At 43.7% G+C, this 72,089-nt stretch overlaps 1 protein-coding gene across 1 annotated transcript; it reads right to left on the bottom strand.

Annotated features, from left to right (window-relative positions):
• Positions 1-39,972: 39,972 nt before the first annotated feature.
• Positions 39,973-42,822, bottom strand: LOC138642595 (uncharacterized). Its single transcript, XM_069730855.1, has 4 exons — positions 42,567-42,822; positions 42,337-42,440; positions 42,096-42,242; positions 39,973-41,028 (listed from the first exon to the last, which is right to left on the bottom strand). Exons 1-4 carry the CDS (start codon positions 42,669-42,671, stop codon positions 40,107-40,109), a joined length of 1,278 nt encoding a protein of 425 aa, XP_069586956.1. The 5' UTR covers positions 42,672-42,822; the 3' UTR covers positions 39,973-40,106.
• Between the last annotated feature and the right edge of the window lie 29,267 nt (positions 42,823-72,089).

Genomic DNA, 72,089 nt, shown 5'->3' with positions numbered 1-72,089 from the left:
CTTAGGATTCCTGTGGTTTTTAATGGACAGACCACCACTGATCAGCAATTTATACCCTATTCTGTGAATACTAGATAAACTTACTGTTTTAGAATAACGCATTAGTCACCAGGGCCGGACTGGCCATCGGGCAGTTCTGGCAAATGCCAGAAGGGCCGATGGCAGTAGTGGTCCGCTCGAGTGTGCCACTGTCATAGACGCCGGTACAGTCAGTGGCATAGGAAAGGGGGTGCGGGGGGGGGGCGGGCCGCCCCGGGCGGCACAATGCGGGGGTGGGTCACAGAGTGACAGACTGCAGGGCATCAGGAAGAAGCTGGGTGTAAGTGCAGCACTCCACCAGTCATCCGGGTCTCCAACAAAATGGCCGCAGCTCCGGGAGGCGGAAGTGATGACATTGCCAGCTGCCGCCTCTAGCGGAAGCACAGGGCGCGCCTGTGAATACTGTCCCCCATCTTCCTGCACATGTGCTGCCTGTATTCCGGGCTGTACAGCACCATCACTGCACACTATGGAGGCAGCACAGAAGTGGCTCACACTGCCCAGCCAGCCCAGTCTGAAGAAGCTGACTGACCCCAGCTATGGAAAGCCTGGACATCAGCAGCACCCGCCACTGCAGGACCTGACCAGGGCTCACACCGAGAGCTTCAATGAGGCCATGACTGATGGTCTGTACCGGGCGATCCAGGTGAGGAGTCGGCCCGGCACTGCATGGGACTTGCTGCACTAAGGGTTATGCAGGATCTTTAAGGACAGAGGCTAGTTTTGCTCTTGCAGTTGTCCTTTTCTTCCAAAACAATGCAGACTTTTATTTTTGAGGGATAATTTGTATTTTTTTCCCTTGCACTTTCCCGTATAATATGCAGAGAGTCGTCAGAAAAAATTCCCAAGTGCAAGAGATGAATTGGTGAAAAAGCAATGTCTCCTCCCTTGTTTCGTTACGTTCCTCTTTGTGCTGTAGAAATAAGCCGATAGCCCGATTCCCGGGGCGGATCGATGGCGGCGACACCAAACTTGTGAGGTTTTATGTTAGTGGCTCTGCTGAAATGTGGATTGTCGCCAATGTCCGCGCCCCGCGGGCTTGTGTTATATCTGGCGAGGTGCGGCTTTTATTTGTGCAGTTTGTTCGCTTTTATGAAGCACAGCAGTATTCCGCACACAATGGACGGTACAAGGTAGATAGAATTGTGCTAATCTCTCCGCTGCGATTACCATTACACCGGGAAGGCTCCAGGTCACTGACAGCAAACAGAGATCATAAACATTACAGAGGAATTCCAGAACAAATAATAATACAAGTTTCAGAATGATCTTCTATTACACACGTCACCAGCTCTGTACTCACACTGTGCCACACATAAAATACAGGGCGCCAAACTCGGGAACAGCCCCGGGCGGCAAAAGCTCTAGCTACGCCCGTGGGTACAGTTGAATGCAATGATGGGGAGAGATCGTCTGCTGTCGCTCCCTCTTCCATCATTCCCCGCTCTGTCTGCCGCTTACACTGTGGGTGCGCGATGACGTCATATCATCGCGCACCTGCTGTGTGACCGAACGGGCAGACTGCAGCTGCTGAGACCGGAGCCAGGAGCAGCACGGGGCAAGAGGAAAGGTGAGTAGAGTCAGTGTTTTTTTTTTTATTAATACATGGCATGGCTGCATTACATTCTATGGGGCTGGGCAGCGCTGCATTATATTGTATGGTGGCTGTGCTGCATTACATTCTATGGGGGCTGAGCTGCATTACATTCTATGGGGCCTGTGCTGCAGTACATTCTATGGGGGCTGGCTGCATTACATTCTATGGGGCTGGGCTGCATTACATTCTATGGGGCTGTGCTGCATTACATTCTATGGGGACTGGCTGCATTACATTCTATGGGGACTGGCTGCATTACATTCTATGGGAACTGGCTGCATTACATTCTATGGGGGCTGTGCTGCATTACATTCTATGGGGCCTGTGCTGCATTACATTCTTTGGGGGCCGGCTGCATTACATTCTATGGGGCTGGGCTGCATTACATTCTATGGGGCTGTGCTGCATTACATTCTATGGGGACTGGCTGCGTTACATTCTATGGGGACTGGCTGCATTACATTCTATGGGGGCTGGCTGCATTACATTCTATGGGGGCTGGCTGCATTACATTCTATGGGGACTGGCTGCATTACATTCTATGGGGGCTGGCTGCATTACATTCTATGGGGGCTGGCTGCATTACATTCTATGGGGGCTGGCTGCATTACATTCTACGGGGACTGGCTACATTACATTCTATGGGGCTGTGCTGCATTACATTCTATGGGGGCTGTGCTGCATTACATTCTATGGGGCTGTGCTGCACTACATTCTATGGGGACTGGCTGCATTACATTCTATGGGGCTGTGCTGCATTACATTCTATGGGGGTTGTGCTGTATTACATTCTATGGGGCTGTGCTGCATTACATTCTATGGGGACTGAGCTGTAATGCTGGATACAGCTGTGATTATATGTTATATAGTCGTGTTACACTCCCCTCACTTCTTGTAACCTACAAGTGTACAAAGATATTATACAGTCACCATGTGACAAGTGGGCCTGTGTGACTTCAAATGCCAGGGCTGAATTTTAGTCCCAGTCCGGCCCTGTTCGTCACCCACCAACCAAAATTATAATAATAGCTCCCACACAGTGCAATCCTTTCATATAAATATCTACATTTCATCAAAATCAATCCCCATATCATCCATTCCAATAGATCCAGAACACTGATACCTTACTTTGCCAAATTAAAAACATAACAAGTTGAGTGCTGTCAATGTGACACAACCAGATGTGTTCAAACCATTGGCATATTGACAGCATCAGTCAGCAACCTAATCAGTACTGTATAAATGATCAATCTCACCTGGTGTCACTACCAGCCATGGACAATAGTGTCTCCCAGTCCACAAATGCAGCACTCTAGCAGGAAGCATGAAGAGGTCTACTTCTGCGTAGATCATTCTAAAAATTGTGATGCAGCTGCAAATGATTTACTCCTCTGAAACACCTATACAGCTCTGGCAAAAATTAAGAGACCACCACATCAAAACCCTGCCATTGGCAGCCAAATCTCCAGACCTGAACCCCACAGAAAACCTCTGGAATGTAATCAGGAGGATGATGGATAGTCACAAGCCATGAAATAAAGAAGAACTGCTTACATTTTTGTGCCAGAAGCAGTGTGAAAGACTGGTGGAAATCATGCCAAGACCCATGAAAGCTGTGATTAAAAATCATGATTATTCCACAAAATATTGATTTCTGAACTCTTCCTGAATTAAACATTAGTATTGTTGTTTCTAAATGATTATGAACTTGTTTTCTTTACATTATTTGAGGTCTAAAAGCATTGTTTGTTTTTTTTTCAATTTTGAACATTTCTCCTTTTCAGAAAAAAAATACAAAATGTATTGCTTGGAAATTTGGAGACATGTTGTCAGAAGTTTATAGACTAAAAGAACAATTTACATTTTACTCAAAAATATACCTATAAAGAGAAAAATCAGACAAACTCAACATTTTGCAGTGGCCTCTTAATTTTTGCCAGAGCTTTTGTACAATCCTATCCTGCAGTAGATTGCTCCTCAGCTCCTCAATACATAGCCCCATCGTTCTTTAACTTATCTGTACAGTGCCCCCATCTGCAGTACTTCAGTCCTCAGCTTTTTTATACAATGTCTCCATCTGCAATACGTGCTCTTCAACCCCTCTATCTGTGGTACATGCTTCTCAGCCCCTGTATATATAGTCTCCAGCTACAGTACATCGCTCTTCAGCCCCTCTATACACAGCCACCCTCTACCTTACATTGGTCCTCAGTTCTTCTATACACTGCCTTCATCTGCAGTACATGCTACTCAGGTTCTTTGCTCACATATTCTGTCAGCAGTACACCACTCCTCAGTCCCTATATACATAGTCCATATGTGTGTCAAATACTTCTTAAGGTGCCTTCACACTCAGCGACACTGCAGCGATACCGAGAACGATGTCGATCACTGCAGCGTCGCTGTTTGGTCGCTGGAGAGCTGTCACAGAGCAGCAGCAGAGCGAGCAGCGTCCGCGGCGCGCCAGGAAACACCGGCGCGTCGCTAGCGCGTGCCGAACATGGCACGCGCTAGTGCTGCGCGTTTTCATTGCCGTGAATGGGCGCGCTAACGGACGCGTTGCACGGCGTTAATTTCGCCGTGCAACGCTGTCCGTTAGCGCTTTCCCATTAACGCAATGGGAACCAAGCCTTACTGTAAATAGTTTTGTATCTGCCAAACATCTGTATCAAGACATTGTAACTGCCAATCTGATGTGCCAATAGATGGTACCTACCTGCCAAACATATGTGCCAATAGATCGTAACTGACAATCCCATGTACAATTTATTCTACCATACATCTCAACACACAGCACACATGCTACTGTTTGGAATGATTAAACTTTGTACCACTTTTAGAATAAAATATTGGTTGTTTTGCACTAGAACGGAGACTGTCTGTGTTTTTGTGCCATTCTTGTGCAGAGTAACGATACAGGAACTGAAACAGGTAAAACCTGAACAATTTATGTAAACTTCTCTGTGTCCCTGAAACATGAAGCTGTCAGTTGGACAGTCTTTAGCCCCTTAGCGACCGCCGATACGCCTTTTAACGGCGGCCGCTAAGGGTACTTAAACCACAGCGCCGTTAATTAACGGCGCTGTGGAAAAAGTCAATAGCGCCCGCCAGAGGCCGATTTTCTCCGGGGTCTCGGCTGCCGAGGGTAGCCGAGACCCCAGAGAACATGATTCGGGGTTTTTTTAACCCACCCCGCATTTGCGATCGCCGGTAATTAACCGTTTACCGGCGATCGCAAAAAACCCCCCAAAAAACGCGATCTCTTTTTAATTTCTCTGTCCTCCGATGTGATCGCACATTGGAGGACAGAGAAAAGGGGTCCCAGGTGGCCCCCCAATACTCACCTAGCTCCCCCGATGCTCCTCATGTCTCCCGGTGGGCGCCGCCATCTTCAAAATGGCGGGCGCATGCGCAGTGCGCCCGCCGGCCGGCACCGGGAGAATCTTTGGGGTCTCGGCTGCCGGGGGTAGCCGAGACCCCAAAGAGTATTACCGACCCCTGTTTTGCGATCGCCGGTAATTAACTGTTTACCGGCGACCGCAAAAAAAAAAAAAAAAAGTAAAGTGTAATTCTCTGTCCTCTGATGTGATCGCACATCAGAGGACAGAGAAATAGGGGGATTCGGGGACCCTAGCATACTCACCTAGGTACCTGGATCCTCTTCTGCTCCTCCTGGCCGCCGGCAGAAGAAAATGGCGGGCGCATGCCCAGTGCGCCCGCCATCTGTCTCCATCTGCCGGCCGGCAGGAGAACAGCAGTTGGGGCTAAACTTAGGGTTAGGGTTAGGGTTAGGGGTAGGGTTAGGGGTAGGGTTAGGGTTAGGGGTAGGGTTAGGGTTAGGGGTAGGGTTAGGGGTAGGGGTAGGGGTAGGGTTAGGGGTAGGGTTAGGGTTAGGGGTAGGGTTAGGGGTAGGGTTAGGGGTAGGGTTAGGGCTAGGGTTAGGGTTGGGGCTAAATTTAGGGTTAGGGTTGGGGCTAAATTTAGGGTTAGGGTTGGGGCTAAATTTAGGGTTAGGCTTCTTTCACACTTACGTCGGTACGGGGCCGTCGCAATGCGTCGGCCCGACATACCGACGCACGTTGTGAAAATTGTGCATAACGTTGGCAGCTGCTGTAGTTTTTCAACGCATCCGCTGCCCAATCTATGTCCTGGGGAGGAGGGGGCGGAGTTACGGCCACGCATGCGCGGTCAGAAATGGTGGATGCGACGTACAAAAAAACTTTTCATTGAAAATACAACTGATCCAGTGCACGACGGACGCGACGTGTGGCCATCCGTCACGATCCGTCGGCAATACAAGTCTATGGGCAAAAAACGCATCCTGCGGGCACATTTGCAGGATCCGTTTCTTGTCCAAAACGACGGATTGCGACGGAATGCCAAACGACGCAAGTGTGAAAGTAACCTTAGGGCTAGGGTTAGGGTTGGGGCTAAAGTTAGGGCTAGGGTTGGGGCTAAAGTTAGGGTTAGAGCTGGGATTAGGGTTAGGGTTTGGATTAGGGTTGGTATTAGGGTTAGGGTTGGCATTAGGGTTACGCTTGGGATTAGGGTTAGGTTTGGGATTAGGGTTAAGGTTAGGGTTGTGATTAGGGGTGTATTGGGATTAGGGTTAGGTTTGAGGTTAGGGTTGAGATTAGGATTAGGGGTGTGTTGGATTTAGGGTTTTGATTAGGGTTATGGTTAGGGTTGACATTAGGGTTGTTTTGGGGTAAGGGTTGTGATTATGGTTAGGGTTAGTGATTAGGATTATGGATCAGGTTGGGATTAGGATTAGGGGTGTGTTGGGGTTAGGGTTGGAGCTAGAATTGGGGGTTTCCACTGTTTAGGTACATCAGGGGGTCTCCAAACACGACAGCCAATTTTGCGCTCAAAAAGTCAAATGGTGCTCCCTCCATTCTGAGCTCTGCCGTGCGCCCAAACAGTGGGTTACCCCCACATATGGGGCATCAGCGTACTCGGGATAAATTGGACAACAATTTCTGGGGTCCAATTTCTCTTGTTACCCTTGTGAAAATAAAAACTTGGGGGCTACAAAATCTTTTTTGTGAAAAAAAAAATTATTTTTTATTTTCACGACTCTGCATTCTAAACTTCTGTGAAGCACTTGGGCATTCAAAGTTCTCACCACACATCTAGATAAGTTCCTTGGGGGGTCTAGTTTCCAAAATGGGGTCACTTGTGGGGGGTTACTACAGTTTAGGTATATCAGGGGTTCTGCAATCGCAACATAATGCCCACAGACCATTCTATCAAAGTCTGCATTCCAAAAAGGCGCTCCTTCCCTTCCGAGCTCTGCCGTGCGCCCAAACAGTGGTTTACCCCCACATATGGCCCATCAGCGTACTCGGGATAAATTGGACAACAACTATTGCAGTCCAATTTCTCCTGTTACCCTTGTGAAAATAAAAACTTGGGGGCTACAATATCTTTTTTGTGGAAAAAAAAATATTTTTTATTTTCACGACTCTGCATTCTAAACTTCTGTGAAGCACTTGGGCATTCAAAGTTCTCACCACACATCTAGATAAGTTCCTTGGGGGGTCTAGTTTCCAAAATGGGGTCACTTGTGGGGGGTTACTACAGTTTAGGTACATCAGGGGCTCTGCAATCGCAACATAATGCCCACAGACCATTCTATCAAAGTCTGCATTCCAAAAAGGCGCTCCTTCCCTTCCGAGCTCTGCCGTGCGCCCAAACAGTGGTTTACCCCCACATATGGTGCATCAGCGTACTCGGGATAAATTGGACAACAACTATTGCAGTCCAATTTCTCCTGTTACCCTTGTGAAAATAAAAACTTGGGGGCTACAATATCTTTTTTGTGGAAAAAAAAATATTTTTTATTTTCACGACTCTGCATTCTAAACTTCTGTGAAGCACTTGGGCATTCAAAGTTCTCACCACACATCTAGATAAGTTCCTTGGGGGGTCTAGTTTCCAAAATGAGGTCACTTGTGGAGGGTTTCTACTGGTTAGGTACATCAGGGGCTCTGCAAACGCAACATAATACCCGCACACCATTCTATCAAAGTCTGCATTCCAAAACGGCGCTCCTTCCTTCCGAGCTCTGCCGTGCGCCCAAACAGTGGTTTACCCCCACATATGGGGTACCAGCATACTCAGGACAAATTGGACAACAACTTTTGGGGTCCAATTTCTCTTGCTACCCTTGTGAAAATAAAAACTTGGGGGCTAAAAAATCTTTTTTGTGGAAAAAAAAAATATTTTTTATTTTCACGGCTCTGCATTATAAACTTCTGTGAAGCACTTGGGCATTCAAGGTTCTCACCACACATCTAGATAAGTTCCATGGGGGGTCTAGTTTCCAAAATGGGGTCACTTGTGGGGGATTTCTACTGTTTAGGCACATCAGGGGCTCTCCAAACGCGACATGGCGTCCGATCTCAATTCCAGCCAATTCTACATTGAAAAAGTAAAACGGCACTCTTTCTCTTCCAAGCTCTGCGGTGCGCCCAAACAGTGGTTTACCCCCACATATTGGGTATCGACGTATTCAGGAGAAATTGCACAACAACTTTAGTGGTCTAATTTCTCCTGTTACCCTTGTGAAAATAAAAATTTGTGGGCAAAAAAATCATTTTTGTAGAAAAAATGCAATTTTTTTTTCACGGCTCTACGTTATAAACTTCTGTGAAGCACATGGGGGTTCAAACTGCTCGCCACACATCTAGATAAGTTCCTTAAGGGGTCTAATTTCCAAAATGGTGTCACTTGTGGGGGGTTTCCACTGTTTAGGCACATCAGGGGCTCTCCAAACGCGACATGGCGTCCAATCTCAATTCCAGCCAATTCTACATTGGAAAAGTAAAACGGCACTCCTTCTCTTCCAAGCTCTGCGGTGCGCCCTAACAGTGGTTTACCCCCACATATTGGGTATCAGCGTACTCAGGAGAAATCGCACAACAACTTTAGTGGTCTAATTTCTCCTGTTACCCTTGTGAAAATAAAAATTTGTGGGCAAAAAGATCATTTTTGTAGAAAAAATGCGATTTTTTTTTTTCACGGCTCTACATTATAAACTTCTGTGAAGCACATGGGGTTCAAAGTGCTCACCACACATCTAGGTATGTTCCTTAAGGGGTCTAGTTTCCAAAATGGTGTCACTTGTGGGGAGTTTCCACTGTTTAGGCACATCAGGGGCTCTCCAAACGCGACATGGCGTCCAATCTCAATTCCAGCCAATTCTACATTGAAAAAGTAAAACGGCGCTCCTTCACTTCCAAGCTCTGCGGTGCGCCCAAACAGTGGTTTACCCTCACATATGGGGTATCGACGTATTCAGGAGAAATCGCACAACAACTTTTGTGGTCTAATTTCTCCTGTTACCCTTGTGAAAATAAGAATTTGTGGGCGAAAAGATCATTTTTGTGTAAACAAAAGCGATTTTTTATTTTCACGGCTCTACGTTATAAACTTCTGTGAAGCACTTGGGGGTTCAAAGTGCTCACCACACATCTAGATAAGTTCCTTAAGGGGTCTAGTTTCCAAAATGGTGTCACTTGTGGGGAGTTTCCACTGTTTAGGCACATCAGGGGCTCTCTAAACGTGACATGGCGTCCGATCTCAATTCCAGCCAATTCTGCATTGAAAAAGTCAAACGGCGCTCCTTCACTTCTAAGTTCTGCGGTGCACCCAAAAAGTGGTTTACCCCCACGTATGGGGTATTGGCGTATTCAGGAGAAATTGCATAACAAAATTTATGGTTACATTTCTGTTTTTACACTTGTGAAAATAAAAAAAATGGTTCTGAATTAAGATGTTTGCAAAAAAAAGTTAAATGTTCATTTTTTCCTTCCACATTGTTTCAGTTCCTGTGAAGCACGTAAAGGGTTAATAAACTTCTTGAATGTGGTTTTGAGAACCTTGAGGGGTGTAGTTTTTAGAATGGTATCACACTTCATTATTTTCTATCATATAGACCCCTCAAAATGACTTCAAATGTGATGTGGTCCCTAAAAAAAATGGTGTTGTAAAAATGAGAAATTGCTGGTCAACTTTTAACCCTTATAACTCCCTAACAAAAAAAAATTTTGTTTCCAAAATTGTGCTGATGTAAAGTAGACATGTGGGAAATGTTATTTATTAACTATTTTTTGTGACATATCTCTCTGATTTAAGGGCATACAAATACAAAGTTTGAAAATTGCAAAATTCTAAAAATTTTCGCCATATTTCCGTTTTTTTCATAAATAATTGCAAGTAATATCGAAGAAATGTTACCACTAACATGAAGTACAATATGTCACGAAAAAACAATCTCAGAATCAGTGGGATCCGTTGAAGCGTTCCAGAGTTATAACCTCATAAAGTGACAGTGGTCAGAATTGCAAAAATTGGCCTGGTCATTAAGTACCAAATTGGCTCTGTCACTAAGGGGTTAATTCAACTACAGGCTCTTCTCTACTGTCTCCTTAATATCTTACATACTTATTTGTAATAGATTCTCAACATTTCTCTTCATACCTTCTACACAGTTCGTGCCTAGCCTAAATGCAGTGTAATTTAAAAAGAATGGCAAAATTATAGCCTCAAAATTCATAACACGAATTTATTACCATGAAAAGACACTATGTTTTTACTCGCTTACAGTAAATAGCTTCATTTATTTCCACAGTACTTTAAACCCCTTCATGACCCAGCCTATTTTGACCTTAATGACCTGGCCATTTTTTGCAATTCTGACCAGTGTCCCTTTATGAGGTAATAACTCAGGAACGCTTCAACGGATACTAACGGTTCTGAGATTGTTTTTTCGCGACATATTGGGCTTCATGTCAGTGGTAAATTTAGGTCTATAATTTTTGCGTTTATTTGTGAAAAAATGGGAATTTGGCAAAAATTTTGAAAATTTCGCAATTTTCAAATTTTGTATTTTTAATCTGTTAAACCAGAGAATGTAACACAAAATAGTTAATAAATAACATTTTCTACATGGTTATTTAACATCAGTACAATTTTGGAAACAATTTTTTTTTTTGTTAGGAAGTTATAAGGGTTAAAAGTTGACCAGCAATTTTTCATTTTTCCAACAAAATTTACAAAACCATTTTTTTTAGGGACAACCTCACATTTGAAGTCACTTTGAGGGGTCTATATGGCAGAAAATGCCCAAAAGTGACACCATTCTAAAAATTGCACCCCTCAAGCTGATCAAAACCACGTTCAAAAACTTTATTAATCCTCCAGGTGTTTCACAGCAGCAGAAGCAACATGGAAAGAAAAAAATGAACATTTAACTTTTTAGTCACAAAAATGATCTTTTAGCAACAATTTTTTTATTTTCCCAAGGGTACAAGGAGAAAGTGGACCCCAAAGGTTGTTGTCCAGTTTGTCCTGAGTACGCTGAAACTCCATATGTGGGGGGGGGACCATTGTTTGGGTGCACGGCAGGGCTCGGAAGGGAAGGAGCGCCATTTTTGGAAGTGCATTGAACAGCAAGGTGGATTGCTGCTGAGGGGAAAGAGAAAAAAAAAATCTCTTTAAATATCCAGCTTAGCGAGTGTTAACGAGCTCAGTGTGACCGGAGCGTAAGTGCGAACGGTGGTAAGTGTGTGACTTGAGATTCAGTGACTTTGGATTCAGGGAGTTTCCAAGGGATGATTTACTGAATTGCTGTCTGTGTTTTAATGATACTTTGCTTTTTTTTTTATTTAACTTTTCTGTCTGGTGCAATCACCATTAGGAAACGTGCTCCACTATTGTTAATGCCATCCAGTGCACATCTTGCCACATGTATGCAGTGCTTGATCAGCCGGTCGAGGGTCCATACTGCTGTGCGAGATGTGAGCACGTTGTGCATTTGGAAGCCCAGATTCTGAATCTAAATGTGCAGCTGGCAACACTGAGATCCATAGACAATATGGAAAGGAGTCTTCTGCTCACTGAGCAGACGCTCAATGGGATAGATGAGGGGGGGTTGGTAGGATGGAGCTGCAGGACGGTGAAGTAGCAAGCTGGGTGACAGTTAGAAGGCTGGGTAGAGGGAAGAATGCCAGGCAGGCTAGTCCTGATCTGGCACACCCCAATAAGTTTGCTAAGTTGGCCGATGGGGGTGCCAGTACAGGGGTAGCACTGCTGCAGCCAGGCATGTCCTCTGAAAGCCGGAGGAGCGACTGCTACAGTAAAGATGGAAATAGGAGAGCAGGGCAGGCCAGACAGGTGCTGGTAGTGGGGGATTCAATTATTAGGGGAACAGATAGGGCAATCTGCCACAAAGACAGGGATTTTCGAACGGTGTGCTGCCTACCTGGTGCTCGAGTCCGACACATCTCTGATCGGGTTGACAGATTACTGGGAGGGGCTGGTGAGGACCCAGTGGTCATGGTGCACATTGGCACAAATGACAAAGTTAGAGGTAAGTGGAAGGTCCTTAAAAACAATTTCAGGGAATTAAGCTGCAAGCTGAAAGTAAGGACCTCCAACGTGGTATTTTCTGAAATACTGCCTGTACCACATGCCACGCCAGAGAGGCAACAGGAGATTAGGGAGGTTAATAAGTGGCTCAAGAATTCGTGTAGGAAGGAGGGGTTTGAGTTCCTGGAGAACTGGGCCGACTTCTCAGTTGGCTACAGGTTCTACGCTAGGGACAGGCTGCACCTCAATGGGGAAGGTGCAGCTGTGCTTGGGGAGAAAATGGCTAGAAGGTTGGATGAGTGTTTAAACTAGGGAAAGGGGGGAGGGTATTCATTTTATAGGGGGGAATGTTAGGAGTCGAGTTTCCTCTACTGCACAGGGGGAATCTCGATCCGTGTCTGCTGCGGCCTCCCATTCTGCATCGGCCGCAGTGGAGCCTGCTCAGCAAAGACGTCGCTCCCAGCGTCTCGCTGAGACTGGTACAGTGCAAAGGGTTACTAATGCCTCTCCAGGCTCAGCTATTGTATCCTGCACTGATCTGCAGCGAGCAGGCTTTTCTGGGTCTAAGTCCTGCTTTGCACACACTGAGCATGCCCAGGGCAAGATCTCTCAGTGGAGATCTAGGGTCACATGCTCAGGAAGGTCCTGAAGGTGCTAGGACTAAATCCTGCTTTGTTCACACTGAGCATGCCCAGGGCAAGATCTCTCAATGGAGATCCAGGGTCACATGCTCAGGTACTGCTGCAAATCCATTGGTCCTTCTTTGAAGGGTCCTGAACGTGCTGCAGCTATATAAGCTTTGCATGACCGCACGGCCATTCGCTAGTATACAATTGTTATCGTGTGTGTGTTGATGAGTGCAAGTCGTTCCTTAAAGAACCCATCCCTTGTGTATGACTGTTCGCGTAAGGTTTATGGCTGCAATCTAGCGCCCGGCTGAACTCACAGCTTTAACACACAAAGCAGCGTCTACTGCTGTGACCGCCAGTGCAGCGGGTGGTTAGTGGCGTCCGCTAGTGTGGCACAGCATGCACTTCTGTGCATAATAGTTACCGCTGATACCCCAATTGTGGTGTCGATCGCAAGAGGTCTACACTAACTCTAATCCTGTGTCCTGGGATAGAGTTCTGTGGTTCCTTGCTTGCGCTCTCTGTGCGGTACCGCGACCCTGTGACTTAACAGGGATCGCTTCCTTCACACAGGGTGAAGTTAACCTGTGTGTGAAATCTCATTGTACCACCATATAGTGCTGCCATTCACTTAGCAGCAGGTTCTTTCCTGCATGGTGGATCCCGGGTGGCGAACGCACCAATCTTACCTAATAAATATATTCGGTGCATTCCACCAACCCTAACAGGGAAGATAGAGCAGATAGAGACCTGGGCACAAATAAGGAAGTTGTGGGTGGGGGTGGCATGGGGGATGGGGTTAGACCAATTAATAATTTAAGAAAGAATAGAGGTGCAGAGAGAAACATAAAGTGTATGTATACTAATGCCAGAAGCTTCGCCAACAAAATGGACGAATTAGAATTAATGTTGTTGGAGCGTAATTATGACACGGTGTGGATATCTGAAACATGGCTGGGTGAGAGCCATGACTGGGCTGTTAACTTGCAGGGCTATAGTCTGTTTAGAAATGACCGTACAGATAAGCGAGGGGGAGGGGTGTGTCTATATGTAAAATCATCCTTAAAACCCATCCTGCATGATAATATAGGTGAATCTAATGATAATGTAGAGTCCCTGTGGGTGGAGATAAGGGGAGGGGGAAAAATAATAAATTACTGATAGGGGTTTGTTATAAGTCTCCAAAAATAATGGAAGCAATGGAGAATATCCTCATAAAGAAAATAGATGAAGCTGCGACTCAAGGAGAAGTCATTATTATGGGGGACTTCAACTACCCTGAAATAGATTTGCAGTTCCAGCAAAGGTAATCGGTTTTTGACAACTATGAGAAACAGCTACCTTTCACAACTGGTTCAGGACCCAACTAGAAGGGGGGGCACTGCTAGACCTAATATTAACCAACAGGCCAGACCGCATAGCAAATATAAGGGTTTGGGGTTACTTGGGGAATAGTGATCACAAAATAATAAGTTTTCTTGTATCCTTTAAGAAGATGTGTAGTAGAGGGGTTACAAGGACACTAAACTTCAGGAGGGCAAATTTCCAAGGGATGAGAGATGATCTTGGTGCAATTAACTGGGACAATATCCTGAGACATAAAAATACACAAAGAAAATGGGAGACATTTATTAGCATCCTGGATAGGACCTGTGCACAGTATATACCGTATGGGAATAAACATACTAGAAATAGGAGGAAACCAATATGGCTAAATAGAGCTGTAAGGGGTGCAATAAGTGACAAAAAGAAAGCATATAGAGAATTAAAGGAAGTAGGTAGTGATGAGGCGTTAAATAAATACAGAAAATTAAATAAATTCTGTAAAAAGCAAATCAAGGCAGCAAAGATTGAGACAGAGAGACTCATTGCCAGAGAGAGTAAAAATAATCCCAAAATATTCTTTAACTACGAAAATAGTAAGAAACTAAAAAAATCATAGTGTTGGCCCCCTTAAAAATAGTCTGACTTTTTTTCATCAGTATTTACACAAGAAAATTCCATGGCAGACAATATAATCAGTGATAACAAAAATTCCCCATTAAGTGTCACCTGCTTAACCCAGCAGGAAGTACGTCGGCGGTCTAAAAATCACTAAAATAGACAAATCTCCGGGCCTGGATGGGATACACCCCCGAGTACTGCAGGAATTAAGTACAGTCATTGATAGCCCATTATTTTTAATCTTTAAAGACTCCATAATAACAGGGTCTGTACCACAGGACTGGCGTATAGCAAATGTAGTGCCAATATTCAAAAAGGGGACAAAAACTGAACTTGGAAATTATAGGCCAGAAAGCTTAACCTATACTGTGGGTAAAATCCTGGAGGGCATTCTAATGGATGCTATGCTGGAGTATCTGAAGAATAACCTCATGACCCAATATCAGCATGGGTTTACTAGGGACCGTTCCTGTCAGACTAATCTGATCAATTTCTATGAAGAGGTAAGTTGCGGACTGTACCAAGGGAACGCAGTGGATGTAGTGTATATGGACTTTTCAAAAGCCTTTGATATGGTGCCACACAAAAGGTTGATACATAAAATGAAAATAATGGGGATAGGGGAAAATATGTGTAAGTGGGTTAAGAGCTGGCTCAGGGATAGGAAACAAAGGGTGGTTATTAATGGAGCACACTCGGACTGGGTAGCGGTTAGCAGTGGGGTACCACAGGGGTCAGTATTGGGCCCTCTTCTTTTTATCATATTTATTAATCACCTTGTAGGGGGGCATACAGAGTAGAATTTTAATATTTGCAGATGACACTAAACTCTGCAGGGTAATCAATACAGAGGAGGATAATTTTATATTACAGGATGATTTATGTAAACTAGAAGCTTGGCCTGATAAATGGCAAATGAGCTTTAATGGGGATAAATGTAAGGTCATGCACTTGGGTAGAAGTAATAAGATGTATAATAATGTGTTTAATTCTAAAACTCTGGGCAAAACTGTTAATGAAAAAGACCTGGGTGGATGACAAACTCACATTTAGTGGCCAGTGTCAGGCAGCTGCTACAAAGGCAAATAAAATAATGGGATGCATTAAAAGAGGCATATATGCTCATGAGGAGAACATAATTTTACCTCTATACAAGTCACTAGTTCGACCACACTTAGAATACTGTGCACAGTTCTGGTCTTCGGTGTATAAGAAAGACATAGCTGAACTGGAGCGGGTGCAGAGAAGAGCAACCAAGGTTATTAGAGGACTGGGGGGGGTCTGCAAAACCAAGATAGGTTATTACACTTGGGGCTATTTAGTTTGGAAAAACGAAGGCTAAAAAGTGATCTTATGTTAATGTATAAATATATGAGGGGACAGTACAAAGACCTTTCTGATGATCTTTTTAATCATAGACCTGAGACAGGGACAAGGGGGCATCCTCTACGTCTGGAGGAAAGAAGGTTTAAATATAATAACAGACGCGGATTCTTTACTGTAAGAGCAGTGAAACTATGGAACTCTCTGCCGTATGATGTTGTAATTAGTGATTCATTACTTAAATTTAAGAGGGGACTGGATGCCTTTCTTGAAAAGTATAATGTTACTGGTTATATATACTAGATTCTGTCTGATTGCCGTATGTGGAGTCGGGAAGGAATTTTTTTCCCCAATGTGGAGCTTACTCTTTGCCATATGGGTGAAAGACTAGTGGAAAGCATGCCTAGATGCAAGAAAGCTGTGATTAAAAATCATGGTTATTCCATCAAATATTGATTTCTGAACTCTTCCCGAGTTAAAACATTAGTATTGTTGTTTCTAAATGATTATGAACTTGTTTTTTGCATTATTTGAGGTCTGCAAGCAATGCAATTTTTTGTTATTTTGACCATTTCTCATTTTCAGAAAATACATAATGTATTGCTTGGAACTTCGGAGACATGTCAGTAGTTTATAGAATAAAATAACAACTTACCTATTAGGGTATGTTTCCACGTTCAGGAAACGCTGCGTTTTTGACGCTGCGTTTTTCCGCAGCGTCAAAAACGCAGTGTCCAGATGTTACAGCATATTGGAGGGGGTTTAATGAAATCCCGTCTCCACTATGCAGGAAAAAACGCATGCGTTTTTGCTACGAAAACGCACATGCGGCGCCTTTTTTCAGAACGCAGCATGTTGTTACAATGAGCAAACATGCCAGTGACCTCAGGTGCAGATTTGGTCAGGATTTTACCTGCATAAAATCCTGACCAAATCCTGAAGCAAGCCTGAACGTGGACACATACCCTAAAGAGAAAAAACAGAAAAACTGATAATTTTCCAGTGGTCTCTTAATTTTTGCCAGAGCTGTATATGTATATACAGTGGGGCAAAAAAGTATTTAGTCAGTCAGCAATAGTGCAAGTTCCACCACTTAAAAAGATGAGAGGCGTCTGTAATTTACATCATAGGTAGACCTCAACTATGGGAGACAAACTGAGAAAAAAAAATCCAGAAAATCACATTGTCTGTTTTTTTATCATTTTATTTGCATATTATGGTGGAAAATAAGTATTTGGTCAGAAACAAAATTTAATCTCAATACTTTGTAATATATCCTTTGTTGGCAATGACAGAGGTCAAACGTTTTCTGTAAGTCTTCACAAGGTTGCCACACACTGTTGTTGGTATGTTGGCCCATTCCTCCATGCAGATCTCCTCTAGAGCAGTGATGTTTTTGGCTTTTCGCTTGGCAACACGGACTTTCAACTCCCTCCAAAGGTTTTCTATAGGGTTGAGATCTGGAGACTAGCTAGGCCACTCCTGGACCTTGAAATGCTTCTTACGAAGCCACTCCTTCGTTGCCCTGGCGGTGTGCTTTGGATCATTGTCATGTTGAAAGACCCAGCCACGTTTCATCTTCAATGCCCTTGCTGATGGAAGGAGGTTTGCACTCAAAATCTCACGATACATGGCCCCATTCATTCTTTCATGTACCCGGATCAGTCGTCCTGGCCCCTTTGCAGAGAAACAGCCCCAAAGCATGATGTTTCCACCACCATGCTTTACAGTAGGTATGGTGTTTGATGGATGCAACTCAGTATTCTTTTTCCTCCAAACACGACAAGTTGTGTTTCTACCAAACAGTTCCAGTTTGGTTTCATCAGACCATAGGACATTCTCCCAAAACTCCTCTGGATCATCCAAATGCTCTCTAGCAAACTTCAGACGGGCCCGGACATGTACTGGCTTAAGCAGTGGGACACGTCTGGCACTGCAGGATCTGAGTCCATGGTGGCGTAGTGTGTTACTTATGGTAGGCCTTGTTACATTGGTCCCAGCTCTCTGCAGTTCATTCACTAGGTCCCCCCGCGTGGTTCTGGGATTTTTGCTCACCGTTCTTGTGATCATTCTGACCCCACGGGGTGGGATTTTGCGTGGAGCCCCAGATCGAGGGAGATTATCAGTGGTCTTGTATGTCTTCCATTTTCTAATTATTGCTCCCACTGTTGATTTCTTCACTCCAAGCTGGTTGGCTATTGCAGATTCAGTCTTCCCAGCCTGGTGCAGGGCTACAATTTTGTTTCTGGATTTTTTTTCTCAGTTTGTCTCCCATAGTTGAGGTCTACCTATGATGTAAATTACAGACGCCTCTCATCTTTTTAAGTGGTGGAACTTGCACTATTGCTGACTGACTAAATACTTTTTTGCCCCACTGTATATATATATATATATATATATATATATATATATATATATATATATATATATAAACCTTATGTTTAGGATTGCTGAATTCTTAAAGGTTTAAATATCTTCATCTATAAGATAGATCTTAAAACATCTGCAAATCGTTTTTCTGTAGCAAGTGCATGCATTTCAGAGGTATAATGCTCTATCTATCTTCTGCTCACGCTTTTGGGAAATGTAATCATTGCTGTAAGATCACATTGGTTACACATTTTTTGGGGACTTGTATCAGTATGGCTTACATTTCTCACTGATTTTCCCCATTGAATTTAATGGCGCAATGGGCTGAAATTAGGAAAATGTGTGTGTATTTCTCGCAAGTCACACTGATGGTCCGTGTGGTGTCCGTTTTTTTTATCAAACCCATAGACTTGTATTGGCGAGAATCGTCGATATATGCTGCAAATCGCAGCTTGCTGAAATTTCACTCGCACGTATAATACGGCCGAGAAAAAAAACTGTGATGGGAGCTTCCCTATAGATTAACAGTGGTCTGAGTGCTATGCGATTTATTCTCGCATAGCACTCGTCCGTATTCCTCTCTAGTGTGACCCCGGCCTTAGTATGAAAATGGGAAGAAGTGATAGTCATATCAAATGGTTCAAAAACACAAATGCAAAACTCATATTTTGTAATTTTTCTAATTTCTTCCAACATATTCATTTTTTTACCATATGAATAACAGGATACTCGATGGTAGTTGGTTCATGAGGCATTCTCTACCTTCCTTTGATAGCTACGGTATATACAGTATGCTAAATAAACGGAGTGAGATGGGTCAAGGACAAGGCCTTTCTGTGTTGTATGGTACATCATGAGCGGATCTGTCCTCCCCTCCTTTCTCCCTTTTGCTCCCTCAAATCAAATCCACCATCTGCTGTGACAAGTGTTCTCATTCACCTTTTCCTTCTTATCAGTTCTCGTGCAGAGAAGTGCTCTGGAGGCTGACAGCCTAATCTGGCTGCTGATACTGCATTTCTGTATTCATCTCTCTGCCCCTCGGGCGGCTGCTGAGTCCATTCTTTTATCAGGAAGAGAAAGCGAATCAAAAGAAAAGTGCATTCAGGAAAGAAAGCAAAAGGAAAGCATCATCACACACTCTTTCACTCCTCTTTTAAAAGAGGTGACCCTATTATATTCCAGTATGTTCCAGCTATCTGTTATTATTAGCTGATCGTGTCTTCTTATTATCGGCCGGGTGGTCTCTGTCCTTGGAGGTCTCTTTATTATTGCTAGGAGGATGAAATTAATTAGAATTTGAATTTAATTTGATTTTTTTTTACACACCTTGATAGAAAAATACCACAGTGAGAAACAGAAGTTAACACCAATCCTACAACCAGTTAATGTAAGCATCGGTAAACACTGAAGAAGGGATTTTTTTCTCAGTTGGCTTCTGGGAATGAGCCACCTGGATGGTAGCAGGATCTTCTGCCCCGAATGCAGACCTAACTATGACAGCACACATTAAATAAGACTAAATTAGCCTCAGGCTTTTATGCCAAATTGCATTCTGAGCTCCTGCTTCTTATATGTTACATCAAATATCAGGATGTTGAATATAAAAGAAATTGAGTAAATATAAGATATGCAATACCATCAGTATGCTTATTAAGGATAAATAAGTACACTCATTTTTAACATTTTGCACACAGTTGCTGATTTCTGGAAATATGACACTGAGAAAAATGCACCTTAAAGTCTTTGTGGTGGTTCAGGGATGGTTTTGGAGAAAGGATTGGAAGAGTGCAGAAGTCAGTAGCTTGCATGCTCCTCTAGTAAGCAGGGGGCACAGACATCCTTTGTAGTCAATTTCACACTGCGTCAATGGGTCCGTTAGACGGACTACGTTACACCGTGGCATAAACGCGGTGTAACGTAGTCCGTTATGACCGCCATTGACTGCAATGTCGGACGCATCGCTAGCGCATGCCCACAATGGGCGTGCGCTAGGGATGTGCCGTCATTGAGTGACGGACCCTGAGATGCGGGCTGCAGCGTTTCCGGGTCCGTCACTGCTAGCGCAGATAGAGCTAGCAGATGCTCTATCTGCGCTAGCGCGATGCAAACGCCGGCACTTGCGTTACAGCAGCCCGTTAGCGTATGTGCTGAACGGGCTGCTGCCTAACGCAGTGTGAACTTAGCCGAAAAATAGCACGTATCAACAGTCTGTGACGGCCTTTTTATATAAGAAAACAGTTGTAAGCCACATACAGTACTGGTGTTTTCATAGTTTTATACTATACAACACTAATTAAAAAATATATATTTAAATGTCCCTAATGCTAGGCTAAAGGACCAGACTTTCTAATAAAAGAAATTCCACTGAATGTGGAATCTCAGTGTTCAGAGTAGGATCCCACGGACTCCCACACTGTGTTAGCAGGAGATCTGTGCTTTGAACTTGAAATGCTGCATCCTTTATTAAGCAGTTCTCGATTGCTAATATCGTCAATGTCTTAGTTTAGTTAAAAGCAAAAGATCTGGTGATAAGGCCAGGATCACACACAGCGAGATACAGCCGAGTCTCGCAGGTTAAAACCAAGCTCTGGCACCGGCACTCCAGAACGGAGCGTGCGGCTCCATGTATTGCTATGCGGCCGCACGCTCCCCTCTGGAGTGCCTGTGCCAGAGCTTGGTTTTAACCTGCGAGACTCGGCCGTGTCTCGCTGTGTGTGATCCCGGCCTAATAAGAAATATCTTATGCTTTGAAAGTGAGGTGGCGAGAAAATCGTGGAGTGTTGTGAAATCCCAATCTACATACTTTGGATCTTACAAACTGGAAGTTCGAACCTGAATTTTTGCATGAAAATCAGATTTATTAGCCCAGCATTAGGAACAATAACGGACATTTTTGCAAAGAATTATTTAGTAAAAATCACCAGTGTGTAGCTGCCATCTGTTTTATAAAATTAGAATGTTAGCCATACAATGGTGATAGGTACTCTTTAACCCCTTCATGACCCCAGCTTTTTTCGGTTTTGCGTTTTCGTTTTTTGCTCCCCTCCTTCCCAGAGCCATAACTTTTTTATTTTTCCGTCAATATGGCCATGTGAGGGCTTATTTTTTGTGAGACAAGTTGTACTTTTGAACAACACCATTGGTTTTAGCATGTCATGTACTAGAAAATGGGAAAAAAATTCCAAGTGTGGTGAAATAGCAAAAAAAGTGCAATCCCACACTTGTTTTTTGTTTGGCTTTTTTTGCTAGGCTCACTAAATGCTAAAACTGACCTGTCATTATGATTCTCCAGGTCAGTAGTTCATAGACACCAAACATGTCTAGGTTATTTGTTATCTAAGATTTTCCGATGCCCGTAGCATCTCCATTTTCGTCATCTGGGGTTGGATGAAGGCTTTTTTTTGCTTGCCATGCAACATTTTTAATGATGCCATTTTGGTGCAGATACGTTCTTTTGATCGCCCTTCATTGCATTTTAATGCAATGTCGCAGCGACAAAAAACCTAATTCTGGCGTTTTTAATTTTTTTCTCGCTACACCATTTAGCGATCAGGTTAATCCTTTGTTTATTGATAGATCGCGAAATTCTGAACTCGGTGATACCAAATATGTGTAGGTTTGATTTTTCTTATTGTTTTATTTTGAATGGGGCGAAAGGGGGGTGATTTAAACTTTGATATATATTTTTTTATTTTCATATTTTTCAAAATATTCTTTTTTACTTTTGCCATGCTTCAATAGCCTCCATGGGAGGCTAGAAGCTGACACAACTCGATCGGCTCTGCTACATAGGAGCGATGCATAGATCGCTCCTATGTAGTAGATTTACTGCATTGCTATGAGTGCCGATCACAGGGTGCTGCTCACAGCAATCTGGCATCAACAACCATAGAGGTCTTCAATAGACCTCTGGTTGTCATGCCGATGCATCGCTGACCCCCAATCATGTGATGGGGATCAGCAATGTGCTCATTTCCGGCCCGATGGCCGGAAGTGCTAGTTAAATGCCGCTGTCAGTGTTTGACAACGGCATTTAACTTGTTAATAGAGGCTGGTGGATCGCAATTCCACCTGCTGCTATTGTGGGCACATGTCAGCTGTACAAAATAGCTGACATGTCCCGGCTTTGATGTGGGCTGACCGCCGCATCAAAGCAGGGGTTCTGACCTCGGACTTACTATCCCGTCCGAGGTTAGAAAGATGATAAAATCTACACAATGAGAAAGATCTGACTATGACAGAAAGTTGCCAGTGGTATATTTCAGGGAAGAAGGTGAAATGACTGAATGAGAGAAGAACCAGGCATAGCACAAAGATGACTTCTACATCTAGTATTAAAGGGAACCTGTCACAAGGTTTTGCCGATATGAGTTACGGCCACTCCCTTTCAGGGCTTATATACATCATTATAGAATGCTGTATATAAGCCCCGATCTGACCTGTAAGACAGGAAAAATAACTTTTATCATACTCACCTGCGGGGTGGTCTGGTCTGATGGGTGTCGCTCTTCTTGGTCCGGTGCCTCCCATCTTCTTACGATCCCCGCCCTCCTGCTCGCATCATGTGGATGATGCGTCCCTGCATCATCCACACAGGCTCTCAGGAATCCCGCTTCTGTGCAGGCGTACTTATCTGCCCTGTTGAGGGCAGAGTAAAGTCCTGCAGTGCGCAGGTGCTGGACCTCTCTGACTTTTCCAGGCACCTGCGCACTGCAGTCTATGCTGTGCCCTCAACAGGACAGATAAGTACGCCTGCGCAGGAGGGACCCTGTGTGGGTTACGTGTTATGAACAGGTGATTCAGAACCACAATGGACCTGGTGGTTACGAGCACAGAAAATGACCTGATAGTTGCTAATCACATAGGACGAGCTCTGAGACGTGGGAACTCTGCTGACCACAATTCCTAATCCTATCATACCACACTAAAGGTAGCCGTGGAGCGTTCCTGACCAGACCTAGACGCCTCGGGCACAGCCTGAGAAACTAGCTAGCCCTGAAGATAGAAAAATAAGCCTACCTTGCCTCAGAGAAATTCCCCAAAGGAAAAGGCAGCCCCCCACATATAATGACTGTGAGTTAAGATGAAAATACAAACACAGGGATGAAATAGATTTTAGCAAAGTGAGGCCCGACTTACTGAATAGACCGAGGATAGGAAAGATAGCTTTGCGGTCAGCACAAAAACCTACAAACAACCACGCAGAGGGGGCAAAAAGACCCTCCGCACCGACTAACGGTACGGAGGTGCTCCCTCTGCGTCTCAGAGCTTCCAGCAAGCAAGAAAAACCAATATAGCAAGCTGGACAGAAAAAATAGCAAACAAAAGTTACACAAGCAGAACTTAGCTTATGCAGGGCAGACAGGCCACAAGAACGATCCAGGAGAAAGCAAGACCAATACTGGAACATTGACTGGAGGCCAGGAACAAAGAACTAGGTGGAGTTAAATAGAGCAGCACCTAACGACTTAACCTCGTCACCTGAGGAAGGAAACTCAGAAGCCGCAGCCCCACTCACATCCACCAGAGGAAGCTCATAGACAGAACCAGCCGAAGTACCACTCATGACCACAGGAGGGAGCTTGACCACAGAATTCACAACAGTACCCCCCCCTTGAGGAGGGGTCACCGAACCCTCCCCAGAGCCCCCAGGCCGACCAGGATGAGCCAAATGAAAGGCACGAACCAGATCGGCTGCATGAACATCAGAGGCAAAGACCCAGGAATTTTCTTCCTGACCATAACTCTTCCACTTAACCAGGTACTGGAGTTTCCGTCTCGAAATACGAGAATTCAAAATCTTCTCCACTATATACTCCAACTCCCCCTCAACCAAAATTGGGGCAGGAGGATCAACGGATGGAACCACAGGTGCCACATATCTCCGCAACAATGACCTATGGAATACGTTATGGATGGAAAAAGAAGCTGGAAGGGTCAAACGAAAAGACACAGGATTAAGAACCTCAGAAATCCTATACGGACCAATGAAACGAGGCTTAAACTTAGGAGAGGAAACTTTCATAGGAATATAACGAGATGACAACCAAACCACATCCCCAACACGAAGTCGGGGACCCACACAGCGCCTGCGGTTAGCGAAACGTTGAGCCTTCTCCTGAGACAATGTCAAATTGTCCACCACATGAGTCCAAATCTGCTGCAACCTATCCACCACAGTATCCACACCAGGACAGTCAGAAGACTCAACCTGCCCTGAAGAGAAACGAGGATGGAAACCAGAATTGCAGAAAAACGGCGAAACCAAAGTAGCCGAGCTGGCCCGATTATTAAGGGCGAACTCAGCCAAAGGCAAAAAGGACACCCAATCATCCTGATCAGCAGAAACAAAACATCTCAGAAATGTTTCCAAGGTCTGATTGGTTCGTTCAGTCTGGCCATTTGTCTGAGGATGGAAAGCCGAGGAAAAAGACAAATCAATGCCCATCCTAGCACAAAAGGCTCGCCAAAACCTCGAAACAAACTGGGAACCTCTGTCAGAAACGATGTTCTCCGGAATGCCATGTAAACGAACCACATGCTGGAAGAACAGTGGCACCAAATCAGAGGAGGAAGGCAATTTAGACAAGGGTACCAAATGGACCATCTTAGAGAAGCGATCACAAACAACCCAAACGACTGACATTTTTTGAGAGACGGGGAGATCCGAAATAAAATCCATAGAGATATGTGTCCATGGCCTCTTCGGGACTGGCAAGGGCAAAAGCAACCCACTGGCACGAGAACAACAGGGCTTAGCCCGAGCACAAGTCCCACAGGACTGCACAAACGAACGCACATCCCGTGACAGAGACGGCCACCAAAAGGATCTAGCCACCAAATCTCTGGTACCAAAGATTCCAGGATGACCAGCCAACACCGAACAATGAACCTCAGAGATAACTCTACTCGTCCATTTATCAGGGACAAACAGTTTCTCCGCTGGGCAACGGTCAGGTCTATTAGCCTGAAATTTTTGCAGCACCCGCCGCAAATCAGGGGAGATGGCAGACAAAATTACCCCCTCTTTGAGAATACCCGCCGGCTCAGACAAACCCGGAGAGTCGGCCACAAAACTCCTAGACAGGGCATCCGCCTTCACATTTTTAGAGCTCGGAAGGTACGAAACCACAAAGTCAAAACGGGAGAAAAACAGCGACCAACGAGCCTGTCTAGGATTCAACCGTTTGGCAGACTCAAGATAAGTCAAGTTCTTGTGATCAGTCAAGACCACCACGCGATGCTTAGCTCCTTCAAGCCAATGACGCCACTCCTCGAATGCCCACTTCATGGCCAGCAACTCTCGATTGCCAACATCATAATTACGCTCAGCAGGCGAAAACTTCCTGGAAAAGAAGGCGCATGGTTTCATCACCGAGCAATCAGAACTTCTTTGCGACAAAACAGCCCCTGCTCCAATCTCAGAAGCATCAACCTCGACCTGGAACGGGAGCGAAACATCTGGTTGGCACAACACAGGGGCAGAAGAAAAACGACGCTTCAACTCTTGAAAAGCTTCCACAGCAGCAGAAGACCAATTGACCACATCAGCACCCTTCTTGGTTAATTCAGTCAACGGTTTAGCAATACTAGAAAAATTATTGATGAAGCGACGATAAATATTAGCAAAGCCCAGGAACTTTTGCAGACTCTTCAGAGATGTCGGCTGAGTCCAATCATAAATGGCCTGAACTTTAACAGGGTCCATCTCGATAGTAGAAGGGGAAAAAATGAAACCCAAAAACGAAACCTTCTGAACACCAAAGAGACACTTTGACCCCTTCACAAACAAAGAATTCGCACGCAGGACCTGGAAAACCATTCTGACCTGCTTCACGTGAGACTCCCAATCATCCGAGAAGACCAAAATATCATCCAAGTATACAATCAGGAATTTATCCAGGTACTCTTGGAAGATGTCATGCATAAAGGACTGAAACACCGATGGAGCATTAGAAAGCCCGAATGGCATAACCAGGTACTCAAAATGGCCCTCGGGCGTATTAAATGCTGTTTTTCATTCATCGCCCTGTTTAATACGCACAAGATTATACGCACCACGAAGATCTATCTTGGTGAACCAACTAGCCCCCTTAATCCGAGCAAACAAATCAGACAGCAGCGGCAAGGGGTACTGAAATTTGACCGTGATTTTATTTAGAAGGCGGTAATCAATACAAGGTCTCAGCGAACCATCCTTCTTGGCCACAAAAAAGAACCCTGCTCCCAATGGCGACGACGACGGGCGAATATGACCCTTCTCCAAGGATTCTTTTATGTAACTCCGCATAGCGGCGTGCTCAGGCACAGACAAATTAAACAGTCGACCTTTAGGAAACTTACTACCAGGAATCAAATCGATAGCACAATCACAATCCCTATGCGGAGGTAGGGCACTGGACTTGGGCTCATCAAATACATCCCAGTAATCCGACAAGAACTCTGGGACCTCAGAAGGGGTTGATGATGAAATAGACAGAAATGGAACATCACCATGCACCCCCTGACAACCCCAGCTGGACACAGACATAGATTTCCAATACAATACTGGGTTATAGACTTGTAGCCATGGCAACCCCAACACGACCACATCATGCAGATTATGCAACACCAAAAAGCGAATATCCTCCTGATGCGCAGGAGCCATGCACATGGTCAGCTGAGTCCAGTACTGAGGCTTATTCTTGGCCAAAGGTGTAGCATCAATTCCTCTCAATGGAATAGGATACTGCAAGGGCTCCAAGAAAAACCCACAGCGCCTAGCATACTCCAAGTCCATCAAATTCAGGGCAGCGCCTGAATCCACAAATGCCATGACAGAATAGGACGACAAAGAGCAGATCAAAGTAACGGACAAAAGAAATTTCGACTGTACCGTACCAATGGTGGCAGACCTAGCGAACCGCTTAGTGCGCTTAGGACAATCGGAGATAGCATGAGTGGAATCACCACAGTAAAAACACAGCCCATTCTGACGTCTGTGTTCTTGCCGTTCAGCTCTGGTCAAAGTCCTATCGCACTGCATAGGCTCAGGTTTATGCTCAGGTAATACCGCCAAATGGTGCACAGTTTTACGCTCACGCAAGCGTCGATCGATCTGAATGGCCAAAGACATAGACTCATTCAGACCAGCAGGCATAGGAAATCCCACCATGACATCCTTAAGGGCTTCAGAGAGACCCTTTCTGAAAATTGCTGCCAGAGCACATTCATTCCATTGAGTGAGCACAGACCACTTCCTAAATTTCTGACAATATATCTCTACCTCATCCTGACCCTGACACAGAGCCAGCAAGATTTTCTCTGCCTGATCCACTGAATTAGGTTCATCATAAAGCAACCCGAGCGCCAGAAAAAACGCATCAATATCACATAATGCAGGATCTCCTGGCGCAAGGGAAAATGCCCAGTCTTGAGGGTCGCCACGTAATAAAGAAATAATGATCTTAACTTGTTGAACTGGGTCACCAGAGGAGCGGGGTTTCAAAGCCAGAAATAGTTTACAATTATTTTTGAAATTCAGAAACTTAGCTCTATCTCCAGAAAATAACTCAGGAATAGGAATTTTAGGTTCTAACATAGGATTCTGAACCACTAAATCTTGAATGTTCTGTACACTTATAGCGAGATTATCCATCAAAGAGGACAGACCTTGAATGTCCATGTCTACACCTGTGTTCTGAACCACCCTGATGTAAAGGGGAAAAGAAAGACAAAACACAGTGCAAAGAAAAAAAAATGGTCTCAGAACTTCTCTTTTCCCTCTATTGAGAAGCATTAGTACTTTGGGCCTCCAGTACTGTTATGAACAGGTGATTCAGAACCACAATGGACCTGGTGGTTGCGAGCACAGAAAATGACCCGATAGTTGCTAATCACATAGGACGAGCTCTGAGACGTGGGAACTCTGCTGACCACAATTCCTAATCCTATCATACCACACTAAAGGTAGCCGTGGAGCGTTCCTGACCAGACCTAGACGCCTCGGGCACAGCCTGAGAAACTAGCTAGCCCTGAAGATAGAAAAATAAGCCTACCTTGCCTCAGAGAAATTCCCCAAAGGAAAAGGCAGCCCCCCACATATAATGACTGTGAGTTAAGATGAAAATACAAACACAGGGATGAAATAGATTTTAGCAAAGTGAGGCCCGACTTACTGAATAGACCGAGGATAGGAAAGATAGCTTTGCGGTCAGCACAAAAACTTACAAACAACCACGCAGAGGGGGCAAAAAGACCCTCCGCACTGACTAACGGTACGGAGGTGCTCCCTCTGCGTCTCAGAGCTTCCAGCAAGCAAGAAAAACCAATATAGCAAGCTGGACAGAAAAAATAGCAAACAAAAGTTACACAAGCAGAACTTAGCTTATGCAGGGCAGACAGGCCACAAGAACGATCCAGGAGAAAGCAAGACCAATACTGGAACATTGACTGGAGGCCAGGAACAAAGAACTAGGTGGAGTTAAATAGAGCAGCACCTAACGACTTAACCTCGTCACCTGAGGAAGGAAACTCAGAAGCCGCAGCCCCACTCACATCCACCAGAGGAAGCTCATAGACAGAACCAGCCGAAGTACCACTCATGACCACAGGAGGGAGCTTGACCACAGAATTCACAACAGTACCCCCCCCTTGAGGAGGGGTCACCGAACCCTCCCCAGAGCCCCCAGGCCGACCAGGATGAGCCAAATGAAAGGCACGAACCAGATCGGCCGCATGAACATCAGAGGCAAAGACCCAGGAATTATCTTCCTGACCATAACCACAGGAGGGAGCTTGACCACAGAATTCACAACAGTTACGGCTCAGCAAGGCCGCCTGCAGTGGGTGATCTGTGGCAAGAGCGAAAGGAGATCGAGACAGAGATAGCGTGACAATGAGGAACAGAATGAAGCAGAGTGTGAGAGTTACAAAGATGCACAAAGAAGGACAGTGTCAACTCAGAGGACTGACCAGTGAGCAGAGTGACAAAGTAAGAAGAGTACAGAGAAGGTAGTCCCCGAGTAGCTTACAGCTCTTAAAGGTAATGGATCATAGCGGAATACAATGTGAGACAAAGTGAGTGTCCTGGGCAGAAGATCTCTAAGAGTCAGAGAGCTTGAAGCCATGTTTTCAAACCCTCTCCTCTACGAGGAGATTCATGTCCAGAACTACAATAAGAGGAAATGATGTTCATGAACTGTACTGTGATATTAACTAGATGTGTTGAAGGAAATGAGACTAGTGGAAGCAGGAATGTGTGAGACCACGGAAGTAATGAGACTGTATATTGAGATGCTCTGTATTAATGAAGAAATGTGCGAGAAGTTGTGTACCCTCAATCCTATGTACATAGTTGCCACGCAATGGCTGTTTAGTAAAGCTTAATTTGTTAAGAACTGCTGGTCTCCTTTCATGAACTGGTTAACATCTGGTCCTGGCAAACCAGCTTCATTGGGTACATGCGGCTTGCACGGGCATAGCGCACTCACAGCACAAGTCGACACACCCAACCAGGAACCCACCATTCATGTAACATGTCGGGGCGTAAGAGACAAGTACCTTGCCCATGGCTATCACCCTGCACCATGTTACATGTGCATATGGACTGAAAAGTAGAGCAATCTGATAACGTATATTATGCCATCCAACACCATAAACCCAGGAATACAATTGGTGTCATGTTTCTTTGTTAAGGCCTCTTCATCGCATTGCCCAAGTGGTCTCACAATGCAAACTGGAAGATAAAATTGAGCAATGAAGTTTGAATGGCGGTCTATCCTTTTCAGCAATCAGTGAAGCTCTTGTCTTGTATGCAATGGTAGTCTGGGATTGGTCTGGAGATCAAGTGGGCAATGCAATGGAAAGGCCTTCAAGAAGGAACGTCACACCTGTCTTACTCCTGGAATTTTGGTGTCAAAATGTATGCGTTACATTGGTTTGGCCTACTGCTATTTCTCCAAAGTGTATAAGAATGCATTTTTCAATACAACAAACACCAAGCTGCGTGATGCTGTTCTACTTTTAGTGGCCTGTTGGTCTTAATGTGCTAACATGGCCTGCAGCATTTCTGGACTTGTTTTTCTTTGAACACATCTGGCATGTCGTTGATTGGCAATAGCAAAGAGATCTGCCAACAGTGGATCTTGATGATTTGTGTGACAAAATTAATTTTGTGTGGCATAACATTCCTCAGACCACCATTGATATAACCTTACTGATAGCAGCCATAGCGAGTAGGCACAAGTATTTCTGCATGTGGCTTTCAGACTCAGTACTTAATAAATTGAGATTTTGTGAACATTTTGTCTCCATTTTTTTTATCATTTGCATATTATTAACATGTTTATCATTTCTATGATTTCTACAATTCCATGAGTATTCCTTCTTGGTGCTGAAATGTCATTGTTGAGTAGTGTTTATAGCATGAGTGCAGAATTAGAGTGATAGTAGAAGTAAATTATGCATATTCCCTCTTTTGCACCTGTTCCTTTTAGTATAAACAATTCATCTTTCTGACCTTCTCCAACATCTGTGCATCATGAAGCGCCTGTCATCTCTCTTATAACCCATATGCTTTGCAAGAAAGGTAGGTGAAGCTTATACATTTGTTACTAATACCAATATTTCTACTTTTGCATTTGTTAGTAATGCCACAAGCCAAGAAGTGGTGGGCATATGGTTGGGTTGTTGAATTTTGGTTTATTTTCATATATTAGTTTACAAAACCCTTCATGTAAAGTTGCCAATATAATTAGATCTTAATCTTTCAGACGTTAACTGGGTCATTCGATTCTTAGCATTCTTAGAGCAATGTTACTACAGGGAATGGGGGTGAGGAGGGGGAGGGGTGGGCTATTACAATAGGAAAAGGGAGATAATGGATGTGCAGTGGGGATGAATACATTGGGAAATCTGGATGACAGGGATAGTACCATACAGTTTGGGTGTGGGACATAGCAGGAGGTAATGATGACCTCAAGTAGTTCTGTTTAGAAAATGTAGGTCTAATATTTGTAGCTCTAAATTATTTTTTTTATTAAAAATGTGATTATTAAAATGACTGGACAATGTTATAGAGAGGATCTGGTGAGCCCATGTCCAATTTTAAAACATTCTTTTGCAAACAACGGAAAAGCCAACAAAGTAAGACAAATAAAAAACATTTAGGGTTACTCTTTGTAAAACTTTTTCTACAAAATGAATATTTAACTTAAGATAATAAATGGCACCAAAGCGTTACGAAATTATATTAACCTTCTTTTTTTAGAAACAGCAGAAGAAAGGAACTTCCTCTTATTAGTACTTTTCCAGTCTCCTTTCAGCTCCCTCACTTTCCTGTTCGATAAGCATGCCTTTTTTTCATTCTCTTAATCCTATGCTAATTAGATTAGTCTATTTATTTCTTTTCTTGTATTCTGCAGTTAACAGTGCCGGATTATTATCTTACATTATGTTCTGCTGTAGCAATATAATAATGTTTAGGGTATTTGTTGTAGATCCATAGTATTAAAAAAAGGAAATAAATGGTACTTTTGCCACCCTTGCTTTTGTGCTGAACACATAATGAAATTATAGCAAAAAGTATTATCATATTTTAAATGTAAACACATATGCAATATATTTATATGAGTATGTGATACATAAAATCTATGTGGAAGAGGGAAAAAGAACTATGAGAGGGCAGCATTTTGTTTAGAATGGAGATGAGGACCAGTCTGTAATAGTGGATGAAACATGGGGAGCTGTTTTTGTGTGGAAGGCCCATGTGCAGTAGCATAAATAGAAATTACAGGGCCCCATAGCAAAACTCCTAGTTGGGTCCGCCTTTCCCTTGCGATATTGCCGCAGTGACCCCCATATGGCATAGTAACTTGCACAGTATAGTGCCCGTAAACTGCCCTCCTCATACAGTATGATGGACCCCACAGCCCCTATACACAACGTGAAGACCCAACTTGACCCACAGGCAGTTCGAGGGTCTCTTCGCACACTTTAATGTTTCCAATTGGCAAAATGAGGGCCCCACACACAGTATGATGATGGTGACTACAGCCCTCACAGGCAGTATGAGTGTCACTAGCCCCTGCACACAGTATAATGCCCACGCAGTACAAATCCCCTACAGCCTCTCAGACAATATGAGGGCCACCACAACCCCGACACACTAAGAGGTTCCACAAAGCACCCCACACAATGTAAGACCCCAACACACACAATTTGATGTCCCTCACAACCCAAGCAGACAATGTGAGGACCCTAACACACATCAGGCAGTATGAGTGCCCACAAACACAATATGATGCCCCCAATATGAAGCCTCCACAGGCAGTATCAGGGCCCAACACACACAATATGATTGTGACGTTGGTCACTGCTCACGGACAAGCTGTGAGCCGAGGTAGTCAAGACATCTGGGGTCAGATACCAAGAGGGCTTGTCAGAAGCAAAGAGAGAGATGATGAGTTGTATTTTGTATTTCTCACAATTAATAGAAATGATAATATTGTAATATAATCTATTATCTACTCTTTCATAACTGGAGAGTCAACCACAGTCAGCCATCATTGCTCCCTTGTTGGTTCTCACTGTGAAAACAACAGCAGAAACAGAGAGCTATAACATAACATTCAGGCTATATTCACACGTTGCGGTTTTTACCGCGGAACCGCAGCGATTTTGCCGCTGCGGGTCCGCTGCAGTTTCCACAGCGTTTACATTTACATGTAAACCTATGGAAACCACAAACCGCTGTGCACATGCTGCGGGAAAAACCGCGCAGAAACGCAGCGGTTTTCATTCCGCAGCATGTCACTTCTTTTTGCGGAACTGCAGCGGTTCTGCACCCATTGACCTCCATTGTGAGGGTCAAACCCGCAGTAAAACCCGCAGATGAAAAAATATCTGCGGGTTTTCTGCGGTTTTGTGGTGCAGAAACCGCTACAGCCGGAAGTGCGGGGAAGCAGGAGGAAGTGCGTGGGCGGAAGTGCGTGGGCGGAGTGTGGCTGTCATGATGGAGGCATATCGTCGCATGGGGATCGATGTCGGTCGCTTGATCGATTTGGTATGTATGTGTATATGTGTGTCCCCATGCGATGATAGTGCCACCCAATTGTGTTAAATCACCGTATGGGACTACTACTCCCATCCGATATTAGGATGGGAGAGTTGTCCCTGTGTCCGGCGACTTTAGCACAATTGTACGGTAAAACAAAACACATCACACACAATACACACACAATAAACGTGACATACATGACACACAGTACATAAAACATAGAGTATATACTCACCAACACCACACTTGTAGGCGAAGCCCTCGTCCATAGAAAAAAATCCAAAAATAATAAACCAAATCCATACTCCCTGTCCGCAGAATCCATAAAACGATTGTCCCACGACGATCGGCTGCTCTCCGGCGATAGACTGCCAGGAGCGAAGCTCCTAGCAGTGTATCGCGTACTGTCCCGGAGCTCAATGGCGCCGGCGTCTCGGTTACCAGCAGTACAGCTGCGTTGAACTTTCCCACGCAGCACTGCCGGTAAGCGAGAGTGCCGGGGTCAATGACCGCCGGTAAACTCGCTCGCGCATGCGCAGTAACACACCGACAGGAACTATGGCTCCTGTCAGTGTGTTGCTGCAGCCATGGAGAGCAGACACATCTCAGGATGTGTCTGTTCTCCATGGAAGATCTTCGTGGGACCCTCGATGGATTTCTGCGGACAGGGCCAGGGAGTATGAATTTGTTTTTTTGTTTTGCCTTTTTTTCAGGTCGAGGGTCTTCAGGACGGATTTAAGCGTGCAATAAATTATGGTCAAAAAGTGTGTGTCTTTTTTTTTAACCCTTTCATTGGCTTAATAATGGATAGGCGTCTTATTGACGCCTCTCCATTATTAACCGGGCTTAATGCCACCTTACAATAGCAAGGTGGCATTAACCCCTTATTACCCCATATCCCACCGCTACACGGGAGTGGGAAGAGAGGGGCTAAGTGCCGGAATTGGCGCATCTTTTTGATGCGCCTTTTCCGGGGCGGCTGCGGGCTTATATTTGTAGCCAGGGGGGGGCAAATATCTATGGCCCCTTTCCTAGGCTATGAATATAAGCCCACGGCTGTCTGCGTAGCCTTTCTGGCCTAAAAATATAGGGGGACCCCAACACTTTTTTTTTTTGGGGCCCCCTATATTTTAGGGCCAGAAAGGCTACGCAGACAGCTGTGGGTTAATATTCATAGCCTGGGAACAGCCATGGGTATTTTAACCCCTTCCCGGGCCTCAAATATTGGCCCACGGCTGTCTGCCTAGCCTTTCTGGCCTAAAAATATAGGGGGACCCCAACACTTTTTTTTTGGGGGGCCCCCTATATTTTAGGGCCAGAAAGGCTACGCAGACAGCTGTGGGTTAATATTCATAGCCTGGGAACAGCCATGGGTATTTTAACCCCTTCCCGGGCCTCAAATATTGGCCCACGGCTGTCTGCCTAGCCTTTCTGGCCTAAAAATATAGGGGGACCCCAACACTTTTTTTTTTGGGGCCCCCTATATTTTAGGGCCAGAAAGGCTACGCAGACAGCTGTGGGTTAATATTCATAGCCTGGGAACAGCCATGGGTATTTTAACCCCTTCCCGGGCCTCAAATATTGGCCCACGGCTGTCTGCCTAGCCTTTCTGGCCTAAAAATATAGGGGGACCCCAACACTTTTTTTTTTTGGGGCCCCCTATATTTTAGGGCCAGAAAGGCTACGCAGACAGCTGTGGGTTAATATTCATAGCCTGGGAACAGCCATGGGTATTTTAACCCCTTCCCGGGCCTCAAATATTGGCCCACGGCTGTCTGCCTAGCCTTTCTGGCCTAAAAATATAGGGGGACCCCAACACTTTTTTTTTTGGGGGCCCCCTATATTTTAGGGCCAGAAAGGCTACGCAGACAGCTGTGGGTTAATATTCATAGCCTGGGAACAGCCATGGGTATTTTAACCCCTTCCCGGGCCTCAAATATTGGCCCACGGCTGTCTGCCTAGCCTTTCTGGCCTAAAAATATAGGGGGACCCCAACACTTTTTTTTTTGGGGCCCCCTATATTTTAGGGCCAGAAAGGCTACGCAGACAGCTGTGGGTTAATATTCATAGCCTGGGAACAGCCATGGGTATTTTAACCCCTTCCCGGGCCTCAAATATTGGCCCACGGCTGTCTGTCTAGCCTTTCTGGCCTAAAAATATAGGGGGACCCTATGTATTTTTTTAGGGGGTCCACATATATTAGTAACCCTAATTAGTAACCCTTTAATAGGATTAATAATGGATAGGCGTCTTATTGACGCCTCTCCATTATTAACCGTGCTTAATGCCACCTTACAATAGCAACCCTATCATTAACCCTAGGATCCCTTTAGGGTTAGGGTTAGGATCCCTTTAGGGTTAGGGTTAGGGGTAGGGTTAGGATCCCTTTAGGGGTAGGGTTAGGGTTAGGATCCCTTTAGGGTTAGGGTTAGGGTTAGGATCCCTTTAGGGGTAGGGGTAGGGTTAGGGTTAGGGTTAGGATCCCTTTAGGGTTAGGGTTAGGATCCCTTTAGGGTTAGGGTTAGGGGTAGAGGTAGGGTTAGGATCCCTTTAGGGTTAGGGTTAGGGTTAGGATCCCTTTAGGGTTAGGGGTAGGGTTAGGGTTAGGATCCCTTTAGGGTTAGGGGTAGGGTTAGGGTTAGGATCCCTTTAGGGTTAGGGTTAGGATCCCTTTAGGGTTAGGGGTAGGGGTAGGGTTAGGGTTAGGATCCCTTTAGGGGTAGTGGTTAGGGGTTTTGAAAACGGACACACGGTCCTTGAAAACACGCTGACATCTGTAGAGATACATTGATTTTAAAGTGTCTACGTGAGTCAGTGTCTCAGGTAAGTGATAAAACTGTCACCTCACGTACCGGAGCCACTGACGTGTGAAATGCAATGTCAAATTTTTAAACATTTGTGCTGTAAGAAAACCTCTTAACTCCAACATGGAAGTTGAGCTAAGCCCACCGTCATCAGGGGCTTATCTACCCATTCTGGTATACTGTAGATAAGCCCCCGATGTATCCTCAAAGATGATTAAAAGAGGTTAGATTATACTCACCCAGGGTCGGTACCGGTCCAATGAGCATGGCGGTCTGGTATAGCCCCTCCCATCTTCTTATGATGACGTCCTCTTGTATTCACGCTGTGGCTCATCTCCCTGGTGAGGGCACAGCAACGTACTGCAGTAATGCAACGTAATGCCCTCAACAGGGCAGACAAAGTAGGCCTGCGCAGGAGCCGCAGTGTGAATACAAGAGGACGTCATAACAACAAGATGGGAGAGGATGTACCGGACAGCAACGCCCATCGGTCTGTTACCGCCCCTGTGTCACTATAATCTAACCTCTTTTGATCATCTTAGAGGAAACATCGAGGGCTTATCTACAGTTCCCATTTTGGGGGTGACAGGTTCCCTTTTAGATTACTTATCATTTGGATATAGTATGTAATGACACTATTCTATTCATTGTAGGTTCGCGATATACCTTGTATATGGGATGCCGCTGATGTGTCCTACAAGGACAAATATTTCCGAGACCATTGCTGGACCAAGATTGTGAGGGACCTCTATCCGGAGTGGGATTCCCTGTCCATTGCAAACCAATTGGAAATTGGTAATTATATTGTTACCGATTATTATTAATATTATTATTAGAGTTTATGATACATTTACTTTGAAAATATATATACCGTATATACTCGAGTATAAGCCGACCCGAGTATAAGCCGACCCCCCTAATTTTGCCACAAAAAACTGGGAAAACTTATTGACTCGAGTATAAGCCTAGGGTGGAAATGCAGCATTTACCGGTGAATTTCAAAAATAAAAATAGATCATTATTTCCCCATAGCTGTGCCATATAGTGCTCTGCACCGTTCATATTTCCCCATAGGTGTGAACCATATAGTGCTCTGCACCGTTCATTATGCCCCCTAGCTGTGCCATATACGGTGCTCTGCACCGTTCATTGTGCCCCATAGATGTGCCATATACGGTGCTCTGCACCGTTCACTGTGCCCCATAGCTGTGCCATATACGGTGCTCTGCACCGTTCACTGTGCCCCATAGCTGTGCTGTGCCATATACGGTGCTCTGCACCGTTCACTGTGCCCCCCCTAGCTGTGCCATATACGGTGCTCTGCACCGTTCACTGTGCCCCATAGCTGTGCTGTGCCATATACGGTGCTCTGCACCGTTCACTGTGCCCCATAGCTGTGCTGTGCCATATACGGTGCTCTGCACCGTTCACTGTGCCCCATAGCTGTGCTGTGCCATATACGGTGCTCTGCACCGTTCACTGTGCCCCATAGCTGTGCTGTGCCATATACGGTGCTCTGCACCGTTCACTGTGCCCCATAGCTGTGCTGTGCCATATACGGTGCTCTGCACCGTTCACTGTGCCCCATAGATGTTCCACATAAATTTGTGCCGCCGCTGCCGCAATAAAGAAAAAAAAACACATACTCACCTCCCTTGATTGCAGCTCCCGGCGTCTCGTTCCGGCGCCTCCATCTTCCCGGCGTCTCTGCTCTGACTGATCAGGCAGAGGGCGCCGCGCACACTGTATGCGTCATCGCGCCCTCTGCCTGATCAGTCAGAGAGCGCAGACGCCGGGAAGATGGAGGCGCCGGCCGGGAAGATGGATCGGCGCCCGGCGGCTGGAACGAGGACAGGTGAATATAACATACTCACCTAGTCCTGGCGATCCTCGCGCTGTCCCCTCCTGTCTTCGGTGCCGCAGCTTCTTTCTCTATCAGCGGTCACCGGCACCGCTGATTAGAGAAATGAATAAGCGGCTCCGCCCCTATGGGAGGTGGAGCCGCTTATTCATTTCTGTAATGAGCGGTCCCACGTGACCGCTGAAGAGAGGAAGAAGCTGCAGCGCCGAAGCCCGTGGGACGGCAGGGACAGCGCGAGGATCGCTGGGACTAGGTAAGTATACCTCAGCGCCCTCACCCCCTCACCCGCCGACCCCACCGCTACCGTGACTCGAGTATAAGCCGAGGGGGGCACTTTCAGCCCAAAAATTTGGGCTGAAAATCTCGGCTTATACTCGAGTATATACGGTATATATATTTTTTTTTTCTTAGAAAAAAATGTCAAGCAGAGATGGAGGTCAGTTCGTGACCGGTACAATAAATTCATCAATACATGTGACCGTAGTGGATCTTCTCCAAGTCGAATAACGTTTCCTTTTTACGATGAACTGCAGTTCCTGCTTACAAGCCGGACTTTGCGGAGGTAGGTTATAAACCACTAATATATATGTAGCCTCATCAATGTTGCCATGTGGTGTAGCACAGTTGACTGCGTATTGAATGCTGTGTCCTGCCGCAGCGTTCAATACACAGCATCCAGATGTTATACCATAGTGAAGAGAGCATTTTCCAAAATCCTGTCTGCGCTATGATTCCAAAGATGGAGTTGTGATAGCTATGGCACCACACCATGTCTATTTATCTTGTGTTGGCACTTTGACTGCGCAAGATAACTAGCACATTGTTTGGATAGCATGTGGTGATAACGCATGTGTTAAATCAAAACATGCATTATCAGCACACATGCCAAAAAATTAACAGCGTTTTGGAGTAAGCGGCCTTTATGCTGTTCCTAAAATGTTGCTCCTCCGCAGCGGTCATAATTAATAACTTTTTTCCTTTTCTCACACAGGACTGAGGGAAACCTTTCCAACCCGCCTCCTGTGGATGACCACTCCGAAGATGGAGCAGGCACTGATGGAGCAGGCACTTCCTCGGGAGCGGGAGGGACAATTTTTCCATCTCTTACCACAGCTTCTGCTGAAGCCGCATGTCCAGCAGCTGCTGCAGGCACATCAACTGCAGCAGCTGTTGGATCATCTGGTTCGTCAGAAGCTGTGGTAACAGAGAAGAGAGCTCCCTATCCGGTGGCAGGAGAGTCCATTAAAAAAAAAAAAAAAAAAAAATGAGGATAAAACTGAGAAGATGGCCAGTGACACACTTGATTTACTGAAACAATCCTCAAGTGAGGACCAGTGTGACTTTTTTGCATTGACCATTGCCCGAAAGGCACGCTCACTGCCACCGGATAGGCAGTCTCTCTTCATGTCTCTGTGCCAAACATCCCTCACCGCTCTGGAGGACCCTGCTCCAATTGAGTCATACGAGAATGTTTTGACGGGGGTTTTCGGACTCTTTCGCCCACGACCGAAACCCAGTGAACCGCACTATAGAGTGTCTTCCTACACCCAACCGGCACAGAATTTTTCTGGAGGAGGAAACACAAGCCTGGGACCATCAGCAAGTCAATCTTTCATGACTGACACAAGTAGCTCATATGGGTGTTCCCAGGAATACACCTACTTGCATTAAGATGCAATTGTTTTTGAAAAAGTTAGTTCAGTTTTTCATATTGAAAAAATTTTTCTCAAGTGTTTGGAAAAATTTAGTTGCTCGTTAAATAAATGAATGTTGATCAAATGTCATCTCTGATTTTTAGATACTTTACATACTTAGCTGACAGGTGTACGGTGTCATGGCTATATGGGGGCTGGACTATGGGATGGACATAGTGTGATGGCTGTATGCGCACTGGACAATGGGATGGAGAATAATTCTTAGTTAAGAATTTTATATATACAATACTTATTCAATCCAAAAACAACCAAATTAAAATAAGAATTTTTTTTATTAACCATAAATAAAAATTACAAATTATTTTGTTCCCCAAAAAAATACAACAAACAAAATTGAATATCGATGTTGATTTTGATTAATAGGGATCTTGACATCTTCTATCTTTTGGTATAGATCTTCCCATCTTGGTCAGTCAATGTTCTTCCATCCTTCTCTGCTGCTCAGGCTGCCCAACACCAGCACAGGAGTATTGCCAGTGCACGGCACCTTCTGGACTCATGAAGTAGTCAGTGAAGGATTCTCTCACACGCACACCCGAGTTGGACGGCCTTCCCAGACCCACGTTGACCACTGGATTAAATATTGGCTGCTGGTACTCCACATCTACGTCAGTGTTGTACTCACGAGCATAGTTGTGGAGTACACAGCAAGCCTTAATCACAGCATCAACGGTGTCTGTGTCCAACTGGATGGGTGTGTGAAAGATCCTCCACTGACTAGTCATGATCCCAAAGGTGCATTCCACATATCTGCGTGCACGACTCAGCCGATAATTAAAAATCCTTCGCCGGGCATTCAGTCCCCTTCGTGGGTATGGGTGCAGCAGGGTTGTCGTTAAGGGAAACGCCTCATCCGATACCATCACAAAGGGTACTGGATGTGTGGAACCCGGCAAAGGTCTTGGGGCTGGGAGCGTTCCGTCATCTTGAAGAATTTGCATCCAAATCTGTGACGTTCGCAACACCCGAGAATCCCCAGTACTACCATAGGCACCAACGTCAATGGCAACAAATTTGTAATGTGCATCAGCCACCGCCATCAGGACCACTGAAAAATACTTCTTATAATTAAAGAAGCGTGATCCTGATCGTGGTGGCTGCTGAACCCTTACATGTTTACCATCGACTGCACCTATGCAGTTTGGGAAATTGGCCACAGACTGAAAGCCTGCTGCAACCTGCAGCCAAGTCTCCTCGGTTGGGGAAGGCATCACTATAGGCTGCAACTTCTGCCAGATGACGGTACATGTGCACCTCACAATGTTAGAGATGGTGGATTTACCAACCCTAAATTGGAGGTGCAGGGATGTATAGCTCTCTCCTGTGGCCAAAAATCTGCAAAGAAACAAAAATGAATATTAGAAATGTCACACAAAAATACAATAAAACATGTCAGCAGTTATGGGCGCTATAATATGTGTTCAGCCCCTTTCATGTTTTATCTAAAGTATTCTATAATGCTGCCCTTAGTAACACGGCACAACACAAGGGTATCAATAAATAAACCACCAGTCACATCAGAAGGGACTTGCAGGTCCGTGTCCAGCCACTCCAATGTTTAGCCAACGACACCACCCTCCTACTTCCTTCAACGCACTAATCCGGCCTGTTGAGGGCAGAAGTAAGTCCTGCAGTGAGCGAAGGCAAGAAAAGGAGACAGGCCCAGCGCATGCACATCTGCGCACTTTGCTCTATCCTCATCAGGACCAGAAAGTACATCTGCGCAGAAGAGAGGTATCGCAAGAAGGGAGGCGCACAAACTGGACACAGCAAGATGGGATAACATTACAAAACACACACACGGGTATGATGTATCTCCACTGACCCAGGGCCCAAATTATAGAATTCTGTAGATAAGGCATAAAATACAGTGGGCACATCTGGTAGCACACAAAAATGTTTACATTTTCCTGGCGTGTTATAAACATGATATTTCCGGTAAAGCATTTGCCCGTAAAGTATTTGCCCGTAAAGCAGAGCACAGTGGTGATGTCACCGCTCTGCTTTCCGTCCAGCGCACTTACTGCAGGGAAGCTGACGCTGCGGGACGCGACAGGAATGGATTTTTTTTTTTTACAATTATACAATGGTAACTAGGGTAAACATCGGGTTACTAAGCATGGCCCTGCGCTTAGTAACCCGATGTTTACCCTGGTTACTCGGGGACTTCGGCATCATTGGTCACTGGAGAGCTGTCTGTGTGACAGCTCTCCAACGACCACACAGCGACGCTGCAGCGATGGACATCGTTGTCTAGATCGCTGCAGCGTCGCTAAATGTGACGGTACCTTTATTAGTTTGTCAGTGTCTCCGAGACATGTGAAAACTTTCATCACACATACCGGACACACGGACATGTGAAAGAGCCCTAATAACATTCAACCCAAAAATTATTTACTTACCGCAAGGTGATGAGCAGCCTTTCCTCAGCAGAGATGGCCTTCCTCATAAAAGTGTCTTGCAGTGTGAGATGGGGGGAAACTATTGCCAGAAGTCGGTCGAACGCCAGGATTGGCAGACGGCAAAATGAAACGAACTTTTCCGGGTATCTGAAAATGTAAAAAAAAAATAAAAATTGTTACATAACATATCATAACATTTGTGGAAAAACATTACTTTGTATTTTCATGAATTTCTACTTACTTCCGCAAATCATTATAAAGCACATAAAAGTGGCCTTTTTGTGTACGTTCTGCAACAAGCGGGTGCACCCACAGTCTTTTCCGTCTTCTCTCCTGCTGCTGCCTCTAAAATAAAAAAAAATACATTTTTTTTACAACACAACACTGTGAAAATTAAGAAAAATCAAGATGTCGGTAAAGCGCTGTAGAATATGTTTAGCGTAAAAAAAAAAAAAATGCACTTCAGCTTACCTGCTGTCTATGCATATTCAAGATTTGCAGCAGCAACCCCAGCATAAGTATCCGGTGCGGCCTGCGGACGTGTACCTGCGGCATATTTTGGTAACTTCCACTCATGTTTGCACAAAATGGAGGATGAAAGAAGAAGGGGATGGACAAGGAAATGACATCATTATTTTTTTTTTTTGTAACTGAAGTTTGTCAAGTTTCCAGAGCTTTATTTAGGTAAAAAACGCAGACAATCTGCACTAAAAAACGCACTGAAAAACGCACCAAAAACGCACCAAAAACGCACCAAAAACGCACCTGCGTTTTCTGCCATGAGCTGCAGATTTTAGTGCAGAAAAAAAAGCTGGAAAATCTGCAATGTGTGCACATAGCCTTATAAGTAAATTTCTAGTAACTAATTTGGTGATGCAACAGATGGAGGAAAATGTATTTTCTCCAAAAATTTCTTATTTTATCATGTTTAAATGTATTGCCGTTGTTTAGGAGTTTCTTATGCCAATATCATAATTGGGACACATTGTTAAATTAACCACAATGTATCTGAAAATTATAGAAAAGAAAAATAAACAGCAAGATTAGAGGACTGGGGGGTCTGCAATACCAAGATAGGTTATTACACTTGGGGCTATTTAGTTTGGAAAAACGAAGACTAAGGGGTGATCTCATTTTAATGTATAAATATATGAGGGGACAGTACAAAGACCTTTCTGATGATCTTTTTAATCATAGACCTGAAACAGGGACAAGGGGGCATCCTCTGCGGTTGGAGGAAAAAAGGTTTAAGCATAATAACAGACACGGATTCTTTACTGTAAGAGCAGTGAGACTATGGAACTCTCTGCCGTGTGATGTTGTAATGAGTGATTCATTACTTAAATTTAAGAGGGGACTGGATACCTTTCTGGAAAAGTATAATGTTACAGGTTATATATACTAGATTCCTTGATAGGGCGTTGATCCAGGGAACTAGTCTGATTGCCGTATGTGGAGTCGGGAAGGAATTTTTTTCCCCAATGTGGAGCTTACTCTTTGCACATGGGTTTTTTTTGCCTTCCTCTGGATCAACATGTTAGGGCATGTTAGGTTAGGCTATGGGTTGAACTAGATGGACATATAGTCTTCCTTCAACCTTAATAACTATGTAACTATGTAACTACTATGTAAGATTTTGAAATCATTTAAGATTTACTTAACTGCTTACCTACGTATGGTTTAAATACTTACGTTATCAAAATAATGTCAAAGGGAGTTTTCAAGTCTTGTTTTGACAGATGACATTGCAGTTTTATACATGGAGATGCACTCCTGTTTCTGTGTCTATTTATTTTAGCGATTTGCTTTAGACACGTGATTGACAATCAGATCTAAATTAAGAAAACTTTTCTTAATTAATTTCCAATTCATTTTCTAAATAACAAGAAGCTAAACATTTTCTGTTTACATTACATTTGATTGGGGAAGGCGGGCTGTCTGTCATATTCAGCTTTAAAATTATTTTCTAAGAAGCAAAACTGACAGACACTGGAGCAGATGATAAGAATTGTTAATTGCTTGTACATTTACAATGGAGCTCTTGTAATTGTGTCTTAGACAAAAACTTATTTACTTTAAGACTGGCAGGGTGCAATGTGTGGACTCCAGTGTATCACATTTGATACCACTGATATATTTACTGACATACCCAAAGGGAAAAACACAGCTGTGCTATCCAGAGCAGGTGGAACAGAATTATTCTTGTCTCTGTGCAATTGCCATGATCATGAAACTTTTACTCACGTTAGCTAAGCCTTGTCCTGAGGATACTGCCACAGGCAATCTACTCCAGATGGTCTACTCAAAGGACTTCTTGTTCAACCTGTCCTTTGTAAAATGTGTTGCTACATGGTGTTAATTAAAAGATAAATAACATTCATCTTTATAGTGTTTATAAGCTGGTGTTTACAAATGAAATGCATGAAGGCTAAATAGGGTCTTGGAGCACCCCTATGCCAAGTCAACACCACTCTATAATAAGCAGTAACATATCTGCTAATGATATGTCAATCAAGCTTCACCAAATGTAGTGTGTGTATATCTATGTATATACAGTATATATACACTGCTCAAAAAAATAAAGGGAACACTTAAACAACAGAATATAACTCCAAGTAAATCAAGCTTCTGTGAAATCAAACTGTCCACTTAGAAACCAACACTGTTTGACAATCAATTTCACATGCTGTTGTACAAATGGAATAGACAACAGATGGAAATTATTGGCGATTATCAAGACACACTCAATGAAGGAGTGGTTCTGCAGGTGGGGACCACAGACCGCAACTCAGTACCAATGCTTTCTGGCTGATGTGTTGGTCACTTTTGAATGTTGGTTGCGCTTTCACACTCCTGGTAGCATAAGACGGACTCTACAACCCAAACAAGTGGTTCAGGTAGTGCAGCTCAACCAGGATGACACATCAATGTGAGCTGTGGCAAGAAGGTTTGCTGTGTCTGTCAGCGCAGTGTCCAGAGGCTGGAGATGCTACCAGGAGACAGGCCAGTACACCAGGAGATATGGAGGGGGCCATAGGACGGCAACAACCCAGCAGCAGGACCACTACCTCAGCCTTTGTGCAAGGAGGAACAGGAGGAGCACTGCCAGAGCCCTGCAAAATGACCTCCAGCAGGCCACAAATATGCATGTGTCTGCACAAATGGTTAGAAACTGACTCCATGAGGATGGTCTGAGTGCCTGACGTCCACAGATGGGGGTTGTGCTCACAGCCCAACATCATGCAGGACGATTGGCATTTGCCACAGTGAGGCATTCTGTAAAGAGGACACGCAAATGCTGATGGTCCGGTTAGACTCAATCCTGCATAAAGACTGTGAAATTTACCAGTATAAGCAGATGAGTATAAAATGATCTGATTTAATATTGAACCCCATTTAACGGCCGTTGTGAACGTATACCATAAGGTGTTTCCTGTATTGGAAAACGGTGTAGTTGCATTCTAGCCATTTGCTGGGGGGCTCTCAGTTTTTCCAGGACATATCTGATCTAAGATCCTGTTTTTCATGTTTATTAAGCATATCACATAATAACACTGCCATATATACAAAGGTCTATCATTGGTGTAAACTACACCCGTACAGTGTGGTCCTGCAAGGGATATCCCCCCAAAAATCTTTTCTGCATTTTCTGTACAGTGTGTGGCCCCTGCTATACGTGGCACAACATCACTGTTAACTATCGAAGTCAACTTGACTAATCATATAGGGGGGGCCCCCTCTGTTTCGGTATGGTGGATCCTACCAGAGCAAGGCTTCTCTACACTTGTCTGAATAGAGATCACGATTGGCTCTGTATGGTAGTCTGAGGCAGTGAGGTATTTTACCGGTTGTTTGTTCTTGTGTTTTTGTTATTGTTTGCACTAGCACCTTGTTGGCACTATATGTCTGCACTTTTAAGCAAGAAATACAGTAAAAGTTACGTTTTAATGTGTCATTATTCTTCAAAAACCCACTGATGCTCGCATTTGCCACAGAACACCAGGATTGGCAAATTCGCCACTGGCGCCCTGTGCTCTGCACAGATGAAAGCAGGTTCACACTGACCACATGTGACATACGTGACAGAGTCTGGAGACACCATGAAGAGCGATCTTCTGCCTGCAACATCCTTCAGCATGACCGGTTTGGCAGTGGGTCAGTAATGGTGTGGGGTGGCATTTCTTTGGAGGGCCGCACAGCCTTCCATGTGCTCGCCAGATGTAGCCTGACTGCCATTAGGCACCGAGATGAGATCCTCAGACCCCTTGTGAGACCATATGCTGGTGCGGTTGGCCCTGGGTTCCTCCTAATGGAGGACAATCCCAGACCTCATGTGGCTGGAGTGTGTCAACAGTTCCTGCAAGATGAAGGCATGGCAGCTATGGACTGGCCCTCCCATTCCCCAGACCTGAATCCAATTGAACACATCTGGGACATCATGTCTTGCGCCATCCACCAACGTCATGTTGCACCACAGACTGTCCAGGAATTGGCGGATGCTTTAGTCCAGGCCTGGGATGAGATCCCTCAGGACTGGAGACCATCCTCCACCACATCATGGGCATGCCCAGGTGTTGTAGGGAGGTCATACAGGCACGTGAAGGCCACACACACTACCGAGCATAATTTCTTTGTCTTGAGGCATTTCCACTGAAGTTGGATCAGCCTATAACTTCTTTTTCCACTTTGATTTTGAGCATCATTCCAACTCCAGACCTCTGTGGGATATTAGTTGTGATTTATGTTGATAAGTTTTAGGTTTTATTGTTCTCGACACATTCCACTATGTAATGAATAAAGACTTATGACATAGAGTTGAAGGATGTGTCTCTATAAGGCTGGGGTCACACCTAGGGTTGGAAAATATGGTCCGTTTTTTACGGCCGAGATACGCAGAAATGTTCCCTGAACAGTGTTCTGTATGTAATCCGTTGGTAAGGTATGGCAGCGTACTTTGGTACATTGCGCATGTCATCCTCCGTATGTAATCCGTATGGTATCAGTACTGCGTTTTTTTCTCGCAACCTTCCAAAATGGACATTTAACGGTTTTCAGACCTGAAATTAATTTAAATCATCATCAGCAACCCTATTTAATGCCTCTGCAACAGGTGCCACCCTCCAATTTGGCCATTTTGTTGCTGCGTTTCTGTTGGTTTGTTGGTGGTTCTTTGGCCACATGTCTGACCTACTGCATTTCACCCCAACTGAGCATGTGTTATATATAACTGGGTGTTGTCAAGTCGCTTTGGGCAGCCATACCCAGTGATAGTGGATCCTAGGAGGAGGAGACGAATGTCGGTCCATCCCCTTTGGAGGCAACGCCTCACTAAAGGCCATTTTCACCGGCAATATGCATCTCTGTGGACATATCCAGACAAATGTTTCCAGTACTGTCGCATGCGTATTGCGACCTTTAATATATTGTTGGAGACAGTGTGACCTGGAATAATATTTCAGAACACCAAGATGCGGAAATGTATATCCGCAGAGGAGCGTCTTCTCCTTACTTTACGGTATGTATTCACCATCCTCACATACTATATGTTGATGATGTTTTTCTAATATAAATGAATGTGTTATTTATTTTCGCTTAGCAGCTGATGTAAATTGAGTAATAATATATGTACAAACTCAACTAACATCAGAGTTTGAATATGTAGTTAATGTTAAAATCACATAGCCAGTGTTAATTTTTGAATGTACTGCTAGCCTGGCTTGTTAGTGACACACAGTACTTTTGTTGTATATGATTTTTTAAAAGCATTCAAACCTTGTTAATTGTGATTTTTGTGTGCTTTCAGCTTCCTGACAACTGGCCTTTCTTATGCTGCCCTACATATTGAATTTTTAATTGGGAGGTCAACTATCTTGTGCATAGTCCGTGTTACCTGTGTGGAAATCTGGTCCAGACTAGATGAACTGGTCATGCCTGTGCCCAAAATGGTAGACTGGATGCAGATTGCACATGGCTTTCAGGAGCATTGTGATTTCTCAAATTGCATTGGAGCCCTTGATGGGAAACACATCCGTGCGCGTAAGCCGCCGAACTCGGGGTCCCAATTCTATAATTATAAACAGTATTTTTTGGTAGCGCTGTTAGCTGTGGTTGACAGTCTCTACAGGTTTATAATTGTAGATATTGGGGCCTATGAGAGAACTGGAGACTCTAGAATTCTTCCATTATGGGTCGGTGGCTGCGTGATAACCAGTTGGACTTACCACCACCACGTCAACTTCCAGGCTTCAATGTAGAAGCTGTGCCATATGTCCTTGTGGCAGATTAGGCCTTCCGATTAACAAAGAATGTCATGAGGCCATATCCTCATCGAAACCTGGACCACCAGCTGCGGATATTTAACTTACGTTTATCACGGGCACGGCGATCGGTGGAGTGCGCTTTTGGCATTCTTTGTGCCAAATGGTGGGTCCTCCAGTCTGCCATTTAGCTGAGTGAAGCCAACATCAACGAAGTCATAGAAGCTTGTGTAGTACTACATAATTTCACCAGACTACATGAGTGCTCCTCAGCTGATAGTGCTGAAGGTCTGTTGCCCAATGTGTGTAGTCCTACACCACATGTCATCCTTCAACGTCGTCCACTTTCAAGACTCAAAGTCCGTGATATTTTTACTAATTATTTTCTTACACCTCAGGGTGCAACTCCCTGGCAAGATAATGCTGTCTCTATGTTATAATTTCAAAATTTGGTTTTATATGTATTAAAAAATTTCTTATGTTAAGCTACTGTGTGTGTTGATTTTACTTATTTAAGACATGTTTTAGAATCTAATAATTATGTATGGTGTATTAATGATTGTTAGAACAAACATAAACCTTTTGTGGCCATATAAATTTGGCCTAACATATATCGAACATATTTTTAGCTATCACAGCAGAAAAAACAATATTTTTGCATGAAACAAAGATTTAACACACACAAACTTAAAGGTTTGGGCAGTTTGGTGGAGGTGATGGCGGCAGTCCTGTTTCTGGTTCTTCCTGCCTTTGTTGGCCCAATTGTCCTTCACCCTGTGTGGGTACAAACTCTTCCCCATGCTGGATATATTTGCCATGCTCTGATTGTCCACTTGCCAAGTGCCCATAGGGATATTGAGTATGGGCCTCTTGAGGATTATAGAAGCCACGTGACTCATAACCCCCATTATGGCCATGTCATCCAAACCCAGGTTGGGACCAGCCTCCAACACTGGGTTTGTACAAGTGGCAATATTGGGAATGCTGCTGGTAGGCTGGCATTTGGATATGTTGTGGCAATGGTTGGTTTTGGGGGGGGGTAAAAGGTTGAGGTGTAGGCACACGTGGAGGAGGTGCATCAGATCCCTGTTAAGCATGCACTTGTGGGGTTTGTTGAACTCGCATGAGGTTACGGGATGACAGCTGCCACCTCTCCAAGTATTCAAACAACTCATATGGGGTATTGGGGGGTGCATGCATCAATAATGATCTGAAAGCACCCTCTCACAGGTAGCCTCACCTCACAGGGTAGGGGACGGAGGTACCAGGCCAGGCTGCGGGAATATGCCTCCTCACCCTCATCCTGGGCAGCCCTGGAAAGATAGTTAAGAACACCCGAATCCACATGCCTCCTTGTATCCTGTAGCTCTTTTTTTCTGCGGCCACGGCGAGATATCACAGAAGGCTGTGGGGAGGCCTTTAGCGGGACAGTAGGGCTGCTGCTGTTTCCAGGATCTTCCTGGTTGACGGGTGCTGGTGCAGTTGTGGGTGGTGGTAGAGCATCTGGGCCTGTAGTTGGCAGAGCTTCTGGTGCTGCGGAAGATGGAGCTGGAGGGATACAGCTGGAGTGATCAGAAGATGGGCCATCCACTTCTTCACCTTCCCTGACGGGATCAATTATAGCCTCTGAGTCTGACCAAGTCTCCCTCTCAGTGAGGTTGGACTGAGTTCTGTTATGAAAGTGTGAAAATAATTAACACAAAATTAATTTATGAGCATAAAATACATATGTGTAATGTGGTGTGATGTTTGAACTTAGGGTCTCAGATCCATACTGGGATCAAGAAATGACAGCCGGTCATAATATATATATATTTTCTTTTGGTTGGTGCTGAAGCACCACTCCTGGCCCGCTGCTGTCTTTCCCACCTGTATTGGTCCCTTATGCTGTGCCATCGTCTCATTACATCTTCCACTGCAATGACAGACAAGAAAATAATGTATAAGGCCATTGTGCACAGTGGAATAACAAGTTTACAGAGATTTCACATAGTCATGTGGCCTACTAAGCTGGATTTTTAAAACATTATCTTCATTCATAATAATTTGTTTACAATCATCAGAATAAGATTTAAGGGGATAGTGTGAAAACCTGTTAATTACTGCAGTTTAGAATATTATTTAAGAAACATGAGTGAACTTACTTAGTTGCTTCTGTCCCTCATGTGGCCGCTGTCCAAAATCCTAAAAAAGGAGGCCACATATGCTCCTCCATGCCGCCTCTTTTCTGGCCCGGTTTGAATAGTGATCCCAAATTTCTGACCTTTCTTGCACCAGGACTAGAAACATTTCCACATTAGTCAGTGAAGCCATGCTGCAGGACTCCGCGGAGGCGTGAGGTGTTCTTCTGGGATGTCTGTCTCGCTTTTTAATCTAATTAGCATGTTTAAGCTTCCTGATTAGGCTTGGCACATTTCCTGACACCTGGAAAAGTCTTGCATATTTCTCACAAGTCACACGCATGGTCCATGTGTAATCCGTATTTTTCTCGCCCCCATAGACTTTCATTGGCGGATTTTTTTGCACAATACACTGACAAACGCAGCATGCTGCGATTTTCTCAGCCCAGAAAATATGGCCGAGAAATATACGGCTGATGGAAGCTGCCCCATAGAGAATCATTGGTCCGTGTGCAATGCAGTGTTTTTGCGCCTCTCCCTCGTCCATATTCCTCTTTAGTGTGACTCTGGCCTTACCCTCTCTGGTGGTGTTTACTTATAGTGAAAATTTTATCACTTGTGATTAGCATTGCTGGAGCACACTAGTCTGACCACACCCCTACGCCTGTGATAAACAGCTCATTGTCTATAGACATTGTATATAAAGATTCTGGTGTGGGCAGGGTTAGCTTTCTCAGCTCTGCTGCATTCTACAGCTAAAAGTACTGATTGTGTCAGATCCATTACACCCAGTAAACTAAGTGATACATCATTGGAATCGTGGTCTCGCTTCCTGCTTCAAGCTGCTCTTAGATAAGGTAGCAAAATGCTGCTGATAGATTCCCTTTAATACTTTATTATGGTGGTACTTCAGGGTACCAGAATACTTGCTGATGGGTTATCTCATACATTATAGGTACATGATTTGATCAATTTTAACCCCTTAACCCCCGGAGCTTTTTTCGTTTTCGTTTTTCGCTCCCCTTCTTTCCAGAGCCATAACTTTTTTTTTTTTTCGTCAATATGGCCATGTGAAGGCTTATTTTTTGTGGGACGAGATGTACTTTTGAACAATATCATTGCTTTTACCATGTCATGTAACAGAAAGCGGGGAAAAAATTCTAAGTGCGATGAAATTGCAAAAAAAGTACAATACCACACTTGATTTTTGATTGGCTTTTTTGCTAGGTTCACTAAATGCTAAAACTGACCTTCCATTATGATTCTCCAGGTCATTATGAGTTCATAGACACAAAACATGTCTAGCTTATTTTTTATCTAAGTGGTGAAAAAAAACATAATTTTGGTGTTTTGATTTTTTTTCTCGCTACGCCGTTTAGCTATCAGGTTAATGCTTTTTTTATTGATAGATTTGGCGATTCTGAATGCGGTGATACCAAATATGTGTAGGTCTGATTTTTTTTAACCCCTTTACCCCCGAGGGTGGTTTGCACGTTAATGACCGGGCCAATTTTTACAATTCTGACCACTGTCCCTTTATGAGATTATAACTCTGGAACGCTTCAACGGATCCCAGTGATTCTGACATTGTTTTCTCGTGACATATTGTACTTCATGATAGTGGTAAAAATTCTTTGATAGTACCTGCATTTATTTGTGAAAAAAACGGAAATTTGGCGAAAATTATGAAAATTTTGCAATTTTCCAACTTTGAATTTTTATGCAATTAAATCACAGAGATATGTCACACAAAATACTTAATAAGTAACATTTCCCACATGTCTACTTTACATCAGCACAATTTTGGAGCAAAATTTTTTTTTTGTTAGGGAGTTATAAGGGTTAAAATTTGACCAGCAATTTCTAATTTTTACAACACCATTTTTTTTAGGGACCACATCTCATTTGAAGTCATTTTGAGGGGTCTATATGATAGAAAATACCCAAGTGTGACACCATTCTAAAAACTGCACCCCTCATGGTGCTCAAAACCATATTCAAGAAGTTTATTAACCCTTCTGGTGCTTCACAGGAATTTTTGGAATGTTTAAATAAAAACGAACATTTAACTTTTTTTCACAAAAAATTTACTTCAGCTCCAATTTGTTTTATTTTACCAAGGGTAACAGGAGAAAATGGACCCGAAAAGTTGTTGTACAATTTGTCCTGAGTACACCGATACCCCATATGTGGGGGTAAACCACTGTTTGGGCACATGACAGAGCTCGGAAGCGAAGGAGCGCCATTTGACTTTTCAATGCAAAATTGACTGGAATCGAGATGGGACACCATGTTGCGTTTGGAGAGCCCCTGATGTGCCTAAACATTGAAACCCCCCCACAAGTGACACCATTTTGGAAAGTAGACCCCCTAAGGAACTTATCTAGAGGTGTGGTGAGCACTTTGACCCACCAAGTGCTTCACAGAAGTTTATAATGCAGAACCGTAAAAATAAAAAATCATATTTTTTCACAAAAAATATCTTTTCGCCCACAATTTTTTATTTTCCCAAGGGTAAGAGAAGAAATTGGACCCCAAAAGTTGTTGTACAATTTGTCCTGAGTACGCTGATACCCCATATGTGGGGGTAAACCACTGTTTGGGCGAATGGGAGAGCTCGGAAGGGAAGGAGCGCCGTTTGACTTTTGAATGCAAAATTGACAGGAATTGAGATGGGACGCCATGTTGCGTTTGGAGAGCCACTGATGTGCCTAAACATTGAAACCCCCCACAAGTGACACCATTTTGGAAAGTAGACCCCCTAAGGAACTTATCTAGAGGTGTGGTGAGCACTTTGACCCACCAAGTGCTTCACAGAAGTTTATAATGCAGAACCGTAAAAATAAAAAATCATATTTTTTCACAAAAAATATCTTTTCGCCCCCAATTTTTTATTTTCCCAAGGGTAAGAGAAGAAATTGGACCCCAAAAGTTGTTGTACAATTTGTCCTGAGTACGCTGATACCCCATATGTGGGGGTAAACCACTGTTTGGGCGAATGGGAGAGCTCGGAAGGGAAGGAGCGCCGTTTGACTTTTGAATGCAAAATTGACAGGAATTGAGATGGGACGCCATGTTGCGTTTGGAGAGCCACTGATGTGCCTAAACATTGAAACCCCCCACAAGTGACACCATTTTGGAAAGTAGACCCCCTAAGGAACTTATTTAGATGTGTTTTGAGTGCTTTGACCCACCAAGGGCTTCACAGAAGTTTATAATGCAGAGCCGTAAAAGTAAAACAAAAATTTTTTCCCACAAAAATTATTTTTTTAGCCCCCAGTTTTGTATTTTCCTGAGGATAACAGGAGAAATTGGACCCCAAAATTTGTTGCCCAATTTGTCCTGAGTGCGATTATACACAATATGTGGGGGGAACCACTGTTTGGGCGCATGGGAGGGCTCAGAAGGGAAGGAGCGCCATTTGGAATGCAGACTTAGCTGGAATGGTCTGCAAGTGTCACATTGCGTTTGCAGAGCCCCTAATGTACCTAAACAGTAGAAACCCCCCTCAAGTGACACCATTTTGGAAAGTAGACCCCCTAAGGAACTTATCTAGATGTGTGGTGAGCGCTTTGACCCACCAAGGGCTTCACAGAAGTTTATAATACAGAGCCGTAAAAATAATACAAAATTTTTTTCCCACAAAAATTATTTTTTAGCCCCCAGTTTTGTATTTTCCCGAGGGTAACAGGAGAAATTGGACCCCAAAATTTGTTGTCCAATTTGTCCTGAGTGCGCTGATACCCCATAAGTGGGGGGGGAACCACTGTTTGGGCGCATGGGAGGGCTCGGAAGGGAAGGAGCTCCATTTGACATGCAGACTTAGCTGGAATGGTCTGCAGGTGTCACATTGTGTTTGCAGAGCCCCTAATGTACCTAAACAGTAGAAACCCCCCACAAGTGACACCATTTTGGAAACTAGACACCCTAAGGAACTCATCTAGATGTGTTGTTAGAGTTTTGAACCCCCAAGTGTTTCACTACAGTTTGTAACGCAGAGCCGTGAAAAAAAAAACAAAAAACTTTCCCCAAAAAATTATTTTTTAGCCCCCAGTTTTGTATTTTCCCGAGGGTAAGAGGAGAAATTTGACCCCAAAAGTTGTTGTCCAAATTGTCCTGAGTACGCTGATACCCCATATGTGGGGGGAACCACCGTTTGGGCGCATGGGAGGGCTCGGAAGGGAAGGAGTGCCATTTGGAATGCAGACTTAGATGGATGTTATGACCTGGTGGTTAGGAGCACCCGGAATGACCTGATAGTTAAACCTCATACAGGACGAGCTCTGGGATGTGGGAGCTCTGCTGACCGCAAGCCCTAATCCTATCACACACACTAGAAATAGCCGTGGAGCGCTCCTGACCAGACCTAGGTGCCTCGTCACAGCCTAAGAACTATCTAGCCCTAGAGATAGAAAATAAAGCCTACCTTGCTCAGAGAAATTCCCCAAAGGTAAAGGAAGCCCCCCACATATATTGACTGTGAGTAAAGATGAAAGTCACAAACGCAGAAATGAAACAGGTTTCAGCAAAGGGAGGCCAGACTTACTAAATAGACAGAGGATAGGAAAGGTAACTTTGCGATCAGCACAAAAACCTACAAAAGACCACGCAGAGTGTGCAAAAAAGACCTCCGCACCGACTCACGGTGCGGAGGGGCCACTCTGCATCCCAGAGCTTCCAGCTAGCAAGACAAAATCATGAAAACCAGCTGGACAAGAAAACAATGAACAAATAATGACTATCAGGAACTTAGCTTCTGCAGGAGAAGGCAGGTCACCAGAGAGATCCAGGAGCGAACTGAACCAATGCAAAAACATTGACAGCTGGCATGGAGTAACGATCTGAGAGGAGTTAAATAGAGCAGTCAACCAAAGGATAAACCACATCACCTGTGTAAGGAACCTCAGAAGCAGCAGCTTCACTCACAGCCACCAGAGGGAGCCCATAGACAGAACTCGCCGAAGTACCATTCACGACCACAGGAGGGAGTTCGACAACAGAATTCACAACAGATGGAATAGTCTGCAGGCGTCACATTGCGTTTGCAGAGCCCCTAATGTACCTAAACAGTAGAAACCCCCCACAAGTGACCCCATATTGGAAACTAGACCCCCAGGGAACTCATCTAGATGTGTTGTGAGAATTTTGAACCCCCAAGTGTTTCACTACAGTTTATAACGCAGAGCCGTGAAAATAAAAAATCTTTTTTTTCCCACAAAAATTATTTTTTAGCCCCCAGTTTTCTATTTTCCCAAAGGTAACAGGAGAAATTGGACCCTAAAAGTTGTTGTTCTATTTGTCCTGAGTACGCTGATACCCCATATGTTGGGGTAAACCCATTTGGGCACACGGGAGAGCTCGGAAGGGAAGGAGCACTGTTTTGCTTTTTCAACGCAGAATTGGCTGTAATTGAGATCGGACGCCATGTCTTGTTTGGCGCTTTTATACAATAAAAACTATTTTACAGAAAAAATAATTATTTTGGTATCGCTTTATTCTCAGGACTATAACTTTTTTATTTTTTTGCTGATAATGCTGTATTGTGGCTCGTTTTTTGCGGGACAAGATGACGTTTTCAGCGGTACCATGGTTATTTATATCTGTCTTTTTGATCGCGTGTTATTCCACTTTTTGTTCGGCAGTATGATAATAAAGCGTTGTTTTTTGCCTCGTTTTTTTTTTTTCTTACGGTGTTTACTGAAGGGGTTAGCTAGTGGGCCAGTTTTATAGGTTGGGTCGTTACGGACGCGGCGATACTACATATGTGTACTTTTATTGTTTTTTTTTTTATTTAGATGAAGAAATGTATTTATGGGAATAATATTTTTTTTTTCATTATTTAGGAATATTTTTTTTTATTTTTTTTTTTTACACATTTGGAATATTTTTTTTAAAACTTTTTTATTTTGTCCCAGGGGGGGGACATCACAGATCAATGATCTGACAGTTTGCATAGCACTCTGTCAGATCACTGATCTGAGTTACAGTGCTGCAGGCTTCACAGTGCCTGCTCTGAGCAGGCTCTGTGAAGCCACCTCCCTCCCTGCAGGACCCGGATCCGCGGCCATCTTGGATCCGGGGCTGAAGCAGGCAGGGAGGGAGGTAAGACCCTCGCAGCAACGCGATCACATCGCGTTGCTGCGGGGGGCTCAGGGAAGCCCGCAGGGAGCCCCCTCCCTGCGGGAAGCTTCCCTATACCGCCGGCACATCGCGATCATCTTTGATCGCGGTGTGCCAGGGGTTAATGTGCCGGGGGCGGTCCGTGACTACTCCTGGCACATAGTGCCGGATGTCAGCTGCGATAAATAGCTGACACCCGGCCGCGATCGGCGGCGCTCCCCCCGTGAGCGCTGCCGATCGCAAATGACGTACTATCCCTTCAGTGGTCATAGGGGCCCACCCCACCTCGACGGGATAGTACGTCTGATGTCAGAAAGGGGTTAATTATTTTATTTTGATAGGGGGGGGTGTTTTGAACTTTTATATTTTTTTTCTATTTTTAACCCCTTAAGCCCCGAGGGTGGTTTGCACGTTAATGACCGGGCCAATTTTTACAATTCTGACCACTGTCCCTTTATGAGGTTATAACTCTGGAACGCTTCAACGGATCTTGGCGATTCTGACATTGTTTTCTCGTGACATATTGTACTTCATTTTAGTAGTAACATTTATTCGATATAACTTGCGTTTATTTGTGAAAAAAACGGAAATTTGGCGAAAATTTAGAAAGTTTCGCAATTTTCCAACTTTAAATTTTTATGCCCTTAAATCACAGAGATATCTCACGCAAAATACTTAATAAGTAACATTTCCCACATGTCTACTTTACATCAGCACAATTTTGGAACCAAAATTTTTTTTTGTTAGGGAGTTATAAGGGTTAAAAGTTGACCAGCAATTTCTCATTTTTACAACACCATTTTTTTTTAGGGACCACATCTCATTTGATGTCATTTTGAGGGGTCTATATGATAGAAAATACCCAAGTGTGAGACCATTCTAAAAACTGCACCCCTCAAGGTGCTCAAAACCACATTCAAGAAGTTTATTAACCCTTCAGGGGTTTCACAGGAATTTTTGGAATGTTTAAATAAGAATGAATATTTAACTTTTTTTCACACAAAATTTATTTCAGCTCCAATTTGTTTTATTTTACCAAGGGTAACAGGATAAAATGGATGCCAAACATTGTTGTACAATCTGTACTGAGTACGCTGATAGCCCATATGTGGGAGTAAACCACTGTTTGGGCGCATGGCAGAGCTCGGAAGGGAAGGAGCGCCATTTGACTTTTCAATGCAAAATTGACAGGAATTGAGATGGGACGCCATGTTGCGTTTGGAGAGCCACTGATGTGCCTAAACATTGAAACCCCCCACAAGTGACACCATTTTGGAAAGTAGACACCCTAAGGAACTTATCTAGATGTGTGGTGACCACTTTGACCCACCAATTGCTTCACAGAAGTTTATAATGCAGAGCCGTAAAAATAAAAAATCATATTTTTTCACAAAAATGATCTTTTCGCCCCCAATTTTTTATTTTCCCAAGAGTAAGAGAAGAAATTGGACCTCAAAAATTGTTGGCCAATTTGTCCTGAGTACGCTGATACCCCATATATGGGTGTAAACCATTGTTTGGGCGTATGGCAGAGCTCGGAAGGGAAGGAGCGCCATTTGACTTTTCAATGCAAAATTGACTGGAATTGAGATGGGACGCCATGTTGCGTTTGGAGAGCCCCTGATGTGCCTAAACATTGGAACCCCTCACAAGTGACACCATTTTGAAAAGTAGACCCCTTAAGGAACTTATCTAGATGTGTGGTGAGCACTTTGACCCAACAAGTGCTTCACAGAAGTTTATAATGCAGAGCCGTAAAAATAAAAAATCTTATTTTTTCACAAAAATGATCTTTTCGCCCCCAATTTTTTATTTTCCCAAGGGTAAGAGAAGAAATTAGACCACAAAAGTTGTTGTGCAATTTGTCCTGAGTGCGACGATACCCCATATGTGGGGGGTAAACCACTTTTTGGGTGCATAGCAGAGCTCGGAAGGGAAGGAGCGCCATTTGACTTTTCAATGCAAAATTGACTGGAATTAAGTTGGGACGCCATGTTGGTTTGGAGAGCCCCTGATGTGCCTAAACATTAAAACCCCCCACAAGTGACACCATTTTGGAAACTAGACCCCATAAGGAACTTATCTAGATGTGTTTTGAGAGCTTTGAACCCCCAAATGTTTCACTACAGTTTATAACGCAGAGCCGTTAAAATAATTTTTTTTTTTTTTTCGCAAAAATTATTTTTTAGCCCCCAGTTTTGTATTTTCACAAGGGTAACATAATAAATTGGACCCCAAAAGTTGTTGTCCAATTTGTCCTGAGTACGCTGATACCCCATATGTGGGGGGGAACCACTGTTTGGGCACATGGCAGAGCTCGGAAGGGAAGGAGCGCCATTTGGAATGCAGACTTAGATGGATTGGTCTGCAGGAGTCACGTTGCATTTGCAGAGCCCCTGATGTACCCAAACAGTACAAACCCCCCACAAGTGACCCCATATTAGAAACTAGACCTCCCAAGGAACTTATCTAGATGTGTTGTGAGAACTTTGAACCCCTAAGTGTTTCACTACAGTTTATAACGCAGAGCCGTGAAAATAAAAATTATTTTTTTTTTCACAAAAATGATTTTTTAGCCCCCAGCTTTGTATTTTTACAAGGGTAACAGAATAAATTGGACCCCAAAAGTTGTTGTTCAATTTGTCCTGAGTACGCTGATACCCCGTATGTGGGGGGGAACCACTGTTTGGGCGCATGGCAGAGCTCGGAAGGGAAGGAGCGCCATTTGGAATGCAGACTTAGATGGATTGGTCTGCAGGCGTCACGTTGCATTTGCAGAGCCCCTGATGTACCCAAACAGTAGAAACCACCCACAAGTGACCCCATATTGAAACTAGACCTCCCATGGAACTTATCTAGATGTGTTGTGAAAACTTTGAACCCCCAAGTGTTTCACTACAGTTTACAACGCAGAGCCGTGAAAATAAAAAATCCTTTTTTTTCCCACAAAAATGATTTTTAGCCCCCCAAATTTTTATTTTCCCAAGGATAACAAGAGAACTTGGACCCAAAAAGTTGTTGTCCAATTTGTCTCGAGTACGATGATACCCCATATGTTGGGGTAAACCCCTGTTTGGGCGCACGGGAGAGCTCGGAAGTGAAGGAGCACTGTTTTACTTTTTCAATGCAGAATTGGCTGGAATTGAGATCGGACGCCATGTCGCGTTTGGAGAGCCCCTGATGTGCCTAAACAGTGGAAACCCCCCAATTATAACTGAAACCCTAATCCAAACGCACCCCTAACCCTAATCCCAACTGTAACCCTAACCACACACCTAACCCTGACACACCCCTAATTCTAATCCCAACCCTAATCCCAACCGTAAATGTAATACAAACCCTAACCCTAGCCCTAACCCTAGCCCTAACCCTAACCCTAATGGGAAAATGGAAATAAATACATTTTTTTTAATTTTATTATTTTTCCCTAAGGCTAGGTTCACATTGCATTAGGGAAATCCGTTTAGCACTAGCGGATTGCGCTAACGCAATGTCTTTTTAGGTGTCGTGTTTAGTGGTCGCGTTAACGTCCCCGCTCTGGAAGATCGGGGATCGGACCTCGGGCGCGCCGCGGACGCTGCAAGCAGCGTCTGAGGCGCGCCACAAAAGAACGGCACCTTGCTAGCGCGAGCCGAAAATGGCACGCTCTAGCGATGCGCTACACCCGAAAATCACATTGCTGTCAATGGTTGTGCTAACGGACCCGTTGCACGGCGTTAATTGTGACATTTTCGCCGTGCAACGCTGTCCGTTAGCGTTAACCCATTAACGCAATGTGAACCTAGCCTAACTAAGGGGGTGATGAAGGGGGGTTTGATTTACTTTTATAGCGAGTTTTTTATATCGGATTTTTATGATTGGCAGCCGTCACACACTAAAAGACGCTTTTTATAGCAAAAAAGTTTTTGCGTCTCCACATTTTGAGACCTATAATTTTTCCATATTTTGGTCCACAGAGTCATGTGAGGTCTTGTTTTTTGCGGGACGAGTTGACGTTTTTATCGGTTACATTTTCGGACATGTGACAGTTTTTGATCGCTTTTTATTCCGATTTTTTGTGAGGCAGAATGACCAAAAACCAGCTATTCATGAATTTCTTTTGGGGGAGGCTTTTATACCGTTCCGCGTTTGGTAAAATTGATGAAGCAGTTTTATTCTTCGGGTCAGTACGATTACAGCGATACCTCATTTATATCATTTTTTTTATGTTTTGGCGCTTTTATACGATAAAAGCTATTTTATAGAAAAAATAATTATTTTGGCATCGCTTTATTCTCAGGACTATAACTTTTTTATTTTTTTGGTTATGATGCTATATGGCGGGTCGTTTTTTGCGGGACAAGATGACGTTTTCAGAGGTACCATGGTTATTTATATCCGTCTTTTTGATCGCGTGTTATTCCACTTTTTGTTCAGCGTTATGATAATAAAGCGTTGTTTTTTGGCTCGTTTTTTTTTTTTTTTTCTTACGGTGTTCACTGAAGGGGTTAACTAGTGGGCCAGTTTTATAGGTCGGGTCGTTACGGACGCGGCGATACTAAATATGTGTACTTTTATTGTTTTTTTTGTTTTTTTTTTATGTAAAGAAATGTATTTATGGGAATAATATTTTTTTTTTTCTGCTTTATTTAGGAATTTTTTTTTTATTTTTTTTTACAAGTGTGGAAATTTTTTTTTTTACTTTTTCACTTTGTCCCAGGGGGGGACATCACAGATCACCGATCTGACAGTGTGCACAGCACTCTGTTAGATCGGTGATCTGACATACAGCCGGGCAGGATTAGAGCTGCAGCTGCAGCCTGATCCTGACCCGGAAGTGCTCCCTGCAGGACCCGGATGCAGCCCGGCGGCCATTTTGGATCCGGGGACTGCAGGGAGAAGACGCTCGGTACACGGTGAGCACATCACCGTGTACCGATCGTCTCAGGGAAGCCCGCAGGGAGCCCTCTCCCTGCGCGATGCTTCCCTGCACCGCCGGCACACCGCGATCATCTTTGATCGCGGTGTGCCGGGGGTTAATGTGCCGGGAGCGGTCCGGGACCGCTCCTGGCACATAGTGCCGGATGTCAGCTGCGATAGGCAGCTGACACCCGGCCGCGATCGGCCGCGCTCCCCCCGTGAGCGCGGCCGATCGCATATGACGTACTATCCCGTCCATGGGAATTAAGTCCCAGGTCACCTGGACGGGATAGTACGTCATATGGGATTAAGGGGTTAAACACTTTTTTTTTTGGCATGCTTCAATAGCCTCCATAGGAGGCTAGAAGCATTCACTACATGATCACCTCTGCTACATAGAGGTGAAGCACAGATCACGTCTATGTAGCAGAAATGCAGCATTGCTTTGAACGCCGACCACAGGGTGATGCTCTCAGCAATCTGCCATCAACAACCATAGAGGTCTCAAGGAGGCCTCAGGTTGTTATGGCAATGCACTGCTGACCCCCGATCATGTGACGGGCCCATTGCGGCCACATATCAGCTGTTGATAACAGCTGACATGTCGCGGCTTTGAGGTGGGCTCGCCGCAGGAGCCCACCTCAAAGTGGGCGAGTCTGCCAGCTGACCCAGAGGTGTATCTAGGTTTTCTGGCACCCGGGGCAAGAATTCAGTTTGGCGCCCCCCTCCCCCAGCACATACGTGATTTGTACACTTAGTCACGCGCCAACGAGCTGCTCTCCCTAATTCTCTCAATGTTCAGTGAAAAACTGAGAGAAGCAGGAAGAACACCTCATTGTCACATGACGGCAAATATGAAAATCACATATGAGTGAAGTGGCCATGTGATGGTTGCTGGAACCTGAAAGCAGAGCTTAAACCTGACAGTTAGGATATTACACGTTGTTAGGACTGGCTACAGGGCTTCATTTTATAATTAAAGGGTGCGTCTAGGTTTGAGATGAAAGTCTGCAGTCATTCTATGTGACTGCAGGCTTCTGAATTCTCACAGCGCAAGCACTGCACACTTTCAGGATTCTCCCTTGCCGGTGGCCAGAGTGGACGGTCATGACAGCACAAGTATGTGATTTGGATACTTCTGGCCACATTCTAACTAGACGTGTCCGGCCTCAGTCAATTCATTTTCATTGAATGAGGCCACACATGTCTAGTCAGCACGTGACCGCATGTATGTAAATCACCAACATCAGAGAATTATGATAGCAGTGTGCACTGTGAGAATTCAGAAGTCTGCAGTCACATAGTATGACTGCAGACTCATCACAACCTTGGACATCCCCTTTAATGTTCCTAACAAATAAAAATTAGAATTAGTATCACGAAAAAAACACATTTACATCCAGGTACCTGATAGATGACGTTGTTTGTGGAGTCGCCTCTTTCTTTTCATCTTCACCTTGTCCAGATGCCATGATGACTCTTCTCATCCACCGGCAGAGCTCGTTTCTGCAGACTTCCATCTTCTCCTGTCTTCTGCAGCACATCCCGACACAACACCCTTAAAGATAGCAGTGTTATTATAATGCTCCGGAATAACAATATCTGCCCTAGGCTGAGCCCCTGAGTAAATAATTGCCCCTCACTTTATTCCCAGCACATAATATGACCTCTGTCCCTCTTATGGTACATGCCATCCACACTACCCTCTCTCTCTTTTCCATACTTCACACTGCCTTCTCATACGGTGTCCCTCATAGAGAGCCCAGTCTCTCTACTGTGCCCCTTCATTACACTCCTCCTTCTTGGCATACTGTCTCCTCCTGGCTGTTACCCTCACACTACTCAGTATCTATTATGTGTCCACTCACACTTTCATCCCCCCATACTGTCTGCACACATTTCTAATAGCCTCCTCATGTACATCCCCCCCCCCTGCTAACATACCCCTTTGCTCTCTCCATATTTCCTCCTCACACATTCCCCCTCACACATTCCCCCGACTCCCCATACTGTCCTCACACATCCCATCACCGTTGCTCCCAGTACTGTCAGCACACATTTTTCCCTTTGCTACTGTGTCCACCCCCATCTCCCCACTCACCCCCACAGAATATATCCACTCCCCTTCCTATAGAATAAATCCATCCCCTTCCACACAGAATAAATGCACCCTGCCCCACACATGCTAAATAAATTCCAGCCCCCCCACGTACACACTGAATAAATCCCCCCACACTGAATAAATCCCCCCATACATTCTGACTAAATCCCCCCCACACACTGAATAAATCCCCCCCATCACAGCGGATAAATCCCCCCCACACACACTGAATAAATCCCCCCCAACACAGCGGATAAATCCGCCCCACACACACTGAATAAATCCCCCCCAACGCAGCGGATAAATCCCCCCCACACACTGAATAAATCCCCCCCCCACTGAATAAATCCCTAACCCCCCCCAACACACTGATGAAATCCTGACTCCCCCAAACACTGAATAAACATTCCCCATAAACCCACCCCACGCTGAGTCTTCGGTGTCTTCAGCTCCACAACTACAGGAGCACTTACCACCAAGTCTCTTCTGTCTCCTGCGCGCCGGATAGTGACATCAGCAGCGTGATCACATGACTTGATCACGCTGCTGGCGTCGCTCTGACCCAGCGGTCAGAGCCTCAATTGTACCCGCAGCTGGTAGATGTCTGCGAGTACAATTGATCTCCGGGAGCCGGCGCGCTGCAGCTTCTCTGTGTCGGCTGTCAGCTTGACAGTCGGCACAGAGAACAGCTGACTCCCAGTGCGGGGGGCGGCAGAATGCAGCCGCCGGGGGAGACACTTTGGACCGCCGCATTAGGCGACCCAACTGCGCCCCCCTGCCGTCTGCGCCCGGGGCACATGCCCCGGCTGCCCCCCCTAGATACGCCACTGAGCTGACCTACAATCCCATCAGCTGGCAGAAAGGGGTTAAAATTATGTTTGTATTACATATTCTGCCTAAAATCTCCAATGAAGTCCTATTGGTTCTATAAGGCGTCAAGAAGACCTGTACAGAATTATAGCAAAAATAAAGATTACATTGCATAGTCTAAGCTAGTAGAACGACAGCTGGGGGTCTGACATTTCTTTATAAAGTCTTAATTGAATACATATTAGACAAGCTAATAGTATGGCTTTTATAGGTATAAATGCCTAAATCCTTGGACAGTTGGTGGAGAAAAAAACCTTTTTATTCAACATGCTTTATAGAAAAGTTACACATTATTTCTCCAGTAAAGAAAAAAAAAAATAGGCTTTGATCGCTTATGAATGGCATTGCCAAATATAGAACTGCGGCTATTTAAAATGTTTCCTTTCCAGCACATTTAGTGGAAAAAAAAACAGAATAAAATATGTTTGCCCCTTTAAAAGCTTTTTGTGTCTCTTCAAATAACAGGCTAGATTCTTCCCAGCTTTTCCGCGCTCGCCCTCCCCCTTGAGCTACACCACTATTAATCGAGGAGTTTCTTTGTTTCTTTCCTAATGAAGCTAACAGAACACATCTGTCAGGTGCTTGTATTCTTCACCCGTCTATGTAATAGCCCAGCTGGAGACTATAATGCTACACAATACCCTTGGCTGTTATAACAACTATTTATTCCTGGGCTTTTCCTCAGATAGGGATTTAGTAGAAAAAAACATGAAAGAAAAAAAACAGTTTTACATTTAGGCCTAATTGCAATGTACACATTGATAGGCACCTGTTCTATCTGTGACACTGGCTTATGAATCCTACACCTGAGACCTCACAGTGAAGAAGCCAATTTTTGGCATATGAATATCACAGTAATAAATATACAGTTTTCAGAAACTGGATAACATTCAACGAATACCAAATGGAATCCAAAAGGGAGCATAATTTTGATTGTAAAAATTGGGGATTTTTATCATGCCTCTTTCAAACAATCAGACAAGTTTTAAGCTTATCTATTAAAAATACTATTAATTTGTAGATTAAATACCGGCTAGACTAATGTGAAAAATAATACTACTCCCATCTGCTAAAGTATTTCATGTTGTGTTAGGACACATAAAATGAGATTATTGCAATGCAAATTATGTATGCTAAAATTGCTGTCATTGCTTTAGAGAGAACTTAAAGCGGCTGTACAGTGAAAACAAGTTAGCACCTATGCTTGGATAATTATACAAAAAAACTGACCAGCACCTCCTAAGTGTGAACATGTGCAAGTTGCCAGACTCCATTATATAGAAAAAAGAAAGCACAGCAGCACTACGTATAAATTTAAAATTTAGGCCATGTGAAAACACAGAAAAACATTAAAAACATATAATCTAAATTTTACCACTCAAAAAAAATGTTTTCAATTTTTTTTTTAAACTTATGGAAATTATGGAAGTTATCTTGAATGTTACAGAGCCCTTTAACGCTGTAAATCACAGACTTCACCAACTGGAATGTATTACATATTCAAATAAAATAATTGGTTTTGGCAGTTCTTTGAAAAGTTGTAGACATGTGAGAATATCGCAGTACAGTTGTCAGAAAATAACAATATGGTTGTCTAAACCCGGCCTTAGACTTATCATGTGCTTTACATGCTTTGTTATATTATTAGCCAATTACCAAAAGACTGACCGTCACTTCCAAACAGAAAATTGGTGTGAACAGGTGCATACTAAGAGCAGCCATCTTCATATATACTGTAACTAGCAAATAAAGTTGCACTCTGCAGCGCTATAGCATGAAAATATGAAATATCTGAAATTTGAATTACTGCTTTAGAAAATAGGAAAAAACAAAAATACTTAGCGCATAAATTGGCCAATTCAAGTATACCCAGCAGCCACGATAAGGTGATTCTCTTTGTTGGGACTTAACCTAATGCGAATCCTCTCATGGGCTGATAGCCTACATTTACAGTGACGAGCAAAAGGCTAACAATGTTTTGAACTTATGACATTCGCGCTCCATGTCTCACCATCCACTATTAATTTGAAGTTGAAACTACCATCACTTTATAGACAATCATCTTGGCCATTTCGTACATAAATTTGACTTGCAACTATTTATTATTAGTTATGCAGATTCTTGTCATATTACTGCATTGTTACTGCTTTGCTCCTGGTGGTGGAAAAATCTTTTTCTTCTTGTATACTACAAAATGCTACTTTTTCTCACATTCCATAATAGCTCAGTGTGTTTTTAGATTGATTCCTAAGTAAAAGGTCACTGGTTTGAGAAAATTACCAGCCATGAAGAAGATTTGCCAAGAAAAGAAAAATAGCATGGCCTCTCCACCAAAAAAATTGCCAAACTGAATCATGTGAGTACCATGACAGTTGGAAGAATGCAAAATGAAGTCAGTCCATCCATTTATTCAAAAGCCAAGAGGTGGACATCCAGGCAAAGTATCAACACCAACAAGTCGGCTCATCACAAGGTCTGTCAGTTCTGGCGTGACAAACACGGCAGTGGAGGTGGCTCATATGCTTTGTAATAGTGAGATCACAGGCATCCATGCAAGTACCTAGCAATGCATATTACACAAGTCTGGAATGGTGGCCCGAAAAAAGGTGAAAATACCTTGACTTCAAATTGCCAAAAGAAGCATCAGCTCCACTTTGCAAAAAAATAAATCTGAAAAGTAGACAGTAGAACATTGGAAATGGGTGATTTGGAGGGATGAGATAAAAGTCAATATACTAGGCTCTAATGGGTGCAAATGGGTCTGGAAAAATAGGAAAAAGAGGCTAATGGATTGAGAAATTGAGTTGTATGTCAGTATCCTACTAGATGAGTTACTTCATACATTTGACTACTATGGGTAGGAAATTGACGACATTGTGTTCCACCAGGGCAGCGACCTGAAGCATACGTCAAGAACTGGTTCAATGATAATGACGTAGAGGTGCTGGATTGTCCCCCACGGTTCCCGGAAATCAACCCAATCGAACACTTGTGGGTAGAGTTTAAGAAAATTTGTATAGATACTCAAATGAGTCAACCAGTATGCACCAACTTTGGGAATGTGTAGAAGAGATCAGGGATCAGATTTCAGTCAAACATGCTTCAATCTGATCAAGAGCATGCCCAGAAGGATTAGGCAGTGTTGAAAGTCAAATGTGGATATATAAAACAATAAAAATTAAAATATAGATTTTTAGGAGCAAAATAGTAACAATGCAGTGACATGACAATAATCTGCATAACTAATCATATGCTAGGAAATAGTCAAGATGATTGTCTATAAAATGATGGTAGTCTCACCTTCAAATCAGTAGTGGATGGTGAGATATGGAGCCTGAAAGTCAAATGTTCAAAGCATTGTTACCCTTTGGCTCATCACTGTAAATGGGTAGGTAGGATCCTGCTATGATTAAAACTGCCTGAGGCTGATGGGTGGAGTGCTCGGTCAGAAAGCCTATCCATGTAACTGACAAAAGACTGACTGACATATTTGAATAAAATAATTGGTTTTGGCAATCCTTTAACATGCTATAGATATGTGAGAATATAGCAATATGGTTGTTTGAACCTGGCCTTAGATTTATCATATATTTACCTGCTGTGTTATATATTTACCCAATGTCATTCTACACTTTGTATTGGTATTATTGACCTATTTCTACTCATCTCAAAGAGTGAGTTACATGTTTTATATAAATGATACCTCATTGTCAAATTTTTTTTGCCTTTTTATGCTTTCTTTTAATTTGACTATTTGATAAATATTTTCTTTCTTATTCTAATAAATTCTTTGAACAGCTCTTATAGAAGTTCAGAAAATTATAAGTGAAACGTCAGCAGCAGTAACTAGTCCAAAATGTCGTATAATTTCTACCAACAAAATGTCAGCCTGAGGCTAGACACCAGGTTCATGCCTTACTTTAAACTAACATGGTATAAGTTTGAAATTAAGAAAAACACCAGCCCTATAGCAGTCGGCATGATTAACAGATTTTAGTTCAGGTTCCTTCCTCAGCTATGGAAGCTGGGAGAAGCTGCAACTGGTCGTGAATTTGCCCTACTGTGGCCGCACAGAGAAAAGAATGTAGCATTGCATGATAGGCATAATAAAAGGGTTAACTAACCATGTAACACATGGACAGAACTGGTCCCTCTATATAGTACCTTTTAGCTTTGGCTCTGAGAGAACTCTGGCGTACGTCTTTTCCGTTGTGTTCTAGCGTTGTTAATCAACCTCTCAGAATGGTTGATTTTTTTCCTAAATATTTGGGGAACACACTATTGGCATCCATACCACCTAACTTTTTGAAGAGTCTGCAGAACCCTTCAAGTTTACAGCATCTTACAGGCCCTGTCTGCGCCGTACTTCTTTTTTACTGTCCATATTGCATTGCTGTTCTATTGAAGTTATTAGGACAGTGCTCTACTACCTTGCATCGTTATTGTGAAAAGTGCTGGCAGAATGAAGCAGCTGTGAACATTGTAGAGGTGTGAGCATCTCAGCCTCTTCAAAAAGTTGATCAAAGGGAGTAGGGCGAGTGCTTATTTAATCTTGATAGCCTATCCTAATGAATAAGCCATCAAATGGCAGTATAACCCTTTTAACTCCAACTTTGTTTTTGAAAACTGACAACTTATTACAACATTAAAGATGTTATATCCTCAACTGAGCCACTTCAACTTAAAGGGTTTGATCCTTAACATCTTTTCAGGAGTACATTGCTCCCCAGCCTCCCAGTTCCCTGCTAACAGGGGGTAATGCACTCCTGCTTGATTGTCAGTTTGGAGTAGTGACATCATCACGCTGCTGGTCCAAGCCGAGCATTCCTGCTGTTGCTATATGTTCAGGCACCGCCTCCACAGCAGAGGAGGAACATTGAAGCTGGCCAGAATGAGCAACTAAGAGTGCAACTTCAGCAATCCTGGCCAACATCAATGCAATGACTACAAGCTCTATAAAAAATAGTTTGTAAGCAATATCGATCGTTTATAAACAATAAACATAAAATCACTCTAAATTGCAAAGTTGCTTGTTTTTACACTTTGCATTTTTTTCTCCATCTAAGATGAGAATAGCCATTTACGGTTATGTTCACATCCTGTTTTTACCACACATCAGTGGCTCCATTGTCGCTCGCATTTGAAGCCTTGTTAAATGGGATTAAGAATTATCCACCAATAAGACCGTTGATTATAATGAAGCAGAGGGAGTCACTTAATGCTCTGTATGACTTCATTTTGTATAGTATCCAATTTTTCAGGTGTGCACAAAAATATAGTGTTTCCTGAACAGGTGTCCCGAACCTTTCATGCCTTGTGAGCCACAATCAACTCAGTATTAAATTTAAATGTGGATAAACAAGGCATCATGAATTTGCAAGCATTTGGAAATTAATATTTCAGTATGGGTTTTGGCAATTATGTGTAATCCAAAAATGGCACTTGTTGATGGTGTCTGTAATAATCTCAATTGCTAGTGCATACAGTTCTAACTCAGATATCCAATGGAGAGCCACACAGTTGGCAATCATAACCTACATAAGACTCCCACTTAAAGATGAGCAGATTTATTTGTGAATGATTGACTTTGAGTTGAATTTCCTTAAATTCTTAGTTTCATGTAAATTTGAACACTTTGAGATTTGATGTGTGGTTCTAAAAAAAACCCTGCCCTCCCATAATTTCCCAATACTATTGAAGAATCAGAGAGTGGGCTAAACTCTTTGCATGGCCACGTGGGCCTCCCCATAATGCCCTGCAGCGTATGACATTTAATGGCCTATCAACCCCATACAGTGGTGGTCAGAACCTGAGACATCACAGATTTACAATTCCCAGTGAAGGATAGTTTGCATGACAGTGATGTTTTCCATCTCCAAAGTTGCTGGGTAAGTCTTTCATTCCTGTAAATTGTAAGCTCTTATGATCAGCAGGGTCTTTGTGCTCTCTTCTGTTTTGTGTATGCTCCTGTGGTCAGCTGGGCCCGCTCTCTCTCTTTCTGTCCTGTGAAGATAAAACTCTTACAGTCAGCGGGGTCTTCTTCTGTAAAGTTTAAGTTCTTATTGTCAGCAGAGTCCCCTCTCTCCATTTTTCCTGTAGTTTATAAGTTCTTGTAGTCAGCGGAGTCCTCTCTCTCCTATAGAGTGTAAGCTCTTATGGTCAGCGAGGTTCTCTCTCTCTTTTTCTCTATCCACTCCCACACATGAATTTTCTGAGCAATTACACGCTTTCCAGTATTGAGATTCAGACAGTTTAGTTTACTACAAATCCAATTTTAGTCACAATTGGCAAAACAGTCAAATTTGAATCCTAAAAGATGCGCTTATCTCTCCTCCTACTAAATTGGATAGAAACCAGTTGTTTAGGACATAAAAATAAAATATCATCCATTTGTATAGCATAATACCAAGTTAGAAAACTGAATTTGAACATGTTTCCATATCAAATGCCAGTTGCCATCATTACAGTTATTATATTTATCCAGAGTTGGGCCTAGTTCTCCAGACATGTTCTGAACACCATTGATCAAGTTGTGATTATGTTGCTAATGACTTTACCCAAGCAGCAGTCGGCTATTCTCCAATATGCATGAACAATATCCTCCAGATTAGCAGTTTCATGGCTTATTGAGTATAATCCTATCGTTTAAAGCAGTGTGGCATAATATCTCATCAGCGCTCCATCTATGTGTTGACATTTTCCTATTGAGATGTTTTGGTTTGATTCCATCACTTGTTTTCAAGGCTTAATGTGTATAGCTTAATGCCCAGTTTGACTATTACTGTGTTTGTACTAAAAGAGAATATAATTCATTTTAATCATGACTTCAATGAAATAGGTCAGTTTATGCTAAGAAATATTGCCCTCTAAAAGTCTGTATAAAAACCAGCTAAATGTTTAGTAGTCTATTACAGATCGCAACATTCCCATGTTTAAGAAATAATAAAAAATATTATTTTTTTTTTACATTTACTATAAACTCAGTAGTTAAAATCAATTTCAGAATATACACAAAAGAATTGATTCTTGTCTCACACCAAATAAAATGAACTAGACCTGTGATAATAAAAGCTATAAAATGAACTAGACCTGTGATAATAAAAGCTAGGGTGAAGGACCCATGGTCTTCTGTCACCTTTGAACTATGAACAACATGTAGTTAGATGTAGGATTGGAAGCCTTGACAAGTCATAGGTATTTTGGTGTGGAAAATAACAGCAGGCTAACTGGAGGTATAGTGTTTCTTGACACCAATTTTTAGGAATCCTATAGGAGTTATCCACTAGTCAGACAATCCTTTCTCAATTTAATAATCCTCCATATAACATAGTAACAGCCTATAATCACCTCAGTTGCTGGTGGCAATCCAGCGATATTGGCATTTGGAATCCTTGGGCTTGCATGACGTTGTTATGGCATGTGAGCCCTGCACTCACTCAGCCGCTTCCCTCTTTCTTCCTTCAGATATAACTGAACCTGGAGGACATCAAAGAACAGCAGTGACTCTCACTAAATCAGGATGCCAGTTTCATACACAGGAAGTGAGATTAAAGCAGCCACAGATTGGGTGCAGGGCTCATGCAGCATAACGTCATTTGAGCTCAGGAAGACCTGTTGCCGATGTTGT

The sequence above is a fragment of the Ranitomeya imitator genome, chromosome 6, assembly GCF_032444005.1.
Source record: "Ranitomeya imitator isolate aRanImi1 chromosome 6, aRanImi1.pri, whole genome shotgun sequence".
Taxonomy (NCBI): Eukaryota; Metazoa; Chordata; class Amphibia; order Anura; family Dendrobatidae; genus Ranitomeya; species Ranitomeya imitator.
This window is presented reverse-complemented; position numbering and strand designations above follow the sequence as displayed.

Bases quoted from the DNA above. Each gene is read 5' to 3' on its own strand.
- LOC138642595 (XM_069730855.1), bottom strand. From the start codon at position 42,671: ATGAGTGGAAGTTACCAAAATATGCCGCAGGTACACGTCCGCAGGCCG. The intron at 42,243-42,336 runs GTAAGTAGAAAT...TTACATTTTCAG, and splicing joins CTTTATAATGATTTGCGGAA to ATACCCGGAAAAGTTCGTTT. The intron at 41,029-42,095 runs GTAAGTAAATAA...GTTTCTTTGCAG, and splicing joins AGGCTGCTCATCACCTTGCG to ATTTTTGGCCACAGGAGAGA.